The sequence below is a fragment of the Balaenoptera ricei genome, chromosome X, assembly GCF_028023285.1.
Source record: "Balaenoptera ricei isolate mBalRic1 chromosome X, mBalRic1.hap2, whole genome shotgun sequence".
NCBI classification, from domain to species: Eukaryota; Metazoa; Chordata; class Mammalia; order Artiodactyla; family Balaenopteridae; genus Balaenoptera; species Balaenoptera ricei.
This window is the reverse complement of record NC_082660.1, coordinates 116685537-116757625: the sequence shown is the minus strand read 5'-3', so window position 1 is coordinate 116757625 and position 72089 is coordinate 116685537. Positions and strand designations below refer to the sequence as shown.

At 38.5% G+C, this 72089-nt stretch overlaps 1 protein-coding gene and 1 pseudogene across 1 annotated transcript; both read right to left on the bottom strand.

The window, feature by feature from the left end:
* Window positions 1–8571: 8571 nt before the first annotated feature.
* Window positions 8572–9550, bottom strand: LOC132357187 (olfactory receptor 11A1-like). Its single transcript, XM_059910469.1, has 2 exons — window positions 9305–9550; window positions 8572–9123 (listed from the first exon to the last, which is right to left on the bottom strand). The coding sequence occupies exons 1-2, from the start codon at window positions 9548–9550 to the stop codon at window positions 8572–8574; spliced, it is 798 nt and encodes a 265-aa protein (XP_059766452.1).
* A 38350-nt stretch (window positions 9551–47900) lies between these two features.
* On the bottom strand, window positions 47901–48606 carry LOC132357257 (small ribosomal subunit protein uS5-like; annotated as a pseudogene).
* Window positions 48607–72089: the final 23483 nt, after the last annotated feature.

Here is a 72089-nt window from a genome sequence, read left to right as displayed (position 1 = left end):
TGGGACATGACCCCACACCAGTTATTCTTGAGCTAAAGACACTGCAGACCTTTAACTTCCCCACTAAAATGGTCTTGGCTCTCTCTTTTCTTCATCTGCCACTACCACTAGCTAAGGACTGAGAGCTTCCATTAATTCTCTATGTCTCTGTATACCAGGCTGACTTTATTCAAATGAACTTCCTTCTCAATGGATTGATTAAGTGAGGTCTTGTTGTTTGTTATTGTTACTTCCAAATATACACAGTGAATTGTATTACCAAGTAGATGGCTTAATGGGATCCATATTAATAAATAGATAAATGTAGTCGGGTTTCATGTGAAAATGAAACTTGCATTACCCATGTGGTTCTGTTTAAGGTATTAATTTACCACCAACCCTCTCCTTTCCTTTTGTAGCCGGTGAAATAGTAAACTCCAAACCTAGTTTATAAATAAGACAGTCCCATATTATGAATTAGTGACATCCAAATTAATGAGGTTTACTTTATCTATATTAACCCTAACTACAATGATATATCACTTATCTGAAGGTTCCCTTCCTAGAAACCATAATCGTCTAGTACTCTCAGAGCTAAAGTCTAAAAATTAACCTTTAAAAACTTTACAGCAGCCAAAAGAGATAATATAAAATCTATACATCAAAAGTCATGCAGAGTACTTAAAGAAAAACTCCTAAGGCTTTCAGTCTTACTTTATACACACTTGTAACTCAGCATGGTTTCTGAGCCTAGGATAGAACAGAAGATGTCAAAGGGCTACTGGAGGCATAAACAATATAATCAGCAAGCAAAAACTTTAGAAAGAAGACAGGATGCTTCTTAAAAAATAGACAGCCTGGGGCCATTTATTGGATGATTAAACAGTCTGACACACTAAGGATACACCTTACATCCCAGCCCAACTCAATGATTAGTGTCCATAAAATGACCTGGAATCAACCTGAAAAGGGCAAATTGTGTCAGGTTCACTTGGCATGAAAAAGCAGGGATGGGCAAAATAGGTGAAGGGGATTAAGAGATACAAACTTCAGCTTTAAAATAAACATGCCTTGGGGATGTACACGTAGGGAATAGAGTCAGTAATATTATAACAACTTTGTATGGTGATGGATGGTAACTGGTCTCATTGAGGTGATCATTTCATAATGTATAAAAATATCAAATCACTATGCTGTACAGCTGAAACTAATATAATATTATATGTTAATTGTAAATCAATTTTAAAAATATAGAGACATCCATTTGAAACAATTACAATGAAAAGGACTTGGCCACTGCAAGTACACTTCTATTATGTGAAACATGCACTTGCAAACATTTCCTTGCCAACCAATGCCAAACAGATCAGGTGTTAAGGTATCTGCCAACCAAGGCATGTCACACTAGGTTCTGCCAGTCTGGCTTCAATGAACAGATAAGGGATTGTAATGAGCCCATTATTTATATGTAAATAAAGCAGATGCTGGTGAAATGTTCATGAAACCTTTTCTCTCCCCTCCCTGAGGTGTCACACATGTGAATATTACCAGAGTAGGTCGTGTCCCAGTTATTTACAACTTTGAGTTAATGAGGTGGCTGTTTTGCTGCATCTGCGTGTGGTGGTGGTGGTGGTGGGGGTATTCTCCAGGGATAAGTCCTGGAGCTCCAGAGAGTTTATTAGACAAAAAGGATACTTGGGGCTGGCCATTTTGCCATACCACCTCCCAGAAGAAATATGTTCCAGCAAGAAAGGAAGATATTGGTAAGGAAAAGTTATTTTTCCAGGTTTCTAATGAAATCAGGGAATTTCCTCTCACCTTGTTACCAATAATAAACATGCCTTCTGGGGGGAGAGGAGAAGTGCAAAATAATGGCCTCCCAAGGAGCTGTTATGCACTTGCTTCTAATAACTCCTCGTGAGTCCATCTCCCAGTGAAGTTCTTTGTAGTTAAAAATGCCTTCTTTAACTGAGTCATGTGCGACCAACTAAAACCACCAACTCTGCAGTGAATGCTGCACTAACTCCTTAATCCCAAAAATTAGTGTGCAAAGGAAGGAAGGAAGATGACGAAAGAAGCAAGCTATTGGCTATAAGAAAGGGAGCCACTTACAAACCTAGCTACAGGGCGTGCATATGTTGCTTATAAGTAAATGCACTGTGTGTGTATCTACACAGTATGATTTATGTGCATCTTGTATGGAGACACATATGAAAGATAGTGTGTGTGTATATATTCATACCCATATATATCTGTGCACATGTATGGATGATATGAGTGTCTATGTAAATAGAATGTTTACACTGGGGCCGTTTAGTGGAGGGATAAAGAGCTCAATGCACTTTAACATAGCTCCTAACAACACCCTATGTTTTAGCCCAGCCCCCAATAATGAGTACCCATAAATATGGCTTGGGATCATCCAGAAAATGTTGTATCAGGTTCATTTTGGTATAATAAGACAGAAAGCTATCTGTTTGAGACAAATTAAAAAGACTTTGTTATTTCAAGTTATGCTTTTATTATTTGGGACCTGCATGTATAAAGAGCTTCCTTCCCAGCCAGTTGCAGACAGATCAGGTGTTACAGTATATGCCAACCAAAGCAGGTCACACTAGGTTCTGTCACTGTGGGTATGGGTCTGTGTGTCAACATTTTGTGTCTGTGGTGTGTGCATGTGTGTTTGTGTGCACTTGCTCAAGTTGGGGTGTGTTTATGCATGTAGAAATGGGCAGATGTGAGGGGATGTACATTTTTTAAATGAATTCAATCTGATGCGAACACTTGGTTTCTGCTCAGCCTCTTGCCTTGACTATCATTGTTCCTGGCTTCCCTTTCTGATACCCTATTTTGCCTTTTTCAATGGAGGTCCCATGGATCAAATTTGGCTCAGTTAGAGATTGCTCGGATTATCTGACCCTGCCCAGCAACCCCATTGCCCCATCCTGTAGCCTCAACTGCATCCTCTTGCCAAAGCTGCACCTGTCCTTTGGTCCATTCTGGCCAGAGCTACTTCCTTGAAACTGACCTAATGACCCAGCTTAGGCTAAGTTAAGCACTAGTCCTGGCAGAACTAGGGGCAGAGTAAGGTGACAAGGTTGGACTGCAGGGCTCTGCATGGTGTGAACCAGGCTCCCTTGGGGACAGTAGGAACCTGGATGCATGAGAGGCTGTCTGATGTGGGGAGCACTGATTTGGGGTGGGGGAAGCTCACCAGAAGCTCTCAGGATCCTTGATCCAAAGAGAAAACCAAGTGGAGAAGTGAAATGAGAACCAAGTGTGGAGGGTTGATGGAGGGTCATCAGTGAGAGGAAGGAAGAGGAGAGAAGAGTAAAAGAAAATATGGAGTGTCCTGGAATACCATTCCAAAGAGAGCCAAGAAGTCCCAATGCTGTCCCTAGGAACACAACAGACAACCATTTATTGAGAGATTACTATATGTCAAGCACTTGCCAGGCACTGGGTGTATCTCAGTAAATAAGACATAGTCCCTTCCTTCAAGGAGCTTGCTGCATATTTGAGGAGATCAAGAAGCAAGTTGTTTTTCATATTTCTGTGTGAGAAGTTCCACAGTAGATGTAAGAAAAGACTTCCTGGAAAAATGGAGTTAGGCAGATGAATAGTGGGGAGGGGAATGAACATTTAAAGGCCACGTTTTGACTTCAGGATAAAGTCCAAATTCCTTGGCTTGGAATAGAAGGTCCTTCATGAATTGGCTCCAGCTTCTCAGTTCTCAGTTGTCACCACCATTGCCCACACACTCTAGATCCAGCCATGTTGGATTTCTTGCAGTAGTTTGGACATGCACACTCTCTTTCACTTCCAAACCATTGCAGGTGATGATCACTTTACATGGAATGGCTTCCCCAGGCCCCACCCATGCAATCTACTTATTTGATTCAGCTCAGATAACACCTCCGCTGGGAAGTCTTCCCTTAACCTGGCCAACCTCCTGCCTCAGATTGGTTTGGGTGCCTGTATTAGTTTGCTAGGGCTGCCCTTACAAAGTACCATAAATTGAGTGTACTAAACAACAGAAATTTTTTCTCACAGTTCTGGAAGCCAGAAGTTCAAGATCAAGGCAGCATTGATTCCTTCTGAGGGCAGTGAGGATGAATCTGTCCCATGCCTCTCTCCTAGCTTCTGGTTGTTTGCTGGCAATCTTTGGTGCTTCTTGGCTTATGGACATATCATTCCCATCTCTGCCTTCATCTTCATGTGGTGTTCTCCCTGTGTGTGTGTCTTTCTCTCTAACTTTCCCCTTTTTATAAGAGCACCAGTCATATTGAATTAGGGCCCACCTGAATGACCTCATTTTAACTTGATTACCTCTGTAAAGACCCTATCTCCAAATAAGGTCACATTCTGAGATACTGGGCATTAGGATTCCAACATATCTTTCTTTGGGGGACAAAATTCAACCCATAACAATGACTCTCCCTCCCCAGCGCTGACATAAGACCCTACACTTTTCATAGCATTAATCAACCTAATTATAATTTTCTGTTTACTTACTTGTCTCTCACCAAACTGTGAGCTGCATGAGAGCAGGGAGCATGCTTTATTCATTGTTGTAACCCTAGTATTTCAATACTTAAAACAAAACCAAGCACATAGTAAGTATTCAGTACATATTTGTCACAGTGTAAGTGTCACTCCTTTGATCAGAGGCCAATCCCTTCACATATGCACTGGAACTTGGACCTTCCAGCCTTTTCAGGGACCATAAGATACTATATCCCTCTGGTCTCCTACATCTTCAACTTCTCCCTTTCTAATAAATTCTTCTTCCTAGTAGTATTAAAATATTTTCTATTACTTCACACTGTAAAAACAAACATCTTCCTTAAGCTCCTTGTTCCAGCTCTCACCAAATCAATTTCCTTTCAGAACCAGGTTTCTCCAAAGCATTATCTACACATGGTGTCTCCTTTCCTTCACCTTTTATTTATTTCTTTTTCTCACTCCAGTGTGACTTCTGCACTCATCACTCTACCAAAAGCTCTTTTAGTGAGGTCATCAATGTCTCCATGTTATCAGATACAATGGACTCTTCTCTGTCCTCAGATTACACCTCCTCTCAGCAGCCTTCAGTATAGTTTACCAGGCTTTCTTCCTTAAAACACTCTCTTCTCTCTACCTGAATGAGCCTACACACAGGTTTTCCTGCTACCTCTCTATCCCTTCCTCATCCTTATTCTTCCTCTATGTGACCTCTAAATGATGGAATTCACAGGGCCCCATTCTGGGCTCTTTTCTCTTCTCTCTCTAAACTGTTTCTCTACATGATTTCCCCCATTTCCATGATTTTAAATGCCATCTACATGCTGATGGCTTCTAAATTCTTATTTCTAGCCCAGATATCTCTTCTGAGTTCCAGAGCAGTATATTTAACTGCCAACTTAACATCCACTGCTATATCAGTATACTCTTATCCAAGATTAATCTCATCATTTCTCTTCTCCCCCAAACCTTGTCCTTTTCCAGGGTTCTTTCATCTCAGCTAGTGGCACAAGCACATATTCAATTCAAAACCAGTAACCTAAAAGTTATTTTTGATTCCTCCCTCTATAACCCATTACCAAACTCTATAATTCCTACCTCTGACTATATTGAGTTCAATTCATTTCTCCCCATCTCTGTCACTACTCTTCTAGTCCTTACCACCATTGTCTCTCACTGGTAACATTGTAACAGTGTACTAATTGGTTTCTCAATGTCTATTAGCTCTCCAGTCCCATTAAAAGTCATTTTCCACATAGCAGCCAGAATGATCTTAAAACATAAAATGGATCCTGTCACTCTACTAAAAATCATTCAAAGAGTTCTAATCTCACAGCGAAATGCAGTGAGGCATGGTATTATCTGGTTCCTGCCTACTTTTCTAGATCCTTCTGTGATGTTCTCCCCTTTGATCACTACATTGTAAACACATTAGCACTTTCTCTGTTCCCCAAACATTCTAAGGTCTTTACTACTGCAGGACCCTGCTGTTATCTAGTCCCTCTGTTGAAATCCTGCCCTGCCTTATCAGAGAAGTCTTCTCTGATATTTCCAACCCAATCCAAATTATGTACCTGTTGTGGTCTGAAAGTGGGTTGGAAAAGAATTTCCAGACACAAGGCAGAATGTAAAGAAGATGGAATTTATTAAATGGAATGGTCACTGCCAGAACAGCGGGCTGACTTCCTAGTAGTCTGAGAGAGCCGACCCCGAACATGTGCTATTAGTCAGTTTTTATAGCCAGAGAACAAAAGAATGGTCCGAGGTGAAAATTTCATTTTCTGATTGGTCGAAGCACATATAACATCTTTCTGTAGAGTGGGAGTGGGACAGAGCAGATGCCTTTCCTTATTTGGGACAAGAGAGAAACATGTCCCATCGCCCAGGTGGGCTCAGGAATTTCGTAACCATCGCAACATGGCGGTGAGGACAAGAGTCTGATAGGGTGTGTATCGCTGAAACTTCTTCAGGCAGGATTGTCCTTTGTCCTTGAAGCACCATTGTCCTTGGAGCACCACAGTGCCCTTGTTATATGCCTTCCTAGAAGCCTGTGCTTTTCCTTTATAACATTTATCACAGTATTAAATTTTGGAGGATCATCAGTATATAGGTAGTACTTGAAGTCAAGGAAATAATAGTAATCTAGTAAGGGAGGAAGACATATAACCATTCAACTATTCACTCAACAAGTAGTCATTGACTATCTCCTATGCCAAGCACTAAAAATTCAGTGGTAAAACACCAGATAATGTGATTACTGCTTAAACCTAGGTCCACAATGAATCCCATGGAGATACAGGAGAGTATCACTTTACTCAATGTGTTGGATGGGAGAAAACAATCAGGTAAGATTTCCTGGTAAAGATGATGATGAATCCAAGTGTTAAAATATGATGGGGCATTAACCAGGTGAAAAACAAATATAGGCAGGAATTTTCAGTCAAAGGACATGAGTAAGGATGCACATGTATGATATGGTAAATTGTGAGATGGAGCTTGGTAGGAGATGAGATTGCAAAAGAAAGCAGGAGCAGGGTCATGGAAGACTTTGAAGCCCACGCTGAGGAGCTTGGATTTGATCATGTGAAGACAAGTATCAAATGTCGACTGTATGAAGTGTACTATGCTGGGTACTTGGGGGTACAGCTAGAAATGACTTTCTATCTCTGTCCTGGGAGGGTTTACAATCTCACTGGAAAGATAAGGCATGCACACAAAATGTGAAGAGCAGTGCATGCTTACATGTCAAATAAAGGGGAATAGAGTACTTCTGAGGGGAATAAATTACATGAGGAAGACAGCAGGGAGAGTTCTGAGAGAACATAGTACTTGAGTTGGGTCTTAAAGGAAAAAAGGGGGTGTATTTAGCTAAGCAAGGGACATTCTGAGCTTTTGTGTTTGTTCATATGTTCTACTAAAAGCTTTGTTAGGTCTTTTACATTATGTTGTTTCATATTAATTGTAAAATTATTCTTAAAATTAAGGTAAATAAAAATATTGGGATTTTATGTGCAGAGGTTCTCTTTATAGACAGTGCTTTCAAGAACTACATAGTCTACAAACAGTGTAAAAATATATAATCTGAGCAATTTGAATACCAAGGCCACCAGACTGTAATATCTTTGAGGTCAGATGCTGTGTCTACATTGTTCACTATTCTATTCCTAGCACCTAGCACGATGCCTGGATAATATTAGTTTCAATGCATATTTTTGATTCTCTCCCTTAGCAGAGTCTTTTTGCTTCCCTTCTCTCTTGAAATGTAGCTTGAATATATCCATTGATAATATTAGGTAGCTGGTAGCAGATACAAAAATAAAACAAAAGCACAAGTGAGGCCATCAAGACTAACTCAGGTATATAGCAGAAGGAGGATCTGGGAGGAGAGCATAAAGAAAGAAATGAAAACACAGTGAGTAGCTATGAATGCTAGAGAAAATCCAACTCAGAAAAGAGTGCCTTGAGGCAATCTACATGTCTAACAAATTGCTGTAAGTGCTTAATGCACATTTCTCCAAAACTAGTCTTCTAGTGAGCTTCTGTATATTTTATTAGATTCCACTTTTATCTTTCTTAGTCCTAGGCCAAGTGCAGGTGCAGTATTATTATTAGTCATTTAACACAGTCAGCCTCACTACCAGAACACTTGCCTGAGTGCTATGCAAATAAATATGGTCCCTTCATTTAGGGAGCTCTCTTATTCTTATCGGGGTAGCACAGTTATTGCTCCTCCTCCAACCCCAAGATCTCCCAGTCTAATTTATAACACACTCACGCACATGCACACACACACACACACAGAAGAAACTGAACACAACTAAAGCACACCTGCCAATCCTCACCTCCAGGATTGAGCTTTTGAAGGGATTATATGCTGCATTATTTATTGTCTATCCCAGAATGGCTCCCCTCCCACCAACTAGGAAATACTCCTCCCCGCTCACAGTATAAATATGCTCAAGGAGAACTAGATCACTTCAAGGAGACAGAGACAAATCTACTAACCTTTCCCCCAAATCAGCTAAATAGATGATTTGGAGATTAACCAATATTTCAGGTTATAAAGATTATAATCTATCCTAAGTTTTGCTAATCAGACTGGGAGTTCCCTGAGGATGGGGAGAGTGCCTTGACCTTCAGACTGCCATCATTTTGGTTGATTGAATGAAGCTCATCATTATAGGAACAAACCCTCAGCTTCCTCAGTGCTTCCTCGACATCTTTGTTTTTGAGGCTGTAGATAAGGCGGTTACACATGGGAGTGACAACAGTATAGAGCAAGGAGAAGGTTTTGTTGAGAATTGGCACCTGGCCAGCCAAGGGCAGAGCATAGACTAACATCAAGGTCCCGTAAAAGAAAGTCACAACCACTAGATGAGAGGAACAAGTGGAGAATGCCTTCTGCCTACCAATCATGAAAGGTATATGCAAGACAGTGAAAAGAATCTTCCAGTAGGAGGCTAGGATTAGTCCAAAGGGGGCCAGAGTCACCAATGCTGTTAGACTCATGCAGATCAGGTTGACTAGCTGGGGATATGAGCAGGAGAGCTTCTGCAGAGGCTTCAAGTCACAGAAGAAGTGGTCAATCTCATTGCCGCCATAGAAGGTCAAGCTGGATAGCAGCCTGGAATGCAGCTGCCACTGTGAAACCACTAACGCATGAGCCAATCACTAGCCCCAAACATATGGTTCTATGCATTAGTGTTGGATAGTGTAAAGGCCGGCAAATAGTCAGGTATCGGTCATATGACATCACTGCCAGAAGATAACATTCAGTGCTACCCAGGGCACCAAAGAAGTAGAGCTGAGTAATACAACCTACCATGGAGATCACTCTGTTCTCTCTCAACCTGGGCATGATATTCGATGTATAACAGACCTCCAGATATGAGAGGTTTGCCAGAAAGAAGTACATTGGTGTCTGGAGTCCCTGCTGAGTGCTCACCAGGATGACAAGGAGGAGATTCCCAAAAATGGTGGCCAGGTAGACAGCGCCAAACACCAAGAAGAGCAAGGGACCCAATTCCTTGAGGTCTCCAAACCCCAGTATTATAAACTCAGTCACCATTATAGTGGTATTTCCTGGCCTCACAGAAGTCAGAAGTTCCTGGAGATGTGTCAGTTTCTTCATACTATTATGTCAGATTACCACTTAGATTTCCTACACAGTACAATTCTAATCAGTGGTTGGAGCTCTGCACTGATTAGGGCATTTTGGGGGGATTGGCTCTCATTGTAGCCAGTTCAATTTGCCCTCAGAAAAACTTTTATGGAAATTAGCTGAACTTGTCATCTAGTCAGGGTGTGGAATAAGGATGAGGAGACTAAATGGTGGAAGGAATGGCTCAGTGAAAATATGTCCCCATCCCTAAGGAAACAATTCAGAGTACAACTTTATAAGGCCCCTAAATTCACATCCAAAGGAGACATGTTTAGCCCATGCTTGGCATCCTTTGTGCCATTTTGGGTAGAAGAAATTCCCAAGGAAAACTCTTACTAAATTCTGACAATTCAAAGAAATGGCAGGCCAGATAGCAAATCACAATCACGATCTTCTTTATCAGAGCATGAAATGGAAGGTGAAATGCCAGGACTGAAGCAGAGAATCACTCCATTGATGTTACTGGGCCATCCATGCTTGTTTGCTGGTGACACCTCTGAGACAGTAGAACAGTAGCTGCTGGAGAGACAATAGATTCTGGAAAACCAGGTGTACATACTAAATATGTACGAATACAGATTTCTTATTTTTAAATCCTTCCCCATAAGAGGCTCTATTTTAGGCTTCTGGGTAGAAAGCCTAGCAGCTGACATGTGAAACTGCTGGTTAGACTCGTGTGCACACATCTGAACACACACACACACACACACACACACACAGACACACACACACACACAGACACACAGACACACACACACACACACACAGACACACACACACACAGACACACACACACACACAGACACACACACAGAAACACACACACACACACACAGACACACACACACACACAGACACACACACACACACACACAGACACACACACACACAGACACACACACACAGACACACACACAGACACACACACACACACACAGACACACACACACACACACAGACACACACACAGAGACACACACACACACACACACAGACACACACACAGAGACACACACACATCTGGGTCTACACAGTCAGGTATAGATAGTCACATGTGCTATCATCTTTGCCATCAGTTTTTAATTTGGTTTTCCCAGAATAGTCTCCTAGAAGTGAAATATTTGCGACATGGGACTTTGCCTGCAAATCAGAAATACTGACATTAGGGAGGTAGTGGCCATGGATTAGATCACAAGGCCCAAATAACCAGGCTTTTCATATACATCATAGGCAGGGGAAGAGAAAATAGCATGTTTTCTCATTTAATTTTTCTACTAGTTTTTGTGAGGCAGTGTAGTAAAATTATTAAACACATGAACTCCAGTGCCATACTGCTCAGAATCAACTCCCAGCCTCTCTATTTACTAGCTGTATGACCTTGGGTAAGTTACTTAAACTTTCTGGGCCTCAGCTTTCTCAGCCTAAAAAGTTATCATAGTGGCTTCTCACAGTGTTGTGTTGAGGAGTAAATACATGTAAAGTAATTAAAACAATGCCTGAAACATAGTTAGCACTAAATAAACATTAAAGATTTTTCTTTACAAAATAAATTTTTTTTGTAAGAACAGCCCCACAGAAGCATTAACCAACATCATTAATCACTATACTTAAATAAGATGATATGATATAAATGCACAAGGAAAACTGTACATCTCTCATTACTTCTTTACTGTTACTTATCACCACTTAATTTCACCACTTAATTTAACTTAAAGATAATTTAAGATAACTCTAGTGTCTATCTATAGAGTTATATAAGGATTAGATGAGATCATGAATATAAAGTGCCTGCCACATAGAAACTGCTCAATAAATCATGGCTAATAATAGTACTAACAAAAATTTGCCTGAAGTCATCAAATGAGCATGAGCTGAGATTCAAACACAGTTCTGTGTGACTCCAACATTCATGATCTTTCCACCACACAAACTGACTCACTGCCTGTTATTATCTACATGTATGTGTATAAGCAAAGAGTTTTCAGAAAGCTGTCTAAAAGAATTAAAGGCAGACTTACAATCTTATACCTTTTAGCCAGCCTTCTTCCTACACATCTACTTTGCACCAGGTACCCACTACACGCAAGCCATGGGCACCCACACTGTTTTCCAGTTCCTTCCCAGCTTCTGACCTTGGTTCTGCCTCCTTTGAGAAGGAATAAGGGGTTTTTATTGGGTATTCTCATCTCAGACTCCCACCTCTTCCTCAAGAGCTATGGCTCAGATTCATTCTCCCTGGTTTCCCCAATACTAAGACCATCCTTAACCAGGTCTTTGGGCCTCAGGCTATAGTGCCGACCCCTGTTGTTGGATACATAGCTGCCTAGCTAAAATCCACATTTTCTTTGCAGTTGGGTCAGGTCAGCTGGGTGTGAACTGAATGATGTGTATAACTTTTAGTTCGTGCCCTTAAAAGAAAAGTACATATCCTCAGCCTCCCCTTTTTACTCTTCCCATCGGCTGGAAAACAGACCTGAGAGAAAAATCAGCAGCTGCCATCTGGGACTGAGATAGAAGTTGGATATTGAAAATAGCATAGCAACAGCACAGTAGCAGCCTGAACCCTCAGCTAGAGTAACACGAAACAGCCTACCTGGCTCTTCTGTGGAGATAAACACATTTCTATTTTGTCTAAGTCACTGAAGGTTTTAGTCGTTTTGTTACAACAGCTTAACCTGTACCCTAACTAACAAATGATTATAACTATCTCCTGGGTTATTGTGATCATTCAACAAGATAATCCATATAAAATACTTAGCACAGTGGTTGGCAAATAGTAAATGGCAGCTATCATGATTTCTGTTGTTAGTGACTTCATTCCTCATCTCCATTCTTCCCCTTCTCTGGCATCTTTAAATACCTTATCCTAACCTAATTTTGGTTCCCTCAAGACCCAATGCCTGGTCAGGCCCAACAACCTTTGATATGGATTTAACAGTTTCCTACTCCCATGGGCTCAAAAACTCCCCACTCATTCAGGAAGGGAATTTAAACACAAACAACCAGATTTTGCCCTTTTCCTAAACAAACCACAAATAACACATTTGACTGATTTGGGCCTGGTTCATATTCCTAACAAGCTAGATAGTCAGTCTTCAAACTGGGGTATGCAGAACCCAAGATCAATGGTGTTCAAATGGGGGAGATTTTGCACACATTCACCGCCCCCCCCCCCATGTATTTGGCAATATCTTCACACATCTCTGGTTGTCACAACTGGAGAGGGGCATCTAGCGGATAGAGGCCAGGGATGCTCTTAATCACCTTATAGTGCACAGGACAGCCCTTTACAAAAGAGAATTATCTGACCCCAAATGTTAATGGTGTTGCTGTTGAGGAACCCTGCCCTAGAGGTACACAATGACTTCCCAAAGAGGTAGGCAGACAAGGAGTGTTTTAAGAAAATTAATTTCTACTTTATATATGAACTATTCTCTAAAACTGATCTACTGTGAATGTGCCTGTGGTTGAAGAATCATTCCGGTCCTCTTTTCTCACCTCCCTTTTCACAATTACTCGTCTCCCACTTTTCAAGAGAAAGGTCTACTCATTAGGCATCTTGAAACTTACCATTGTTGCAGTCACTTTCTTCTGTGAGAGTACAGCAGAGTGGAGTAGATAAAATCTTGAAGTTAGAGCATAGTCTCAGGTTCTAATTAATTCTCTGTCACTTACTAACTCTATGACTTATTTCCTTGTTTATTTTAACACTTTGCAGACTTCTGGTAATAGGGTTTTTTTCTTTAGTTTAAAATTTCATGGTACATATATATTTGTTGAATGTATAATAGGATGATCAAGAGAAGACTTTCAAGTATAAAAATATGTATGACATTAGGATGAAATTCTGTGGGGAAACTGACTGGAAGTGTGAGTTCAAGAAGAAAAGGTAATGATGTTAAGTGTCTGACTATTAGAGAACTTGTCCATTTATATTTTCCTGTGTGATAGTGGACATCAAAATACTACAGTATTTAGAATTCATTGAAAAAGTTAAAAGAATGATGCAAGAGTTTAATTTTAAACTGTCAGTATTTACAAGGTGACAGAAATTATACAGTGTTTGCACCTATTTGAACCTACAATGAAAAATTTCTAGATGTCAATTTGAAAATGTGTAAGGGGCCAGAGTACAGTACAAAGTTTAAAGAGCTACGTTCCTGCTGAATCCCCTCTGTGTCCTTTCTTGCTTGATGAAAAAACAGAAAGAGGAAAAAAACCAGTCACATAGAGATGTGATTAAAATGCAGCAGCAAATCCTACTGCACAAGACCAGTTTTCTCCGGTCCCCACTCACCCTGCCAGCTAGCTTCCAAGTGTTTTTTTTTCTCCTGTTCAAGAAGTTCTTCATGCTCCCCCAGCCTTCCTTTCAAACTAATACCTATTTTTTCCTTTTTTATGAAATAATTACTCTCTTAGTCATCACTGCAGGTCTCTGGACTCTTATAACCTCCCTATGACTCAACATGCTTTTAGCAAGTGGGCCTCCAGATACAATCCACAATTATCAGACAGAACTTTGAAAAACATATTAAAAGAAAAGGAAAAGTTTTAAACAGTGGTATAAGGTGGTCCTCACACACACATACAGGCTGCACTCACAGAAAAGTTTTCTTCCCCATGCCAAAACCACCGGGAAAATGGACAAGTCAATCAAATGAATTAACTCAGTTGTTTGTTTTTATGCAGGAAATGGCAAAACCTGGTTCTTTTTTGGACTGCAACCTTTATTGTTTCAGGCAAGTTGTGAAACTGGTGTGTGTTCACAGGCTCAGGAAAGTAATTTCATGCACACACAAGCATACATCTATGCACACTGGGGATGGTGTGATTGTAGCTGTGGTGAGCAAGAAAGGGTGTGTTTTTTGCCATCCAACAGCCCAGACCTACATTTTCACGTTGAAATCAGAGAACACAACCTTAAAATAGAAATGGCAATAAACAAAATAGCTCATTTTCATCTGGATTGGTTTGCAGAGCATAGTTCTCTACTGGACTCTGGCCTGGTAAATGTCTCTTGCCTTCCTGGAAGTCTGAGCTGCCATTTGATTCTTCCCTGTCTGAAGACAGCTTCTTTACATTCTAAAAGAAGCCAAGGAAAAAAGTTCTTCCTCATACACTCCTTTAAGACCAATCAACAGGTGTGGATTTGATTTCCAGCTTATCCTATATTAGCTGTGTGACCTTGAGTAATACTCTTGACATCTCTCAGCCTCAGTTTCTTCATCTTCAAAACAGGGATAATGCTGTACACCTTGATTGAAACACACAATGAGTGCTGAGGAGTAAATGAGACATACTGTTTTTAACGATTATTTAAAGTACTATATATAAAATACATTAAAATAACAATTATAAATATTATAATAATTAATTGTTATTAGTAGCTCCCAAGACCACATATTCCACAGTTGATAAGCTTCAGCTATTAGAAATAAATCAGAATCAGAATCCTTTTAAATTCATCCCTGGTCTGCTCACTGGTTCTATATAACATAGATCTAACATTTTCTAATGTAATAGATAGTATCTTCATCTATATCTTGATCTTCAGATAATTGAAGAGAGATATTGTGGTCCCATTCTACTCCCACACCTAGATTTACTTTGCTCTGGGCTAAAAGAAAACTAATCGATTGAGAAGATTTTAAAGAAAAGAAAAAGTACAATATCAGTGGACTCACACTTCTGTTCTCAACATTATTGTTTACTTGACTGATGGCTACTGTCCCCTTTGGAGGTTGTTAACACATGGAAATGATGTTTTTTGAGTCTGGAAAAGTGAAAGAAGATGTTTCAGTTTGCTCTTTTATTCCCAGTACTAGTTAGCGCTTAATACCCTTTTGATGTACTCATGAATAAGTGGATGAAAATCTGTCGTCGATTTTATTTTTCCTAAGCAGGATGGCCTGGAGCTCCCAAGTCCTGCTGCACGGCTCCAGCATGATGAACCCCAGGATCCTGAGCCTTGATTCCAGCCCACATTCACAGAACACCTGGCTTTGCCCCTCTATTCTTCCAAGAGGGTATTTCACAAACTTTTGGAAGGCTGATGGCACCCTGAGGTCATCTGATGCTGGTGTCAGTAACTGATGCCAAGATAAACCATTTTTTGTTTTCTAAGGGGGAGATGGGGACCCAGCAACCTGGTCCTAAGTTCTCTTATAGATAAAGCAAGTGAGTGTACTATATTATTTGCTTATTAGGTATTAATGATGCAGCCTCAAGTTCAGATCAGATGACTTAAAAAAAATAGACTGAGCCCTTCACAGCCAAAGAAAGAAAACTTCCTTGGGACCAACTGGAAAGAAGAGTTTTGTATGTTTATTTATTTTCTTTATGTTTTTTGTTTGTTTGGTTTGGTTTGGTATTTGCTTGCTTATTTTTTTAATTATGCACACTTCACCTCCTCTCTAGATTTCCTGAGCTAAGTTATGAGGCTACATCAGAGGTAAAAAGTCAGCACCTCCAATCCCACCCTAGTCCTAGTTCTCTGCCACCTCAACCTGTTCAGCTCCATAGATGAAGGGGATTAAGAGGTACAAACCTTCAGTAATGTAATAAATAAGTTGCACAGAAGATTACTAGACTTATCCTCATGATCATTTTTTAATGTATACAAAAGTCAAATCATTATGTAGTACATCTGTAACTAACATAATATTGTTCACCTACTATATTTCAATAAAAAGCATAAAAAGTAAAAATCATCTTTTTGTCCAAGATCTTAAGTAGTACAAGTTAAAGAAAAGAGAAGAAAATCACATATTAGGAATTTTATATAACACAAGGCCCAAACACGACTGAGGAGCTATTTTTCTCCAATCATCAGGTTGAGTACATCCCAGAACATTATAAATTGTCAATTCCGTGAGTAGGAGCAGAGTCTGTCTTGCTTATGCTGTACCCCAATCTCTAGCACTGTGCCTAGACTTTTAGAATGCACTCAGTAAATATTTAAGGAAGGAAGAATATAAGGAATGTAAGGAAAAGAAGGACAGAAGGAAGTTTCTAAGCAAATATCTAAAGAAGGAATTGTTCTGGAATAAGGCATTCTATAACTCTAAGGCCCTGGAGGTAGAAGGGACCATGAGAGACCACTGGTGTCCAGCCTTTCACGCACACACAGAAGACTATCTGAATTATTTATCATTCTATTTGAAGAATTCATAGGACAAAATCTCCATGGTTCTCTTTGCCTCCCATTTTTATTGCCAGTAAAGTCATGCTCACACTCTGGTCTGTAACTTAATGAAAATTTCCAGGCTACACATCCAGATTTACTATTCCCACTTGAGCTATCAATGTGCTACTTAGGAAATTTACCTGTATTAATTTAGTCTCCAGAGCAGCCAAACAACTGGCCAATTTTCAAAAGAAAAAGAATTCAATCAACCTAGTTATGTCCCCTTTTCTCTACTTCCTTGAATATGCATGGCACCTAGATAAGTCTCTCTATATAATAAGCTCTCTGGTTTATTTAGAGACAGGGAAAAGGTTCTTGTAAAATTATGATTAGTTGAGACTCAACAAAACTAAGAAAGTTTAATATACTTTGCTTTTAGGGGAGAAAGAAAAATTAAAATAGAAGCCATCACAATTAAAATTACAAAAATTTTCAAGGGCTCTCCTGCATTCAAATCACATTCAACCCAGTTTCCTATACCTTCTATAGCTGAGGCTTTGGACAATGGTACAAAGAGTATGAATGATCCTCCTATGGCCCTGAAAGAGTTTCAGTGTATCAGGATTCATTGATCATCTCAGATGTTTCATAGTAATTCAAGCAATGTGGACACAGCCCCTTGGAAAGATTTCAAAACTGGGGTTTGAAATTAAGAAAGTTCTTTAGATGCTAAGAAAAGCATGACATGACTCTTCAGAGATCTAGAATAGTTTATGGACAGAACACCCAATTCTTTAACCATTCTGCAATGGTTTTGTCATATCATCGTTTTACTGGTAGAAGTGGTGGTGACAGTGGTCATCGCAGTGGCAGCTGTTAACATTTATTGACCCTTCACTACATGGTGAACTCTATGATAAAGCTTTCAGGTGGATTAACTTATTTATTCATAAATTATCTTTCTTAATCCCCAAAAGAAACATATCAGGTAAATACTAATATTATCTTTACTTTGCAGATGATGAAACAAAGGAAAAAAGATGTTAAGCAACTCATCCATGGTTACTAACAGGGCAATTCAGGTTTTATTTTGGCATAAGGCTCTCTGTCCCAACCACAAATATACCCCACTCTTTGGCCCTCTTCAAGTCATACTCTAACATACAAATTAGTAGAGATTAGATGGAAGGTTTAAAACCAGGTAAGAAACCAGGTTAAAGTCAGAGGAATTCAACCCCAACCAATCCCCATTTCTGTATACATAGATAAAAACTTTCTCCTCATGTTGAGTAAAGAACAGCATTTTCAGATGCTAAGGAAAATATGACATTAATATGTAAAACTATAATTTATATGAAAATGGTTTTCTAATGGTTGTTACATTTAGAAATATAAAATTAATCTATTCATAACTCACTATAATAAGGAAGAATTAGGCAAGCACTTTATATCTATCAACTCTGTGATCTTTTGTCATCTTATTAAAATCAACATAATTCTGATTATAGGCCAGGTGTCCAGACTGCCTTCTAAATTGATAGCAATATAGGATTAGCACCTCATTCTTTAAAATATTCACATAGTTTATGCAAAAGCACGATTGTTAGCAGGATAATAATTGGCTTAATTAGGGAAAAGGAGGGGAAGGAAACAAGCATTTATTGACCACCTGCATCATATTGTACTAGGTGCCTCCACATACATTATCTTGTTATGATGATAATACATATCTCACATGGTTGTTCTGAAGATTAAATGAGTCCACGTACATGAAAGTGCTCAGGGGAGGCAGAGAAAGGGACCTAACAATATAGATCACATCCCGTGTTCCAGTCCTGTGATGTGTGCTGTCACATACATTATTGCCTTTAATCTTCACAACAGCCCTGCATACTTGGCCTTGCTATCCAGATTTTATGCATAGAGATACTAAGTCTCAGACAAATTTTTAACTACTAAAGTCACACAGATAGTAGATGGTTGAGTTAAGAGTGCAGACCCTGAATTGACTGAATTATACATCCATGATCTTGCCACTATATCAAACTATAGCAAAAGCCTGTTTAACAGCACTTTGTCATAGGGAGGGAGGAAAGAAAGGTATCAATATCCATTCATTCATTCAACAAATATACTTTCAGCATATACTCTGTACCAGGCACTGAGCTAAATTATCTCAGTAAATCTTCACAACACACCTAGGAGACAGGTACCAGGATTACCCTAATTTCAGGAAAATGGGGCTCAAGGAAGTTAAGTTGACTTGCTCAGCATCATAGAGCTAGGACATGGGAGAATCTGGATCCAAAATTAGTTTGTCTTCAAAGCCTTTACTCTTTTCAGAATATTGTGCTACTTTTAGAAGGCAAATTATGCCCCCCCCCCCCCGTATGCAAAGAAAGGTATTTTAAATTATCTCAGATACGATTAGGAAGCTCAGATTGCTGGTCCCCAGTCCTAGGGCTCTATTACATGACCGGACCTCTGTAGCCTAGGAGAGAGAGACACAGAGGCAGAAAAAAAGACAGAGAAAGAGAGAAACAGAGAGAGAGAGAGAGAGAGAAATACTCAATCATGCTGGTCACCCTGGAGATGGAAAGGACCACAAGAAACCATCAGGTCTAGCCATCTGCTTTGTAAAACAGCATTCTGAACTACCTGCCTATTCTCATGCCAAAGATGTATTGATGCCATCCAAAACCCAGGATTTTTCTGTGTACATGGTGGGTACTAGACCAGAGTGTGACATGCACCATGCAAACCCATCTCCACCACCAAACGTAGAATGTCATGGCCCTTTCTACTAAATAAAGAGCAACACAGGAAAGGCTGCTACAGAATGAATGGACTTGATGGATCTCATAAGAAGACTGGGGTTGTTTTGTTTCATTTTTTTGTTTTGTTTTGTTTTTAACATCTTTATTGGAGTATAATTGCTTTACAATGGTGTGTTAGTTTCTGCGGTATAACAAAGTCAATCAGCTATACGTAAACATATATCCCCATATCTCTTCCCTCTTGCATCTCCCTCCCACCCTCCCTATCCCACCCCTCTAGGTGGACACAAAGTACCGAGCTGATCTCCCTGTGCTATGTGGCTGCTTTCCACTAGCTAGCTATTTTACATTTGGTAGTGTATATATGTCCATGCCACTCTCTCACTTCGTTCCAGCTTACCCTTCCCCCTCCCCATGTCCTCAAGTCCATTCTCTACGAAGAAGACTGTTTTTAAGTCATAAAGTTGCCTCCAAAACCAGTCTTCTGTCATTCACCTCAGCAACATCCCTTTTAACCCTACTAATATATGGGCCGATGACCATACTTCTGGGTAGGCAAGCCTCAGCCTACCTTCTTCTTCCCCTAAGATCAGTGGTCATTCTCATCTCTGGTTGTAGCTACTCCCATAACCTCCACTCTTGCAACAGTTCTCAATATTCTGCCGGCAAGGATATGATTTTCTGAAATAAATCTTGAGCAAAGGAACTTATCTTTCCTATTATTTAAAGATGGCTCCCTTAGCTATTCCCCACAAGGCTATCTTCCCATACCTGCATCAGGGGAACAGAACTGGAATTCAGAGGCTCCAGGAAATCCTTGCCAGGTGACCCAAGGACTGCCCTAGGGTATGGTTGGCCCAGAATGAGATTCTGGTGTTAACGAGGCCTAGATGGAGGGTTCAAGCTCTGTGGAACCAGTTACAATCCTACACAGGGAAATCTGTGCTGCACCTGAAACCTCTGCACTGCCACCTCCCAAATTCAGGCCCTGGATCACAATGAGGAACAGGGCCAGAGAGCAGGAGGCCTCCAAGCAAACTCTTCAAACTTCACGTGCTAATGGAGCATTGCCACAGGGGAAATAACTGCAGACTTCACACTCCAGAGGCAGTGTAATGTAACAGGATACACAAGGCCTTTGGACCTAGAAATCTGGGTGACTTGGGGGCAGTTACTTAATCTCTCTGTGTTTCTGTTTCTTCCTTTTAAATGGTCATGAGCTTGGTAGAGAGGGGCTGAAGTATGAGGCATGGCGTCACATTTATTGAGTGCATACTTTATCCAGGCATTGTACTCAGTACTTCACAGATACACTCACTTCATAGGCCCCAAATTTCTTCAAGTTATGAATTATTATTGAAATAATAATGTACCATATAAGAGAGTGCCTGGCTCATAGTACACTTAATAAATGTCAAATCCCTTCCTTTTCAAATCTATAGGGAAATGACAAGAATTCCAGTTCTCAGAAAATACATCTATTCAGTGTTCTCCCTAGTGTTTTTGAAGTCTGCAGTTTGCAGTTTGAAGAGGCTTTGAAGAAATCATTTTTAGAAGTAATCATAGAATGTCAGACTGGAAGAGACTTTAGAGATTGTTGATGTCTGACTCCTCAATAAATAGAACAGGGAGATATTTACTTGTTACTGGTTCTGCAACAAGGACTACACCAGAACCAAGGTGCCCTCCCTCCCAAGTGTGTGTGATCCTATGACTCTTAAAGGCTGGCTCAGAAAAAGCCACTCCTAACCTTACATTAGCAAAAGTCATTCAGACTCAGGTTGGCTGCAGGACATAGAAGCTGCTTGGGGTTCAAGAAATGCTGCTCCACAAGAGTTTCAGGAAATGGCTTTGGGACAAGGGAGGGAGGGGAGAGAAGCTAGAATCCACAGGATTTACCATCTTGTGGCAGCTAATTTAGAAACAAAGGCAGAAACAAAAGCAGAATCTTGATCTCTTGATAGCCCCATCTTTGGAGATTAGGGAACTGCACAGGGTTCCACTTTCCCTGTGGGATCTTGAAGTCCACTGCCCTCTCCCATGAACTAGTTTGCAATTCCCACCATGAGTCACTCTCAGCTATTGCCTGCCAAAGACCTTTGTCAAAAAAGAATATGCTGGCAAGAATTCTGTTCCTAAAGCTGGAGCTATGCATAGAAAGTACTCCAGAAATATCTACTGAATGAATTAATCAATGAATCAAGGCCTGTTTAGAGAGATCCTTCTGCTGTCTCACTGGAACAAGGGAGTAGGGCTGAGTTTCTAAAGCAGCCCATAAGCATTTTTGGTTAGTTTAGTTTCTCACCTCCTAGCCTAGAGCCGGAGAATTGGCCTTCTCTAGAGGAGGGAAAGCCATTCTCCAAAGGCAAAAAAGTCCAGTCCCTGTGCCTCAGCCTGAAATTTTCCAGAAAGAATGGTAAGCCCACCTCCAGGCAAGCAAACATAAAAGAACTGAGGCCACAACTACAATTCCTCAATGATCTAAGGAGAGTAGATATGGGGAACAAAGCCCCATTCTCTGGTGATACCTTACTTGCCACTCATTTAAAGAAAAGGCGTGAAGTAATTCCAATCATTATTCATCAGTCATTCTTCATCTACCCCTTGTAGAGAAATGGCCTGAGTGGGAGTAGGAATGGGAGCAATCGGAGGGCTACATGGGTTGTGTGTGTGGGGATGGAGAAGAGGCATTGATCAAGGGAACTGTCTTGAAGTATTAGAGAAAATTTCAGTCTAGTCTATAACGTTCTCAGAATGAACAACTAATCCTTTTTGCTCACAACCTTAAACTAAAGAGTCCATAGATTAACAAAGCATTAAAAGAATCCTAGAACCCTGGATGTGTACATATACACATACGTAAACTCAAATGATCACAGGATACACACGCAGATTCAAACACATACAAAATGTAACCAAAAAAAAACCAAGCCAACACATACTATCACACAGATACAAATCCTTAAATATGCACACATACAAATGACACCACACACACACACGCGTGTGTACACACACATACACCCACTTTCAGACAGACTAATAACATCTTCTGGGCTAACTGGACAAACTGAATGCTCCCCAAATGGTAGCTTGCTACTACTCGCAACTCTTCCTTTACCTGCTCCAGCTTTTAAAGTTTTTCCTAACTTGTTCGATTTTTTAAAAGTTGTAACAACTCCCAACACAGTTTATCACGTATCCTTGGCAGCTGGTATTTGAGGACTTCTAGAGTGTTTACTTGAAAGACACTTTTCTCTTGAATAAAGTAAAACTCAGAGGTAGTAATAGGAAAATACTTCCACAAACCAGATTTTTCTCCTTCATTATATTATTAAATGGCAAATCTTCCTCCCTAAACCATACCTCCCTGTCCACATGATATCTTGGCCAATTCAAATTTTTCTGAACCATGTTTCACTTTTGAATAGACATTTTCCAAATTCTTGTCCTAGTCCTGCTCCTATTGAGGCAACTTCACATCCAGGTTCCCTTAAGCAGCACTATATCTGAGACACATATTAAGGAAAGAACAGAAAACTGAGATCCTAAATCCTATGTCTGTGACCACTGTCCCAAGTCCCTTTTGGGGCATGAATTGAGTTGGTAGCAACTTGACTAATTATGATTTTGCCAAGAGTAGGAAGACAGCGAACTTGTTTTCTTCACCCTCTGGATCACTATAATTACAAACCTTACACCTTTCTGTGGAGCTCTTTACAGTTTACTACGTGCTGTTGTTCCTTTGTTGTTCTTTTATTCCTTTGTTCCTATGGCTCCTTTGTTAGTCCTTGAGACACCTCTCTGAAGTTATTCAAGCAAATTTAAATACAGTATCCATTTTACTGATGAAGAAACTGAAGTCCAAGTGGGTGTGGTGACCGGCCTAAGATTCACAAAGCTAAGTAGTGTCAAAGCTACGTCTTGATACTAGGTTTTTATGACTCTGATGCCAATAATTTAAAAACTGCATTCCCCGTGACACTCCCCCCCACAACACAGACACACATAGTAAGGCTCTATTCTAGTTTCACACTTTCAAAGCAACACCCTGATCTTTTGCCCTCTCTTGCTCCCAGCAAACAACGTATTTTACATCTTTTCACCCTGGACCATCTTCTCTATGCCTAAGTAGATAATATCATTTCACTTAATCTTTAGGAAGGGTTAAGCAACTTGCCAAAAGTCACGCAGTCAATAAATTGTGGAGCCAAGATTGCAATACAGAGACATTGGGCTTCAATGATTATTGTTTTTTCTATAACATTACACTTCCTTTCAGAGCTAATTTGTTAAACTAATCTGCTAATGGGCTAATACTGTACAAACACCAATCAAAAGGAAATTGGAACAATTGTATTTCTTTTATTATTGCAGTCAATGTGACACAAGAACAGCTTAATACATTTTTCCTAACTAAATTCTATCATCAGGACATTGAACACCTACTGTATGCCTGGCTAGACCCTGTGGCACAGTTAGGGAACAATACAAAACAGTGTACTAAAACATTGAATGGTACACGTTTAAATGTCCACTTGTAAATTGGAAGCAATAATAAATTAAAATAAGTTATAAGGGTGATCAACAAAGAAACAATTAAAGGTGAATGGAATTATCAAGAAGGAAATAAAAGTTTTGCTTGGCTAGGAAAGATTTGAGAAATTATAGAAAAGACAGCTTTCCATACAAGAGAAACAGTATAAGCAAACACATAAAGGCAAGTTTGAATATACCATGTACGTGAACAATGAATAGACTGGCTTCATTTCCATATAAGATATAGTTTGGGGAGGAGTTCAAAATAGTGTGTTATGCAAAAATAAACTCAAAATGGATTAAAGACCTAAATGTAAGGCTAGACACTATAAAACTCTTAGAGGAAAACATAGGCAGAACGCTCTATGACACAAATCACAGCAAGATCCTTTTTGACCCAGCTCCTAGAGAAATGGAAATAAAAACAAAAATAAACAAATGGGACCTAATGAAACTTCAAAGCTTTTGCACACCAAAGAATACCATAAACAAGGTGAAAAGACAACCCTCAGAATGGGAGAAAATATTTGCAAACGAAGCAACTGACAAAGGATTAATCTCCAAAATTTACAAGCAACTCATGCAGCTCAATATCAAAAAAACAAACAACCCAATCCAAAAATGGGCAGAAGACCTAAATAGACATTTCTCCAAAGAGGATATACAGATCGCCAACAAACATATGAAAGGATGCTCAACATCACTAATCATTAGAGAAATGCAACTCAAAACTACAATGAGGTATCATCTCACACCGGTCACAATGGCCATCATCAAAAAATCTAGAAACAATAAATGCTGGAGAGGGTGTGGAGAAAAGGGGAACCCTCTTGCACTGTTGGTGGGAATGTAAATTGATATAGCCACTATGGAGAACAGTATGGAGGTTCCTTAAAAAACTAAAAATAGAACTACCATACGACCCAGCAATCCCGTGACTGGGCATATACCCTGAGAAAACCATAATTCAAAAAGAATCATGTACCATAATGTTCATTGCAGCTCTATTTACAATAGCCAGGACATGGAAGCAACCTAAGTGTCCATCAACAGATGAATGGATAAAGAAGATGTGGCACATATATACAATGGAATATTACTCGGCCATAAAAAGAAACGAAATTGAGTTATTTGTAGTGAGGTGGATGGAGTTAGAGTCTGTCATACAGAGTGAAGTAAGTCAGAAAGAGAAAAACAAATACCGTATGCTAGCACATATATATGGAATCTAAAAAAAAATGGTCAGGAAGAACCTACAGGCAAGACAGGAATAAAGATGCAGACTTACTAGAGAATGGACTTGAGGATATGGGGAATGGTAAGGGTAAGCTGGGACAAAGTGAGAGAGTGGCATGGACATATATACACTACCAAATGTAAAACAGATAGCTGGTGGGAAGCAGCCACATAACACAGGGAGATCAGCTTGGTGCTTTGTGACCACCTAGAGGGGTGGGATAGGGAGGGTGGGAGGGAGACACAAGAGGGAGGGGATATGGGGATATATGTATATGTATAGCTGATTCACTTTGTTATAAAGTAGAAACTAACACACCATTTTAAAGCAATTATACTCCAATAAAGACGATAAAAAAAATAATGTCTTGTGTGGAATAGCTGGTTGTCCCCAACACGAGGGAAATTTGCATTCACACACATGTTACTTTTCATACTCTTACATTGGTTATTCATGAAAACAATGGGAGAAAGACTTCCCTGCAAGCTTCCTCATACTCTTCTCCCCTATGAAGCAAAAGCCTCAAGATGCTAAGGGTAGGGCAGAAAATTCTCTCACTTCCATGGCACAGGCAAAGATCTATTGCTTTGAGTGAAGCAGGGGAATCGAAGCAAACCTGTCTGTTGCTGAGCAAATGATAAAGAATCTTTTACCCAGAACTCAGGAAAAATACTTTGCCCCTTGGGGAAGAATATAAGCAAATCCATCTACCTTTGGAACAGGGGAAGGAAATTTTCTTGGGCCCAGGATCCTACAAACATACCAAGCATAGAGCTGCTACTACTGGGAGAGGGACAGGAAACTCTTGCCCAAGACCAAAGACAGATACAAAGCAGAGTTTCACTGCCACTGTAAGGATGGCCAAGAATACTAGGAACCTTCATTCCTAAAGCCCAGGTGTACAGGGCCTGCCTGAGACTGATACTGGACCAAGTCAACAGAGAACATGCTATGCCCCCATGAGGATCCCAGAGCAAAATAACAAGTAACAGCATTTTTCTACTGAAGGAGGGGCAGGAACATAGACAGAACTCCCCTCTGTGGCCCAGGTATGCAAGGGCAAGTGAAAGCTGAGGGGGAAAAAGAGAAACTGAGAAAAACCCTCTGGCAACAAAATTCACACTCTAAGGACGTGATATTAGCAGTTTACCACTACAGGAATTTAAAGCCAGTAGTGCACTGATAATAATGATAGCACAAGTCACAAAGCCTGCTCAACTACTGAGTGAATTGACTCAGGTTCACTATTAAATGGCCTTATACAAGAAGAGGCAGGGTCATGTCCGGGCATAACTATTTACCATAGTTCTTACTATTCTTCTAAACACAATGTCTGGCATTAAATAAAGTGGATACATATATATGTATAACTGATTCACTTTGCTGTACACCTGAAAGTAATACAACGTTGTAAATCAACTATACTCCAATAAACATTTAAAAATTAAGCTATAATACAGGGGGAAAAATTGAGAGAAATGCAAAAGCAAGAAAAAATAATCTATTTTCAAGAAATTAAGTAACAAACTAAACTGGATTCAGAGATGTTGCAGCTATTGGAATGATTAGAAAGAGACTTTAAAATAACTATAATTAATATAACAAATGACCTAGTAAAAAAGATGGATGTATATGTATGAACAGATGGGGAATTTTGGCACAGTAATGGAAACTATATGAATGAATAAAATGGAAATACTATAAATTGTTTTTAAAAACACAGTAACAAAGTAATACAGTAATGAGTTTACACAGCTGAAGAATGCCTTTGATGGGCTCATTAACAGATGAATACAGCCAAAGAAAGGATTAGTGAACTTGAGGATAGGTCAGCATAAGTTATCCAAACTATAAGGCAAAGAGAGAAAAAAGTGAAAAAAAAATGGGACTTTCCTGGCGGTCCAGTGGTTGAGACTTTGCCTTCCAATGCAGGGGATGTGGGTTTGATCCCTGGTTGGGTAGCTGAGATCCCACATGCCTCGCAGCCAAAAAGCCAAAACATAAAACAGAAGCAATATTGTGGCAAGTTCAATGAAGACTTTAAAAGTGGTCCACATCAAAAAACTCTTTCTAAAATAGTGAAAAAAAAAAGTTGTGGGTCAACATGTAATTGAGTAACATACAAGTAAAGTGAGCTTCAGAAAAGAAGGCAGAAAAAAAAATGGTACAGAAGAATCATTTGAAAACATAATGACTGAGAATTTTCCAAAAATAATGAAAGACTATAAACCACATATCCAAGAAACTCAGATGTGGACAAATATAAATATACACTTCAATATAAATCACAGTCAAACTTCTGAAAACCAACTACAAAACAAAAATATTGATGGTAAAAAGATGTAGTACATTCAGAGGAACAAATAAAATCATGGTAGACTTCTCATAAGAAACTATACAAGCCAGAAGATAATTGGGTGACATATTTAAAGTATTGACAGAAATATATGTCAAACTAGAAGTCTATATTTATTGAAAATATTTTTCAATAATGAAGAGAAAATAAAGACTTTCTCGGACAAACAAAAGATGAGAGAATTTACTTCTAGTAAACATGTGCTAAAGGAAATGTTAAGGAAAATTATTTAGGCAGAAAGAATAAGACACCAGATGGAAACTTGGATCTATAGAAAGAAATGAAGAGGGACAGGAATGATAAAAATAAAAGCAAATATAAAAGGCATTCTGTGAGTATTTTAGTCTCTTTAAAATTAAATAGGCAATTTCAAGAAAAAAATAGTAACAACATATTTTTGAGCTTATAACATATGTATAAGTAAAATGCACGGCAACAGTAGCACAATAGATATGACGGAGTAACGGGTAACATTTGGTATAAGGTTCTTATACTACATGTGAGTTGTATTATATTACTTGAAGTTGGACTCTAATTAAAGATGTATATTATAAAGCATAGTGAAACCAATAATAAAATTTTGAAAAGATCGTAAATAAGTCAAGAGAGGAGATAAAATGGCATCACAAATATTACTCAACCTATTCAAACAAAACAAGAGGAAAAATTCATAAAAAACAGATGAGACGAACAAAAAACAACTAGCAAGATACAGATGTAAATGTAACCATATCAACAATTCCAGTAAATGTAAATGGTCTGAACACCCACAGAAAAGGTAGATATTATCATATTGGCTACAAAAGCAAGACCCAATTATATGCTTCTTACAAGAAGCTCACTAGAATTATAAAATAATTTGTAGATGAAAAGGAAAATAAGATATACCATGAAAGCCTTAAACAAAAGAAAGCTGGAATGGCTATATAAATGAATATCAGACCAAGAATTCTTCAGAACAAGTAATATTTCTACCAAAGATAAAGGGGGACATTACATAATGATAAAGAATTCAGTTCATCAAGACAACAACATAACCCTAAATGTGTACGTACTTATCAACGGAATTTCAAAATACATGAAGCAAAAATTGTCAGAACTGAAAGGAGAAAAAGATAAATACATTATTACGGTTGGATACTTCAACACTTCTCTCTCATTTAACAATAGAACAAGTAGGCAGTAAATAAATAAGGATATAGAAGGTCTTTATAATATTATCAACAAACTTGACCTGACTGTTATAGAGCACTCCACTCAACAACAGAAGAATATGCATTGGTTTCAGGTGCACATGATGCAGTCACAAAAATGCCTTATTTTCTGGTGCATAAAAGAAACACAATAATTAAAATAATTGGTTATATAAAGTATTTTCTGACCAACATAATTAAACTAGAAATCAATATTCTGGAAAATATCTAATTATTTTGAAATTGAACAACACCATACTAAAAACTCCATAGGTCAAAGAAGAAGTCCAAAGGAAATCATGAAATATTTTGAATTTAATGAAAATGAAAATACAGCATATCAAAATATGTGAGACAGAAATAAAACATGCTTAGAGGGAATTTTTTTTAATTTTTAAAATATCTTTATTGGAGTATAATTGCTTTACAATGGTGTGTTACTTCCTGCTTTATAACAAAGTGAATCAGATATACATATACATATATCCCCATATCTCTTCCCCTTAGAGGGCAATTTATAGCAGTAAAGGATTATATCAGAACAGACAAAACTTTTGAAACAATAATCTAAACTTCCAAATTAAGAAACTAGGAAAAAGAACAAATTAATCCCAAAGCCAAAAGGAGAAGGAAATATAGAGAACACAAGTCAATGTCAGAGTAAACAGCAGAAAAGCAACAAAAATCAGTGAAACCAAAGCCTGGCTCTGAGACAAGAACAATAAAATTTATAAACCTCAAGACAGATGGATCAAGAAGAAGAAAAAAAGACATAAATTATCAATGTTACAAAGGAAGGAGGGACATTACTACTGATCTTACAGAACTTAAAAGCATAATAAAGCACTATTCTGAACAATTTTTTGCCAATAAATATGATCAGTTAGATGAAATGGACAAATTCTTTGAAAGATACTACCATTGTTCACTCAAGAAAAATAAACAACGTAAACAGTCCTATATCTACTATAGAAATTCAATTCATAGAATCATCAAACAAGCAGAAACAACAACATAAATTATAAACAAACTCTTCCAGAAAATACAAGTATAAGAAACACTGTCTAACACGTATTATTACACCATCATTACTCTGATACCAAAGCTGAACAAAGGCATCACAAGTAAAGAAAAGTACAGACAAATATCCCTCAGGTACATAGATGCAGAAAGTCTTAACAAAATATCAGTAAACTAAATCCAGCACTATATACAAAGGAAAATGCATCGTGATTGCAGGCAGAATAATGGCCCTCAAAAGATGTCCATGTCCTAAGCCTCAGAATCTGTGAATATATTATGTTATATGGCAAAGGAAAACTGAAGATTCATATGGAGTTTAAGTTCCTAATCAGGTGACCTTAAAATAGGGAGATTATTCTGTATTAGCCAGTAGGCCCAAATGGAAACACAAGGATCCTTAAAAATAGAAGAAGGAAGCAGAAGAGTCAGTGTCAGAATGATTCGACAGGAGAAAGACTCAACTGGCCATTGTTATTTTTGAAGATGGAAAGGACTCATAATCCAAGTAATGTGGGCAGCCTCTAAAAGCTGAAAAAGGCAAGAAAACAAATTCCAGGGACTTCCCTGGTGGTCCAATGGTTAAGACTTCATGCTTCCACTGCAGGGGGCATGGGTTCGATCAGTGGTCAGGGAACTAAAATCCCACATGCTGCGTGGTGCGGCCAAAACAAAAAAACAAAAATAACAAATTCCACCCCCTTGAGCCTCCAGAAAGTAAAATAGGCCTGCCAACACCTTCATTTCAGCCCAGAGAGACCTGAGTCAAATTTCTGATTTACAGAGCTATAACATAATAAAGTTGGGCTGTTTTACTTGTTTGTTTGTTTACTTATATTTAATTGAAGTATAGTTGATTTACAATATTATATTAGTTTCAGGTGTGCAACACAGTGATTCAATATTTTTATAGATTATACTCCATTTAAAGTTATTATAAGATAATGACTCTATTCCCTGTGCTGTACAATATAACATTTTTGCTTATTTATTTTATACATAATAGTTTGTATCTCTTAATCCCATACCCCTATCTTGCTCCTCTCCCCTTCTCCTTCCCCACTGGTAACCACTAGTTTGTTCTCTATATCTATGACTCTGTTTCTGCTTTGTTAAATTCATTAACTTGCTTTATTTTTTTTAGATTTATCATTTTAATAATTTTTAAGTGTACAGTTCACTAGTGTTAATTACATTCACATTATTGTGCAACCAACTCCAGAACTCTTTTCATCTTGAAAAACTGAAACTATATACCCATTAAACAACCACTCCTCATTCCCTTCTTCCCCCAACCCCTGGCAAATGTCATTCCATTGTCTATCTCTATGAATTTGACTACTCTGGGTACCTCACATAAGTGAAATCGTACAATATTTGTCTTTTTATGACTAGCTTATTTCACTTAGCATAATGTCCTCAAGTTTCATTCATGTTATAGCATGGGAAATGTAAGATTTCCTTCTTTTTCAAGGATGAATAATATTCCATTGTATGTATATACCATATTTTGTTTATCTATTCATTTGTTGATGGACATTTGAGTTGCTTCTACCTTTAGGATATTGTGCATAATGCTGCTGTGAGCATGGGTGTACAAACGTGGGCGTATCTCTTTGAGATACTGATTTGAATACTTTTGGGTACCTACCCAGAAGTGGGATTGCTGGATTATATGATAATTCTCTTTTTAATTTTTTGAGGGACCTCCATACTGTTTTCCACAGCAGCTGCACCATCTTACATTCTCACCAACACTGCACAAGGGTTCTAATTTCTCCACATCCTCACCAATGCTTGTTATTTTCTGGGTTTTTTTATGGTAGCCATCCTTACAGGTATGAGGTGATATCTCACTGTGCTTTTGATTTACTTTTTCTTGATGATTAGTGATGTCATACATCCTTTTAGGTGCTTATTGGTCATTTGTATATCTTCTTTGGAGAAATGTCTTTTCAAGTCCTTTGCCCATTTTTAATAGAGTTGTTAGCTGTAAGAACTGTTTATATATTCTAGATAGTGACCCCTTATCAGATACACAATTTGCAAATATTTTCTTCCATTCCGTGGGTTACATTCACTCTGTTGATTGTGTCCTTTGATGCAACAGTGGCTTTTTGAATTCAAAATAGCTTACATTTATTCCAACTAAACTTCATGACTTTGCCAGTTTTCATCCTTGCCTCAAATGCCCCCTACCTTTCTCTGTTTGGATAAATTTTATGCATCCTCTAAGACTCAGCCCAGCTGTCACTTCCCCCACTTCCCCCATTTCTGTCTGAGTTGGAAGCCTTAGTCCTATATTCCTAGAGTATTCTCTGCAGGTGCCTCTATTCTGACTTTAGTCTACTGCGTTATAATCTTCTGATTACCTTGGAGGCAGAGACCATCTTCTTAGTCCTCATTTTCCCAGAGCCTAAGGCAGTGTTTGGCTCATAAATGCCTATTGAACTAACAAATGTTATATTTAGCTGAACATTCTACACTAGAGAGATCAGAGGAAGTCAACAAGGATAGGGGGGAGTGATGATGATGATTACAAAGCAAGTGTATAATGTTTTATAATCATCAAATAATGTAGGCATAAATTAATTCATTTCCCCACAGGTTTATTGAAGTATGATTGACAAATAAAAATTGTATGCATTTAGATTGAACAACATGATTTTTTAAAAGACGTACAATGTTATGATTTAATATAAACATACACTGTGAAATGATTACCACAATCAAGTTAGTTAACACATCCATCACCTCACAGTTTTTTCTGTTGTTATTGTTTTTTGTTTTTGTTTTTGTTTTGTGGTCAGAACATCTAAGGTCACTCTCTTGGCAAGTTACAAATTTACAATACAATGTTAATAACTATGCTGTACATTAGTTCCCCAGAACTTATTAATCATATAACTGAAAGTTTTTAACCTTTGACTAACATCTCCCCACTTCCCCCACCTCCCAGTGCCTGACAACCACCATCCTACTCTCTGGTTCTATAAGTTATACATTTTAGATTCCACATATAAGTGAGATCATACAATATTTGTCTTTCTGGTTTATTTCACTTAGCATAATGTTCTTTAGGTTCATCCATGTTGTTGCAAATGGCACAATTTCTCTTTTTATGGCTAAATGATATTCCATTGTGTGTGTGCACGTGTGTGTGTGTGTGTGTGTGTGTATGTGTATCACATTTTCTTTATTCATTTATCCATCAGTGGATACTTAGGTTGTTTCCATATCTTGGCTATCGTGAATAATGCCACAACAAACATGAGAGTGCAGATATCTCTTCATGATATTGATTCTGTTTCCTTTGGATGTATACCTGGAAGTGGGATTGCTGGATCATATGATTGTTCTATTTTTAATTTTTTGAGAAACCTCAGCACTTTGTTCCATAATGATTGTACCAATTCACATTCCCATCAACAGTGTAAAAGCATCCCCTTTTCTCCACACCCTTACCAGCACTTATCTCCTGTCTTTTTGAAATTCACCATCCTAAAAGGTGTGAAGTGATATTTCATGGTGGTTTTGATTTGCATTTTCCCTGATGATTAATTAGCGATGTTGAGCAACATTTCATGTACCTGTTGGTCATTTGTTTGTCTTCTTTGAAAAAATGTCTATTCAGGTCCTTTGTTCATTTTTATAAGTTATTTATTAAACTTTTTTTAATTGAAGTACAGTTGTACAATACAAGTTTCAAGTGTACAACATAGTGATTCACAAGTTTTAAAGGTTATACTCCATTTATAGTTCTGAAATAGTGGCTATATTTCCCTATACTGTACAATATATCCTTGTTGTTTATTTGCTTTATACATAGTAGTTTGTACCTCTTAATTGTCTAGCCTTATCTTTCCCTCCCCCTTCCCTCTCCCTGTTGGCAACCACTAATTTGTTCTCTATATCTGTGAGCCTGTTTCTGTTTTGTTATATTTGTTTTATTTTTTTAGATTCCACATGTTAGTGATAACATAGAGTATTTGTCTCTCTCTGTATGACATATTGCACTAAGCATAATACCCTCTAGGCCCATCAACCACGTTGTTGCAAATGGCAGAATTTCATCCTTTTCTATGGCTGAGTAATATTCCAGTATGTATGTGTGTGTGTGTATGTGTGTGTGTGTATATATATATATATATATATATATATATATATATATACATACCACATCTTCTTTATCAGTTCTTCTGTTGGTGGACACTTAGGTTGCTTTCATATCTTGGCTTTTGTAAATAATGCTGCTATGAATATTGAGGTGCATGTATTTTTTTTAAACATCTTTATTGGAGTAAAGACACAGATGTAGAGAATGGACTTGAGGTGCATGTATTTTTTTAATTAGTGTTTTAATCTTCTTCAGGTATACAACCAGGAGTGGAATTGCTGGCTCATATGGTAGTTCTATTTTTAGTTTTTTGAGGAACCTCCATAATGTTATCCATAATGGCTGCACCAATTTACATTCCTACCAACAGTGTACTAGGGTTCCCTTTTCTCCACATCTTTGCCAACGTTTGTTCTTTGTACACTTTTTGATGATAGCCATTCTGACAGATGTAAGGTGATATCTCATTGTGGTTTTGATTTGTATTTTTCTGATGATTAGCGATGTTGAGCATCTTTTCATGTGCCTGTTGGCCATCATATTTCCAAAGCCGTGTTGTTTTAAGCCACTAAGTTTGTGGTAATTTGTTACAGCAGCAATATGAAAGTAATACAGGGGCCTTAATGGGTGGCCCCTGTATTTAAGGTTGAGGTAATCCATCAAGAACTACCGCTCACTCTTTCCAAATTAAGAACATGCCAAATTTGGCTGCTAAATGGAAAAGCAGTGGGAATAATCACCCTTTCTCTAAATAGGTCTTGTATCATGAGTTTTAATCCTTAAGGGTCCTATTTTATGTTGGGCCAAATTGACTAGAATAGTCAAAACTATTTCGAAACAGAACAGCATTGAAAGACTTACACTACTTACTTTCTTTTTTTTTAATGGAAAATTTAATCACATACCAAAGTGGAGAGAATGTGCCTCCATCTACACATCACCTAGCTTCAACAATGACCAACTCAGCTGTTTTATTTCCTCTACATCTCTATCCAATTGTCCCTCACCAGCTATCTTGAAGCAGATCACAGCCATCATATATTTTATAATATTTCATAAAATACAAGGGCCCCTTTTTTAAGTATAACCATATGCACTACTTGCTTTCAAAACTTACTGTGAAGCCACAGTAATCAAGAAAGTGTGGTATTGGCAAAAGGGTAAACATATAGATCAAAGGAACAAAATAGAAAAGAGTATAGAAAAAGACCCAAAATACTCATGATCAATTGATTTTCAGCAAAGGTGACAAGGTATTCAATGGAGGAATGATAGTATTTTCAACAAATAATGCTGGAACAATTGGATCACCATAAACATAAAAATGAACTTTAACCCATATTTTAAAGTTAACTCCAAATGTATCACTATTCTAAATGTAAAACCAAAACACTTCTAGAGAAATTCAAATTGACCTGATTTAGGCAAAGATTTCTTACACAGGACTTATAAAGCACAGACGCAGACGTAGAGAATGGACTTGAGGACATGGGGAGGGGGAAAGGTAAGCTGGGACGAAGTGAGAGAGTGGCATGGACCTATACATACTACCAAATGTAAAATAGCTAGTGGGAAGCAGCCGCATAGCACAGGGAGATCATCTTGGTGCTTTGTGACCACCTAGAGGGGTGGGATAGGGAGGGTGGGAGGGAGATGCAAGAGGGAGGAGATATGGGGATATATGTATATGTATAGCTGTTCACTTTGTTATAAAGCAGAAACTAACACACCATTGTAAAGCAATTATACTCCAATAAAGATGTTAAAAAAAAAAAAAGACTGTATGGTACTGGCACAAAAACAGACACATAGATCAATGGTACAGAGTAGAGAGCCCAGAAGTAAACCCATGCACATATGGTCAATTAATCTATGACAAAGGAAGCAAGAATATACAATGGGGCAAAGTCTCTTCAATACGTGGTGTTAGGAAAACTGGATAACTACATGTAAAATAATGAAACTAGAACATTTTCTCACATCATATAGAAAAATATATTCAAAATGGATTAAAGACAAATGTAAGACCTGAAACCATAAAACTTCTGGAAGAAAACATAGGCAGTACATTCCCTGACATCAGTCTTGGTAGTTTTCTTTTGGATCTGTCTTCTCAGGCAAGGGGTAACAAAAGCAAAAATAAACAAATGGGACCTAAGCTAAAAAGCTTTTGCACACTGAAGGAAACCATCAACAAAATAAAAAAGCAACCTACTGAATGGGAGAAGATATTTGCAAATTATATGTTCGATAAGGGGTTAATACCCGAAATATACAAAGAACTCATATAACTCAATATCAAAAAAAATCCTATTAAAAATGGACAGAGAACTTGAATAGGCATTTTTCCAAAGAAGACATACAACACACGATGCTAACAACACAAGATGCTCAACATCACTAATATGTAAATGCAAATCAAAACCACACTGAGATATTACCTCACACCTATCAGAATGGCTATGGTTAAAAAGACAAGAAATAAGAAGTAGTGGCGAGGATGTGGAGAAAAGGAAACTCTAGAACACTGTTGGTGGGAATGTAAATTAGTACAGTCACTATGGAAGAGAGTGTGGAAGTTCCTCCAAAAAACTAAAAATAGGGACTTCCCTGGTGGTCCAGTGGTTAGGACTCTGTGCTTCCACTGCAGGGGACCCGAGTTGGATCCCTGGTCGGGGAACTAAGATCCCGCTGAGCAGCGTGGCAGAAAAAAAAAACCTAAAAATAGAGTTGCCATATGGTTTAGCAATCCCACTCCTGGGCATATATTTGGACAAAACTATAATTCAGAAAAATACACGCACCCCAATATTCCTAGCAGCACTATTCACAATAGCCAAGACATGGAAACAGCCTCAATATCCGACAGATGAATGAGTAAAAAAGATGTGGTACCTATATATAATGGAAATCTACCTAGTCATAAAAAGAATGAAATCTCGTATTTATGTGAAATACCCTCCTTAGTGAAGTATGTCAGATGAAGACAAATACTCTGTTTTCACTTATATGTGAAATTTAAAAAAAAAAACAGAACAACTTAGCAAATATAACAAAACAGAAACAGACTTACAGATATAGAGAACAAACTAATGGTTACCAGAGGGAAGAGGATTGCGGGGAGGGATGAAACAGATGAAGGGGATTAAGAGGTAGAAACTACCAGTTATAAAATAAATAAGTCACAGGAATGTAATGTGTGGCACAGGAAATATAATCAATATTTTATAATAACTTTGTATGGTGTGTAATCTATAAAAATCTCAAATCACTATGTTGTAAACCTGAAACAAATATAATATTGTAAGTCAACTCTACTTCAATAAATGAAAATAAATTTTAAAAATAAAATAAAAGGAGAACAATGATTCAAAATGAAAAAAATAGAAAGACTTGGTATGCATTTGTTTTATAAACCTAGTTTTTCACCTATCTTGCTGGCTTCAAGCAGGATACAAGTCAATTGTAATTATTCCAGCCACACCACTCAAGGACAAGTTGAAAGCCAAGGTCTTCAGTTCTGCCCATACTCCACCACTACAACTGGTTCAATGACATTTTTTATCATTGAATCAAGTAGTTACTTGGGTGACTACAAGCTTAGCCTTAAGTATGACTTAATTTGAAACATTTCCTTTTGATTCCTTGACTATGTGTTACACAACAACAATGAATAGCTGAAAATAAAATGTTCTGTCTCCATGGCCATACAACCCTAAATAATCAAATATAACTGTCAATTACTTGATGCAACTATCTGAATCAAATTGATTGAGCTGGTCAGTTTGGTTTGTTGATCTTTTCATCCTCTTCTTTTCATTTTCCCCACCTCCACAGTGGCTTCCTTAGAAATCTTAAGTTTCCTAAAAGAAGGTAGAAATTACCAGTCAAACAAAAAATAACAACATGAGGATAGGTGGGCTTTGGAAGGGGAATAAAATTTTCATAATAATGGACTGTACTCAAAATTCATCTGACCCCAGACAAGACCTCAAAAAATTCAGAGGTCTCTGCATTAATTCATTCATGCATTCATTTCACCAAGAAACTGCTCCCTTCTTGCACACTCTGATGGCCTGGGAGAAAGAAGTTGTAGAAGGAAACACACCCCCTCAGAATTCCTGCAATAGTATCCAAATCTGCAAGGGGAGGACAAGGTTAGAGAAGAAACCTTGGCAATATGTGAGCAAAAGTATTTCAAATCCTGACTGGATACAACTCTCTCAGTTAGGGACTTAGTCTGTGTTCAGGATACTCAGTCTGTGACCATTTTCATGGACTCGGTATAATGGCCAGGGTTTAAGGGATCATCAGTCCAGACAGCACCCAAATGATTCTATAATCATTTCCCCCCTAAAGCCAACACTGGGGAAGACAATGGACAGAAAATTCTACAGTCATGACTGTTCCTGGCCCTATCCAATTATCCACAAGTACAAGTACTCTTCTTCAGCATCATACTGTCAGTCTATCTTATCTCTCTGGTTGACAATGTCCTCCTCATCCTCCTCATCTGGCTTAACCAACTGCGCCATGCCGTATTATGTATCTTTTCCTCAGCAATCTCTCTTTCCTGGACATCTGCTACTGCAATAGCATCAGCCCACATATACTGGCCAATGGCCTGACTTCTACCCTGACTCTCTTCCTGGCCCACGACTTTCTCCAGATAACAAACTACCTCCTCCCTGCTTCCACTTGGCTGCCATGGCCTAAATCTGGGCTATCTGTAACGTTCTGTGTTACTCACTTATTTAGAGAGGGTCTCCATGGGTCTGGTGGCCAGCTGCTGGATAAGAGTAAACACTTTCAGTGGAATCCTCATGTCCACTATGTCGCCACTCTACTGTGCCTCCTTTACCTGTAAGATCCAGACTGTGCTAAATCTGAAATTCTCTTACACTACTAGCCTCAGAGAACTGCTGCTGCTGGGTGGCAGTACATGAGCCTGATTTGGCCCTTTAGGTTCATCCTCATCTCCTATGGACCCTCCTGACTTGCCCTCCACTATGCACCTTTCCATCCTAAAGTCATTCCCAGCTATAGTTCCCATTTGGCTCTGGTGGCCATCTTCTATGGTGCAGTCACCTCTATGTACCTAAAATCTCATTCACTGGCATTCCAAGATGAAAACAAGTTCATCGCTATCTTTTATTGCATCATCACAACCATGTTCCACACCATTATCTGTAGCCTGAAGCAAGGATGTGAAGAATGCCTTTATAAGGTAGGTAGGTAGAAGTAACTTATATTCATGAACTGAGACTTACTGCATGAGGCTCACGTATGTCTGGGAAACCAAGCATCGGATAACTTACTTCTATGCAAACAGACACCTACAACCCCTAAGCACCATGCCAAACATTTCTAGGGTTCCAGACTTGGTCCTAGCTCTTAACGAAACTGCAATGAGGAGCAAAGATAAATTACAGTAACAACAATATAAGAACAAAAATATAAGCAGGACATAGTAAGTGCTACAAAAGATCTAAATCAAAATCATGGCATCCTGAAGAGAATGAGGAAGAGCTCACTTCACATTTCTTAGGGGGGTTCATGTTAAGCTTCATGATGGAGTTGGCAACATCTGAACTGCCATTTTCAGTATGAGGAGAGTTTTTATGGGGCAAGATAAAGCAATGAGGAGAGCATCCCTGGCAAAGGTAACAGAAGAAACAAAATCATGGGGATGGTAAAGAGAATGATACAGGAAGGGGAGTGGGATTCTCTTTGACAGGAGCGGAAGGAATGTGAGAATGAGTGAAAGAAGAGGATGGAGAATTTAGCACTTATTCCAGCCAGGAACTGTCATTGGGGACTCTGGAGTCAGATTTTCTGGATTCAAATCCCAGTTCTACCACACAGCTGTGTGACCTTAAGCAAGTTGTGTGATCTCTCTGGACCTCCATTTATTAATCATAAAATGAGGGAAATAGTGGTACCTACACCTCATAGGGTTATTGTGGGGATAAAAGAAGTTAAACCATGGGAAGTAGTTGGAACAATGTAAGTACTCATTAAATGTTAGCTATTATCATTGTTATCCTTGGTTTCCCCATCACCCAGTGGAATGAAATGTTCTCCAGGTACTCATCATTTCCGACTTGCTTCTATTTACAGTCACAACTCTTTTGGGCACATAGTATGAGATCAACCCATGTTTGAACCATAGTTGAATATACGAGGGATTCAGTGAATGAGTTAATAATGAGATAATATACGAGGGATTCAGTGAATGAGTTAATAATGAGATAATAATTGAATTGCACTGAGAGTCTTCTTATGTGAGTCCCTGATGTAAAGTCGAGACCCTTCCGTGCAGCATATGCCTCTGTTCAACATGTGCTGCCTTTAGATGTCTGCATTTTCATTTATCCAGTCTTTGGAAGGTGGTATGGGGGTTACGTGTATGCAGAATTTATGAAGGCAGCCAGGAGAGAGAGGACAGAGCACTGAACAGCAAAGAGAACTCTGTTTGAACCCTGGCTTTGCTACCGTGAGATCTTGAGCAAGCCATTCAACTTATGAGCCTCAGTTTTTTCATCTCTAAAATAGGAATGATGATACCTTTGTTCCAGGGTTCCAGTGCCTGACATTCCAACTGAGGTTTCTTCCCAGTTTTGTATAGTAATAACGTGTTAAAACATGCTTGTTGGGTTTCCTAAAGTTTGACCTATAGAAGGGCAGGGACACTAAGCACACCAGAAGTAGGCAGAGTAAGGATATTCTGGGGAATATCCTGAATGTCGACAATTGATAACAGTGACCACTTTCCAATGCTGCTCTCTAACACAGCTGCCAGCCTACTAGAGCTCAGAGCTATTCGTGACTCAGTGCAATGCCTCCAGGCTCTAATTTTCTCAGTACTTGGCAGGCAATAGGAGATCAATAAATGTTTGTTGAATTGATTTCAGTTACAAAATCACTCTTCCACCACTCATACAATTCTCTGTCTCTGTCTTTCTCTCCTCCCAACTTGCTCCCTGCCCCATTCATGCATTCATTCATTCAACAAATACTCACTACCTACCTACCTACTGAGTGTCAGGCCCTCTGCTAGGTTTTGACAGTCACTACTGTAGTGGAAATTACCTTCTCATTCCATTTCCAGTCTCTGTCAGTCAGTCTGGCTGTCTGTTTGTCTTTCTCTTTCTCTTGATTTCATGTATTATTGCTGTGATTTTATAAAACTTGTTACCTTTTCCCTCTTTATCTCTATCTGCCCCTGCCCAGTCACCACTAACCCACTTTAGTGTTGCTCTGCCCACAAACCCTGAGTTCCTGGTCCCTTATTCCCCATCTAATCTCCATCTAGTCCCCAGAGACAGCTCCCTTTCTGGGGAAATTGGCACAGAGGACTTATTCCCTATACCACAAGAGAGGGGTCCCAGCTGGTTTCATGCTCTCTATGTGCAAGACAGACTAGGCATGCAAGTGAGATGGGACCTCCCGGCAGCCCTTCTTGAAGGTTATCACCTAAATTTCTAGGATCTCTAGGGAGCTTCCAGGAAGTTCCAGAAAGGTCCTTTTTATTCCTACTCCTCATTCACGCCCCAGGCATGCCCTGCCTGGTTTGTAGCTCCCCATCTGGAGTTCCCTTGTGCTTCTGGGAGGTGCTCAAACGAATCCATTCGTAGCCTCACTCAACCAAAATTCTGTAAGCACTTACTTCTCCCAAGATTTTTTTCTATGCAATTACTCATTTAATCCTCAAAAAGAAAACCAGTGAAGTATTAACATTGTCTCCCATTTACGAATGAGGAAACCTAGGCTTAGAGAGATGATATAACTAGCCCAAGGTCCCAGAGTTACTAACTGACAGAGTAGATTCAGAAATTTGAATCTCCTCCTTACTAAATATCTTTTCCCTCCAACCTTCACCCATCAGTGGACACCACATTATGAGACTGAGTTATAGACACGTAGTGATTAGTGACTGAAGAAACAATGTCAGCGTTTATATGGTTCTAGGTCTTGGCATTTCCAACTGCCAATCTGACATTTCCTCTTGAATGCCTTACAAGAATTTCAAACTCAAATGTCTCAAATCGAACTTAACATTTCCCTGACTCTTCCTTCTACTTCTCTCTGCTCAAACCAGTTCTCTCCTTCCCTGACAATAGCCCCTGTATTAGTTAAGGACACCACAATCTACCAAGTTGTCTGAGCCAGAATCATGCCCAGGAGGCTTTCTGTGCCCTTCTCTCTCTGTGTCCACCCTCACACCCATGCCCAATACTGATGATTTTACTCCTATGATGCTTTGCTAAACTCTGACCTATTTCTACATCCCCGCTGCCAGAACTGTAATTCAAAGCTTCATTACTTCTTGCCTTCACTTTTACAAAAACCACCACTCACCATTTCTTTCAAGTCTCTTTTATTGGTTCTTCCTCATCAATCCAAATGCTTAACATTGGAGCAACTCAGAGCTCAGTCCATAGACCATGTCTCCATCTACAGTTCCTCCCTTGGGATATCATCCAGCCACATCATGTTTAATATCATCTATGTGCCATCAACTTCCCAAATTTTAGCTTCAGAAGCACATATCCCCTAAACTACAGATTAATATATCCAACTTCCCGTTGGACACCTACACTTGGATGGCTAATAAACATCTTAAACTTAAAATGCCCTAAACCAAACTCCAGATCTTCCATAAATCCCAAGCCTATTCCTTATCTTAGGCCTCCTCTTCTAGGTAAATGATAACTTTGTTCTTTCTGTTGCTCAGGCCTTGCTGATCCCAAGATATAGCATACTCTTGCCACAGAGTCTTGCTATTTTCTGCATTCGAAATGTTCTTACACTAGATACATATTTAATTCATTCCTTCATGTCATCTAGGTCTCTACTCAAATGACATCTTAGCAGACATGACTTCCCTGAACACCCTGTATAAAATAGCACAACGTCTCCCCCATCACTCTCTACCCCTTTATTCTGCTTTTTTCTTTGAAACACTTATTATTATCTAACAAATGACATACTTATTTGCTTATTTGTTTATGATCTATCCCAGCCGTCTAGAATGAAAGCTCCATGAGGACAGGGGATTTATTTTGCTCACTGCAGTATCCAAAGCACTGAGGAGGGTTCCTGGAACATAACAAGTACTCAGTGAATATTTGCTAAATTAATGAATAAATGAGATAAATAAATTAATAGTTATATTAGTAACTATATATGCTCTGCATTCTTCAACCCCCAATCACTTGCTTATGCTGTTGTATCTGCCTGGAATGCCTGTGGAAATATTACTCATTCTCCTAAGTTCCAGTTCAAACGTTGCTTCCTCTGTAAAGTTCCATCAAATGCTCCCCTCCTCAGGCAGAATTAATCTTCCCCTTAAGTATCTTTGTACTGATCTAACCCTAGTATATACTCTCTACTGCACTCATCAGTTTCTGCCTTAGGTTGGAGTTATCTATGTACCAGGATGGTCCCATGACAAAACATTGAGCTCCTTAAAGTGTGGTATTCCCTGAAGTGTCTAGGATAGTGCCTGGAACATTGTTAAACTGAATGGAAGGAGGCTGAATGCTTATTATCAAAGTAGACAACTCCAATTAAAGATAATTAGCCTTGAGAATGGCAGTGTTACCAGCAACTCAATTAATGAACTCTAATTGCTCTTCCCAGACATGGACATTAACTGGTATACAGCTTTGGGCTGTAACATGCATGGATCTCTTCACTGTTAACTTTAGTTCTGTGAGTTGTTGCTGCTGCCTGAGCAATGCTAGTGCTTTCTCTGCCCCTTCCTCCGAGCTACAGGCATAAGGACTAGGGAGTCCAGAGTGGGGTCCATGCCTTCCCCATTAGACTGGGGGAGACGCCCTGGTGTGGAACAATGCTTTTTTCTTAGGCTGGGGGCTACTTAGAGTGAGTGGACAATGTCTCCCTAGTCATATTGGGAGATCTTTAGAGTAAGGAGACCATTGCTTCTCCATCACACTGGGGATACATCAGGGTAACAACAGTTTCTCCCAACAGACAAGCTTCCCCAGGGTGAAGATCATCTCCTGTTAAAAGTTGAAGTCCTCTTACTGTAAAGCAACTGTGTCTCCTCTATTGGAATTGAAGTTCCACCATGTAAGGGACTAAAGTCTATATGAAATGGGAGAACCATCTCTTGGTGATCCCAACCAGTCTCATGGCTTTAAATATCATCTATATGCTGAAGACTTCCAAATTAGTATCTCCTTCCCAAGACCTCTCCCCTAAGCTCCAGATTCCTATCCACCTGTCTAATCTCCTGATTTGATTACTAAAGAGCCTCTAATTGAGCTCCCTGCTTCTATCCTTGCCACCCACCTATACTTTGCTTCTCAACAGAGAAGCCAGAATGATCTTTTAAAAATATAAGTCAGATCATGCCACTTTATTCAAAATACTTCTTTGGATCTAAGTATTTTTTATTGTGGTGAAATAAACATAACATAAAACTTACCATTAATGATTTTTAGTGCATTCACAGTGTCGTGCAATCATTACCACTATCTAGCTGTAGAATTTTATCACCCCTACAGGAAACCCCATATCCATTAAATAGTCAATCCCCATTCTGCCCTCTAACCAGCCCCTAGCAACCACTAATCTGCCTTCTGTCGCTATGGATTTGCCTATTTTAAACATTTCATATAAATGGAACTATACAATATGTGGCCTTTTGTGTATGGCTTCCTTCACCTATCATGATGTTTTCAAGGTTCATCCATGTTGTAGCATGTACCCATACCTCATTCCTCTCTATAGCTGAGCAATATTCCACTGTATGGCTATACCATATTTTGTTTATCCAGTCATCTGTTGTTGGACATTGGGTTGTTTCCTTTTATGGCTATTATGAATAAGGCTGCTATGAATATTCATATACAAGTATCTATTTGCATCTCTGTTTTCAATTCTTTTGGGTATGTACATGAAAGTGCTGGGTCATATGGTAATTCTATCTTTAATTTGTTAAGAAACCAACAAACTGTCTTCCACAGTGGCAAGATCTGATTTTCACTCAGAATAAAATTCCATACAATAACCTAAAAGGCTCTACATGATCTGATCCACCACCTACTAACTCTCTGATTTTACTCACTCTACTTTAGCCATCCTGTCTTCTCTTGTTGTTCCTCAAACTCACCAGGCACACCCTCACTTCAAGGTCTTTACACTTGCTCTCTCCTCTGCCTGGAACATTCTTCTCCAGATATCTCTGTGTAATGTTCCTTCACTTCCTCTAGATTTTTTGTTCAAATGCCACCTACTTCTCTAGGTGAAATTGCAAACCTAGTCCCACCCCAGCACTCCCTATCCCCTTCCCCTGCTGTATGTATATATCCCTGCAGTCTGCTAGAGGTACCATAACAAAGTACCACAGACTGGGTGGGTTAAAGAACAGAAACTTATTTTCTCACACTTGTGGAGCCTACAAGTCTGTGAGTAAGCAGGGTTTATTCCTTCTGAAGCCTCTCTCCTTGGCTTATATATGGCTGTCTTCTCCCTGTGTTTTTTACATGGTCTTCCCTTTGTACATGTCTGTGTCCAAATTTCCTCTTCTTATAAGGACACCAATCGCATTGGATTAGGGCCCACCCTAAAGACCCCAGTTTAATTTAAAACTCTTTGAAGCTCTTATCTACAAATACAGTCACATTCTGAGGCACTGGGGGTTGAGACTTCAATATATGAATTTGGAGGGGACACAGTTCTGTTCATAACACCTGTTTTATATTTTTCCTTAGCACTTATTAATATATAGTAAAACATACTATATATTTTACTTACATATTAAATGTATTATTTGTTGTCTATTTCCCCCACTAAATATTCATTCATCCAACATATTTTTATTGGGGACCTATATTCCACTGTGCCTAGAATAGTTCCTAGAATATAAGTCCCCAATAGCTATATATTGGATGAATGAATATTTCCTTTACCAGACTTAGAGGTTCCTGATGACTGAAACTCCTTAGAGAATAAAAACTATCTCTCCCTCATCACCCAGGCCTTTCTTTCTTCATGGTCAGGAACCACATCTCTTCCCGACTAGGCTGTGATTCTTCTCTCATTAAATACCAAGGGTAGTGTGTTTTGCTTTATATGAAATCATTCATTTCAAGTCCAATGCTAAAAGAAAAAAATCAATGTCTAGTGAATAAATTCTCTTTAATGTGCCATGTTAACAAAACTGTAGATTTATGACCCAACCATTTACCCTCCCTGCTTTGATATTGGGCTTTTGATGCTAATTTGATTCATTTATCTCTTACCAATGTACAAAGATTGCTGAGCACAGGAACTTTTTGGTGCAGTAGAAAAAGTACTGAGCAAAAACTAAATAAAAAATGAGTCCAGGTTCCGCCATTTGTCCCTAACTTTTTGTGCAACCTCACACGACTTCCCCTCTGAAGGACTCTGTTTCCTCATGTGCAAAAGGGGAAGATAGGGGAAAAATTCTATGTTCCCAATCTTACTGAATGCCACCACATTTACCCAATTGCTTAAGTCAAAATCCTTATTATAACCCTGGATTTCTCTCTTTTCCTCACCCCTTATATCCAATCCATCAGTAAGTCCTGTCCTGTCCATTCTATCTTCTAAACATATCTCCTATCAGATATATACTTTCCGTTTCTACTACTACTACCTTAGTGTAAGCCAACATCATCTCTAACCTGTATTACTACAATAGTCTCTTATCTGGTTTACCCACCTGAGTCTTTTTAAATGTCATATCTAAATATAATATTTATGTCATTCTCCTATTTACAACCAATTATTTCTCCCCATTACTCTCAGGAAAAAGTTCCATAACCTGGTGTCTAAGAATTCTCATGACCTGGCCTCTACCTAACTCTCTAACTTCATGTCCTGCCTCATTCCTCATGCTTCAGCCCTTAACTACTCTCCCCCACTGGGATCCTACTTGCTCCAGTCCCTTAGCCTGGACTTGGATCCTGTTCACAACCCCCACCAGCTACACACTCATACCTCTCCCCTTCATAAGACCACTCTCACTCATCTGACAAGACTCACCTGAGGTGACATCTCATGCTGGAATTTTTCCCTTTATCCTCACTTTACACCAATTGTCTCTCAATTGTGCTTCCACAAAGTTTTGCGTCAACTGATAACAACATTATCTCCTTGTACTGTAACTGTTCACTTAGCCACCATTCTCCCCCTATGAGACAATGAACTCAATGACAGGAATAATGTCTTATTCATCTCGGTATCTCCAGTGCCAAGCCCAAGCACATTACACATAGTAGATACTCAGAAAGTAAGTTGAAAAGAAACTCAAAGTTCCCTTCTAGGATAAGTGGAAATATCCATGAACTTATGCATTGGACCAAGTCATAAAAATTTAGTTCAAGTCCCTACTCAGTCACTTCCCGTGTGACTGAAGTGCATCTGTGTGAAATAGATGCCAGTCAATAAGATTTAGTGAGTTTTTACTATGTGCTAGGCACTGTGTTGGGTGTTTTACCCAGAAAAATCTCAATTAATTCTCACAAACAACCCTCTGAGATAGATATTATTATTATTACATTATTACTGTTTTAGAGATGAGGAAACAGATTTCATGTTGATAACTGAACTGATCACGGTCACAGAAGTTGGGATATAGAGTACCGGGGACTCTTTACAAAGAAGTAAGGAGACACAAATTCATCTGGCCTCCAAGTCGAGGGCACTGGTGGTGAGAGACCAATAACAAGTTGTGACCTCTGAGGCACAGGGGTGCAGTGGCTCCAGTAGGCATGAGAGGCTGGCAGCCGCCCCAATACTGCCAGAGCAAACTTGGTAACAGTCCAAGGAAAGTGGTAGAGTGGGTGAGGGAAAGAAGGAAGGGTTTTTTTTTGTTTTGTTTTGTTTTGTTTTTTTAAACTAGCTTCATTCACTTTATTTTTCTTATAGAAAACTATGTGGTGGCTACAGCTGGAGTCTGAGTCCTCTGCACGGAAACTCTGGTGTGGGTCTTTACAAGATGGTCAGTGAATTCCTGATACAGAGACTTGGTGAACACAGTCTCTTTCCAGAGGTCAGGAGTGAGATAACTGTAGGTCTTGGAAATGGCATCAAAATTGGCCTTGGCGAAGTTACCCAGCGTGGCCGTGCAGCCCCTGGCAGAGGTGTAGCAGCAGTCAATTCCAGCCATCATCAGTAGCTTCTTGGGCACGATGCCAGTGCCCCTGGGTGCAGGGATAAGGCGCACCAGCACAGAGCCACAGCGGCCAGTCACCTTGCAAGGGACAGTATGGGGCTTGCCGATCTTGTTCCCCCAGTAGCCTCGTCGCACGGGGGCGATGGAGAGCTTGGCCAGAATGATGGCCCCACGGATGGCAGTGGCTACCTCCTTAGAGCACTTCACACCCAAACCAACATGTCTGTTGTAATCCCTGATGGCGACAAATGCCTTGAACCTGGTCCGCTGACCAGCACGGGTCTGCTTTTGCACAGGCATGATCTTCAAAACTTCATCCTTGAGGGATGCCCTCAAGAAAAATCAATGATCTCAGATTCCTTGATGGGCAGAGAAAAGAGATAGATCTCCTCCAGGGACTTGATCTTCATGTCCTTGACCAGGCGGCCCAACTTGGTGATAGGGAGACACTCCTTGTCCTCGGCCTTGCCTCCAGGAGCTCCGCGGCCTCGGCCCCCGGCCCCGACCACGACCCCGGCACCGGCCCCGGATGCCGCTGCTCTAGATATTGTGAGATAGGTCATCAGCTTCTAGTTTTGCCTCCTTTTCCTTTTTTATCCCTTAAAGGGTGTGTGTGTGTGTGTGTGTGTGTGTGTGTGTATACTTTGGGGGTAGGAGGAAGCAGGTGTAACTGGTTGAGTCTAATTGAGTATGAAATGTATTTATGGACCATGGGTGGCACTATTTTTTATGTGTGTTGGCTACCAACTGCCTCTCTCCCTGCCCTTTCCTTGGCTCCCTTGAGTCACTCTGCACTTCCTGGGCACCCTGCTCTCCAAAGCCACAACGGGCCTCCCAAGGAGAACATCTCCAGATTGTCCTTCCCCAGAATGTGTCAGGGTTTCAAGAAAAAAGCAGGGCAATCAACCCTAGGTCTTGGCAAGGATTCACAAGAAAATCCTGCCACTGACATCTGATTTGAGTCTGAGAATATCTTGGGGGGTCATTCACCATCGTACTCTGAGATGAAGCTTTAAGACAGAAGGAAAATAATGGAGGGACTGGGTCCACTGATAATAAAAACTTATAGAATAAAACCCCTTTCTCTAGGAAGAAGCCTCTTCTTTCCAGAATGTCTGAGTTGACAAGCAGAATGTAAGCTGGGTATCGGCACCTATGTGACCTCTTGGGCCAGGCACTCTTAGGCAGAGAACAGCCTGCACAACTTTGTAATGGATCAGATTCCCACAAAGGCTCACTTACCATTCCACAAAATACAGCCATATTTCTTACCTTGGTGCCTTTGCACACTCAGTTCTCTCTGCCAAGAATGACCTTTCTCCTCTTCTCAACCTTAAGCTTCTATTTGTTAATCAATCCTCTGCTCAAGTATCCTCTCCTTTGTGAAGACTTCTCTGATCTCCAGGCAGCTAAACAGCTTCTTATTCCTTTGGAGTCCCACGGTGGTGTGCTTAGACTTCTGCTCTAGCAATTTTACACTGTTTTTGATCAAAGTGCTGTCTGCTTTGCTGGATCTCAAGCTCCTCAAGGAAAGGTGCCATGGCTAACACAACCTTGTATCTTATCCTGGCCCCCCAATCTCACTCCCCCAATCTCACCACTACTTGAACCACACAGGGCCTGGCACACTGTAGGCACTCAGCATATAAGGAACGTTGAACAAATATGGAACAGTGTGAGGAATACTTGGTGTCAAGTAATAGGATACAGAAAAAGGAAAATTCCAAAATAAGAATCCAGTTTCTCAAAGCACCGAGCTGATCTCCCTGTGCTATGTGGCTGCCTCCCACTAGCTATCTATTTTACATTTGGTAGTATATATATGTCCATGCCACTCTCTCACTTTGTCACATCTTACCCTTCCCCCTCCCCATGTCCTCAAGTCCGGGTGGGATAGGGAGGGTGGGAGGGAGACGCAAGAGGGAGGAGATATGGGGATATATGTATATGTATAGCTGATTCACTTTGTTATAAAGAAAAACTAACACACCATTGTAAAGCAATTATACTCCAATAAAGATGTTAAAAAAAAAAAAAGAATCCAGTTTCCCAATAGAGCCTTGAAAAATCTCTGATGCATCAAGCTGATTCCTCTGCTGGCTGATGAAGTCAAATTCTCACAAGCCCCAGAAGTGGCCATTTCAGTCAGCACTGAACAATTTCTTCAGTTTGGCTTTTGGGCAAGCTCTCTACTTCTACCTATAGCACTATTTCCTGACATTCAGAGCCCAATTGCCATATTCCCTCTTGGCCCATAGTTAATGAACACATTTCCTTCCCTGATAGTGGAGCCACTCTGCAGGCCTTGCAATGGTTGGGAATGTTTCACGGTGGTGCTTTCTGGAGATAGTTTCTGGAGGTCACCTTGAGGATGACCTCTTTTCCTGCCATATTCTAAGCTCATTGCTGAGGAGGTAGAATCAGTCCTGAGGAGCTCAAGATCTCTGGGAGTCTGGACATGCAAGAAACATGACTGGCCTCCCTGGTCTCCAGCCCCTTCTTTCCAGGTCCATTGTCCATTCACAGTTAACAAATGGATATAGGGATAACAACTCTGCCTACTCATGATGGTCAAGTTAGCTTTTCCAGTATGTTAATCCCTTTCTTTACCTGCTGTTCTATTGACATGAGAAACCCCAAATCACCAGGTGGCAGCCATAGCTTTAAGTTTATTAGGAATCTTACAGTGTCCCCTGGTAGACGTATCCACCTTCTAGAAACCAGGCCACCTAGAACCACAGAACTTAAAATTTTCAAGTGGGTCATTGGGAATGATGGTGAGTGGGGCCACTCCTTCTTCCACCCATTTTCCCCCATATCTATGTAGTCTACCTGTTGGAGATGGAGCACCATATAATGACGGTTCGTTCAAGACATAGACTGCTTCATTAAAGGACAGAATCTCCAAATCATAGGCATCATATCTAAGATGTTGCCTTATCTGAGCCTTCAAGAGACTATGCTAGTACTCTTTTAGGCTGGCAGCTTCTGGGTAATGTGACATATGATAGAACCAGTGGATTGCATAGTGACACACCCATTGTCATTCCTCCTTTGCCGTGAAGTGAATTCGTTAATGCAAAGTAGTAATATGCAGGACCTCATGTTGGTAAATCAGACTTTCTTTGAGAACTCAAACAGTAGAGTTGTCTGATGCACTGCAGGCAAGAAAGGTAAGTCCTTACTCAGGATAAAAGTAAATCTACAGGGCAGGATGTAATCAACTTGCCACCAAATGTCTGGTTTGTCTCTTCAAGGGAAAGTACCATATTGAGGTTTTAGCGTTGGCCTCTGGTACTGAAAGATCAGAAAGATACTCAAGATACCAAGTGGTGGTAGCTAATAAGTCTTGGTAAGAGAGAGCCCATGTTGTTGGTCCAATATGTAGTTTCTATCTCTGATATCATGATTACTCCATTCATAGTGCATTGTGCAAGTGCTGGTATTCCAACAACAGAGGCTGGCTGACATCTACTGAGCAAGTCATTCTGTTGACTTGTTTAGTGCTTCTTTTTCAGTGGATGTTCTCTCATGAGCCTTACTGTGAGACATAAAGATCCTCACACTGTGTGCACGCCTTTAGGTCCATCCACATGCCTCTCCTTTTGCCTTGACCTTCCAATCTTGCTTCTCCCAACAACTTGACCAACCAGTCAAACTATTCACCACTGCCCAGAAGTCCATATATATGCTTATTTATGTCTTCACCCAAAGTGGATGATTGATCAGCTCTGCAACTTGAAGCATTTTTCCTTACTACTGTATTTCAGAGTTGCCTCAGACTGGGCCTGTAGTGCAGCTGTCATTCATTATTTGTTCACATCAACACAGGAACCAGACTCAGGCTTTTTCCTCGTCTATCAACCAGTCATAGAGAAGGCCTTATGAGGCCACAGATGTGAGCTGAAAGAGAGGCCTTATTGCAACAACAGGGACTGGGGCACTGGTTCATGTAACTTACTCATTCCCTCTGGACATACTCAGATCTAATTCCAAATACACTACTTCTATCATACCATGGATTGCTGCTGTGATGGCCCAATCTTATGACCTGGTAGGTCTGATGGAACCCGGCTCACGAGGGAAGTTCTGGTTGCATAGTCGATTAATGTCCCATGGACAGACACTCATTCATTCTCTGCCAGAACCAAATAGCAAATATGCAGCTTCTTTCTAAATGGTATATATTTCTCTGTGGTAGACAGTGTGGACTTACTTCAGAACCCTAGGGGTTTGTGCTTCACCTTTACTGTTCAGGTTCACCAGAGACTCTATATGGCATCTTCACCTACCACAAATATCTCTAGCACCATGGAATCTGCCAGGGGGTTTATCCCAAGAGACAGTGCCACTTGTACTATAGCCAGACCTTCCTCAATGCCTTTTCTTGTTTTTAGTCCCACTTAACATGTCAAAGTCATCTCATTGATGGCTCAGGCCAGTATTCCCAATTACAGTATATGTAGTCTCCAAAATCCAAAAAGACCTACCAAGCACTGTGGTACCTTTTCAGTAGTAAGAGATGCAAGGTACAATAACATGTCCTTTTCAAGGAAGAGGCATGCCTGCATGGCCCAGATAACTTGATCCTTTAAAAATTCACCAAAATGACAAGTCCCTGTGTCCTTATGAGATTTATCTACCACCCTCTGGAGTTTATGAATCCAAAATATTTGCCACTTCCTCTTTATCAGAGCCAAGTAAATTGATATTATCAATATAGTGGACTAGCATGAGATCCTACAGAACTTCCAGACTATCAAATTCTTTTGGGAATATTCTAACAAAGAGCAGGAGAGTTAAAATAGACCTGCATGAAGACCATTAATATAGACCACTGTCTATCCAGGTGAATGTGAATAACCTCTCATCCTTCTTTCGGATGAATATTCAAACAAATCCTTTAGCTATATCAAAGTCACATACCAAATACCAGAGGATATATTAATGATCCATTACAGTAAGAACACCATATCTAGTATAGAAGCACTACTAGGGGCTATTTTGTGTTAAGTTTATGTTAGTTCATCCTCATCTGCCAAGATCCATATGATTTTTGCAGGGTGAATTATATGAGATCATAATATGGATTACCATTCCTGCAGGGTTTTGTGTGGACATAGCTATTCAAATAAGTTGAGTAAATACCTAGGAGCATGATTGCTGGGTCATATGGTGAGATTTTGTTTAGTTTTGTAAGTACCTGCCAAATGTCTTCAAAAGAGGCTGTATCATTTTTCATTCTCATACTCAATGAATGAGAGTTCCTTATATGTGGAACCTAAAAAGGAAAAACTCAGAGAAATTGAGAGTAGAGTGGTGGTTACCAGCGGTTGGGAGTGGGGGAAACAAGGAGATATTGCTCAAAGGGTACAGACTCCCAGTTATAAGATTAAGAACGTAGTGACTATAGCTAATAATACTGTATCATATATATCATATAGTCGAAAGGAGATAGTGAAAATATCTTAAAATGTGATAAAGCCATAACTGAGTTATATCCTTGGAGCCTTGTGTGAGCACAGAAGAGGAGCATTTGAATTTGCAGAGGGACAGAAGTGTCATGGAGGATTCCATGGATGAAGTGGCTTTTGAACTGGATTCATTTTACCCTTCCTTTTCCTAACTGCTGGAGATACAACAGTGAGCAACACAGACACGACCGCTGCTCTCTTGGGGCTTATATTCTAGTTAGGTGTGACTCAAATAAGCATAACTAAAAATTTTTTAATTGCCTTTAATTATGAGAGAGGAGGGGATGGCGAAAACAAAGGAAACATTGCAAAGGCACAGAGATGTAAATGCACATCATGTGTCTGGGGACTCAGAGCCCATCAAGTGTGGCCCCAATATAAGCAGGGTTGGGACTCAGGTAAACTGAGTGAAACACCTAGGGCACAAAAAATTTAAGGAAGCACTCACTCTTAGGTTCATACCTTAGGTACCTCACTCTAGTCCCAGCTTTGAGCACAGGGTTTGTAACGGGGGGTTGGAAGAATTTGGATCAAGACACCAGACTGGGGTCATATTGTGAAAAGTTTTGTAAGCTTTACTAAGAAATTGGAGCTTCAGCTTTAGGTAATGGGAAATCATATCTATGCTTTAGAAAGGTCATTTTACAAACTGTGGGGAAAATAGTAGGGTCAGTATATGACAGGAATCAGATGGCCATTGAAAAGACATCTGCTTTTCTCTATATGTGACACTCACGGCTATTTTTGAGGGCTCAGGGGAAGGAAAGAGACAGTGCAGAGGAAGACATTCAAGAACTGAAATGAGTGAGCTTCAGGAGGGCAGGGACAGTTATCAATACTATTTCATTCTCAATTGTAGACCCCAGTACCTTTGACAGTGCCTGGAGCATAGGAATAGTTTAATAACTATTTGTGAATGAATACATGAGTAAGTGGAAAATATAGGAGCAAGATCCCTCAGGATCTTGGAGGGAAGAGATTTTCAGGATAGGAATTTGTCTTATAAAGGAGAGGGACACCCTTTTCTTGGGAGGAGAGCCTAACACAAAGGTGATAACTCTCTGCCAGGAGATTACACTGTGAAGACAAATGTAATGCCAGTGGTCTTCTTAGGGGATGTAGCAATAATAAGACTGTGGACTGGAAGACAGTGAAGCAAGATATGCATGGCCTTGAGTCAGTGGTAGGGTGACTTGAGTGACAAAGTCTCCAAGGGTTTTCCATGGGCCAGGGAAGCTCCCAAGCTATTGAATTGTTGTGATTTTCACAGACTCTAAAGAAGCTGTATATAAAAATCAGTATCTCCAATCCTCTCTCCCTCTCTCTCTTTCACACACACACACACACAAGAGAACCACAGTCAACTTACGATGGTCAGGAATGCTTTTCCCTGAGGATTATTTATGCCAAGTTTGAAGAAAGGCAGTTGAGTAGTGCAACTCAAAAAGTTTCTCATTCTACCCAGGGAAAAATAATCAAACAGAGCTAATGAGCTACAATGGAACTGACAATTTAAAAAGAACATTTTTATGGGAAGAAGAAACAAGATGGATCACCTGGTATTCCCAAGAGATACATTGTTATGTAAAGTCTGCAAGGGTACTCAGATATTCTGGGATGAAACAACACTGGAAAGACCAAAAGTTAGACTAAGGAGATGGTCTTTGGATGGCATAGTCATATCAAGCTGTTAAGAGGTTGTTGAGGTCATTTGGGAGACACCCTCAGCCTTTCAAGAGCATTTCAGGGCTAAGGCAAGCCCCTCTTGCCATTTATAACTGTCCTACATTGGACAGTTGGAGTCCAAAGTTGATCATTTATGAGTCATTTTATAGACTGTGTCCAAAATACACCATTCAGCAAGACGTTAACAGATATGCCATGAAAAAGAGATTCTCTGGTCTAGTAAGTGTGGAAAATACTGGGCTATATACAATTAATCTGTATGCTTTATTGCAGTATGTTTCAAAACCTTTAATATAGTAAATGTATACTATATCCAAGAAGGAGATAAAGTTTGCTGTTTCCCCAGTTATTTAAACCAGAATACCTGACTAGTGTTTTACAGACTATCATTTGGGAAACGTTGTTCTAAAGCATCATTCCTGGAAGGCTATTGTTAAAATGCAAATAGAACACTTAGGGGAAAGTAATACATTAACTATTAGCACCCACTTTCATATTTGATGACAACATGTTCCTGGAGGGATAGAGTATCAGAAATATACGTTGTTCTCAGGAAGCTCACAGTCTATTGGTGACAGAGAAGAAAGAATGAAATACACAATAAATATTATGGTAAGGAATTACATATGCTATAAGATGGTAGTGTCTTGGATGAGGGTGGTGGCGGTGAAAAGGGAAAGAAATTGACAGATTTGGGAACTATTTTAGAGGTAAGATCAATAGAACTTAGTGATGGATTGAAGAATGTAGGGTGAAGAAAAGGAGAAAGTGAAAAAATGACCCTAAGGGGTTTGATTTTGCAGCCACATGGGTGACGATGCCACTCACTGTGACAGAGAGTGGAAAGGGAGAGGCTTGTGGGAAGACAATGAGTTTAACCTGTGGGAATTCTAAAGGCAGTTATTTTCAGGATCACCCTACATGGCTGTTATTACTCTCTCTGCTCTGCTACATGGTAATATGAACCAGTTCTCATGAGAGATGTCACATTAAAGATTCTGTCTAAGTCATTTATCCTCTTACTTATTTCTATGGTAGCTTAATTGATTAACTGAAATACCAGACATGGCCTACAGCAGTTAGGGCTTCACAGACAAAACAGAGCTATTCACAGAATAACGTTGTTTCTGATCAAATATAGGAGATAACCAGATTAATGGATTAAAATTAACATTTATAAAACGTTTCACATTAAATGGGTGAAAATACAGCAAATTGTATGTAGTTTTTAAAAAATTTCTATTTACTCAATCAACCAATATTTACTGTGTGTCCAGTAACTGCCAAGTTCAATACTGAATTACACAAAGATGAATCAGTCAAAGTTCTTTCTATTGAATTGTTCAGAGTCTTGGAGTAGATGGGTGTCACAGACATGTAAAATTAAATGAAATAAAGTTTTAGAGGTTTTATGATAAAAGGCCATAATGGACTTAGTAAGGGAACAATGGTGGAAATATACCATTCTAGTTGAGGATGGGCAAAGAACTTGACACAAACTCATTCTTGCAAAATAGAAAAGATGTTTTCCAAGTGGACAAAATAGTGAGATGGAACACAAGAATGACATTCCAGAAAAAAATAACATTATCGCAAAGACTTAGATGTTTAAAATATGTCTTGCAGGTAATAAGAAGCAATTTAAGGATTTTAAGCAAAGAAGTAATAAGTCAGATTTATGATTTATAACGATAACCCTGGCAATTATATGAAGGGCAAATCAGACAGAACAAGGCTCTTCCTGAGGGCCCTGAGGGCAAGAAAGCAATTAAAAGCTTCTGAAAGAGTTCAAATAGGAGATAATGGAGCAGTATCTGTGGGGATAGAGAAGAGATAGATCAAAGAGATGTCAAAAAGGTAGAACTTACTGACTTCTGCATGTGCTATGGACATCAAGAATGGAGTCTAAACTTAATGCTCTTATTTTTTTCTACATGAACAACTCAATTGATAGTACTTCTTTCAGTAAGATGGGAAGATTGGCAGGGGGAAGTTTGGGGTGGAAGATGATGATTTTAGTTTTAACATGAATGTGAAGTATCAGAGAGATGTGAAGATACTCGTTACACATTTAGATATATGAGCCTGGATTCAGATGAAAGGTCTAGCTGGAAATATATTTAAGAGTTGACAATGTGTATGTGGTATTTGATTACGAGGAATGGAAGGACTTCTGCTTCCTGGTAGGGTGGACAAGCACCCTTGTCAAAAACACTACATTTTTAAAAATGGATAAAACACTAACACACACATACAAATGAATAAAGACAAAGAAAGTATGATGAACATAATGAAACATGACCTCTTTGTCATGCATAGAACAACTCCAACCAAAAATGGCAGGATTCATTTTCTTTTCATGGGTATAGGGAGCATTTAACAAAATTGATCATATGTTTCACAACACAGAAAACCTCAACACGCTTATAAAGACTGAAATCATTCAAAACATCTTCTTGATTTCGTGGAAGTAGCCTAGAAACCAACAATAAAACAATAAATGAAATATATTTTACATTATTAAATAATCAATGGATCAAAGATAAAATCACAAGTAAAAGTAGAAAGTATTTCAAAGTGAAATAGAATAAATACAATGAATATGTCAAAATTTGTGGTAAGCAGCTTTAACAGACATTAGTAGAATACGTGTATGTGTGTGTGTGTGTATATATATATATATATATTCTCATATTACGATCGAGGAAACACTGAAAATCAATTTTTAAGTTTACATTACAAGAAGTTAGAAAAATAATAGTAAAGTTTAACCTTAGACTATTATAAGGAAGAAAATAACAAATATCTGGTTATAAATCAATTTAATTTTAAAATATAAAATAGAGAAAAATGAAAGGGACAAAACTGTGTTCTTTGAAAAGCTGAATAAAATTGATAAAATGTCTAGTAAGATTGGTTAAGAAAAAGAGAAAACAGAAATTACTAATATCGGAAAAAAGGCATATTGCAAGAGATCCTAAAGATATTTAAAACTAATGAGGTTGTTGTGAACAAATGTATGCAATTAAATTTAAAATTTAGAGAAAAAAAAAGCAAATTGCTTGAAAATATGATTTACCGAAGCTGAAAAAATAATGCACAGGCAATCTGAATAATCCAATATCTGTAAAGAAATTTACTCTATTACTTAAAACTTTCCCATAACAAAACCCCAGGCCCAGCATTTAAGAAAGAAATAGCATTAATTTTGCAAAATTCATACACATAACTGAATAAGAAGAAAGACATCCAAAATATTTTTTAAGAAACCAACAAAACTTTGATTCCAAAATCTGATCAGGACATTGAAAGAAAGAAAAGTTACAGACAAATCTCTCTCATGAATATAGATGTTAAAAAAAAAAACCCTTACTAAACATTTAACATTTCAAATCTAGCAATAAATAAAACAATAGAATATATCACAATCAGGTGATCTTCATTCTGGGTATCCAAGGGTGGTTTATCATTCAAAAATCATTCAATGTATTTCATCACATTACCAAAGTTAAAAAGAGAAAAATCAGGACCATATTAATAGAGGCAGAAATGGTATCTGACAAAATTTAAAGCATGCTCATGGTAAACGTTTATAGAAAAATAGGAATGAAAGGCAACTTGCTCATTCTAAGAAAAAACATTCCAAAAAGACTTCAGCAAACATTACACTCAATGGCAAAAATGAAATATTTTACCATCACTATTAAAAAAAAAACACACCAAGGATGACTTCTATTATCACCTTTAATCAAGTTTGTACTGCAGGTCCAAACTAGTACAATAAAACAAGAAAAAGAAATTAAAGGCATAAGGATTAGAAAGGTTGAAATAAAATTTTCATTATTTACGCACGAGATTGGATACTTAATGAAACCAAGGAATTTATGAACACACTCTTAGAATTAAGGGAATTTAGCAAGTCAGGATACAAAAATCAATTTTATTTATTTCAGCAACAAACATTTAAATTAAAAAGGAAATTTTATCATCCTGAACAACATGGATACTCCTTCCCAGCAATCTTCCTGTGCCATTTGTTCACTTCACACAGGTGCCATCACATACAGCTGCTACCTGGGAGGGGTGCACCTTGGCCATCCTATTTCATCCAATTTTCATGCCACCCACCACAATTTTTCTTCTAAATTTACTTCTCCCACCTCAAGTTGACAGATGTGTATACCCGCCTCCTGCTTTAATTTTCTTCTTGGCATTTATTACTATCTGATTTGCTTGTTTGTTTATAATGTCCCCACCATTAAAATAAAGTCTCCATTATAATATAAATATACAAATGTAATATAAAATAAGTATATAAATATATTATATATAAGTATATTATATTGTAAAATATATAAATATATATTATCAATAAATATAAAATATAATAGAAAAAATTGAAAAGGAAATTTAATGACATTGTGATACAGTTCTGTGTCCACTTAGCTAGGTTCTAGTCTCCAATTATTCAAATATTAATCTGTATGTTGCTGTGAATGTATTTTGTAGATATGATATATAGTTGACTCGAAGCAAAAAGAGATTATCCTAAATATGGGTGCTCCTGATTGAGTTTGTTGAAAGGCCATAAGAGCAGAGAGAGAGAGAGAGAATAGCTTATGTGAAATGGGGGCAAGTCTGAAATCTACTGGGCAGATTAAACACATTTAAACTGGTTCCATTCCTCTGATGAAACCTTGACCGATACAGACTTTGCTTACAATTGTATAAGAAATCAAATGCCTAGATACAGATATGAAAATGTGAAAGACTTTTATACTGAATATTAAAATCACATTTTGAGAAAACATTTAAAGGCATAAGTAAATGGATATATTATGGATCAGAAGACAATTGTTAGGATATAAATTCTCCCCTAATTATAATAATATATAGATTCAACACAATCCCAATGAAAATCCCAATATGTTTTTGGAAAATATACTAGGCAATCCTGAAATTCATAAGGAAATGCAAAGGGCCAAAAATAATTGAGATTCTGTAGAAGATGAGGAAAGAGGAGGAAATAACTACCAGATAAGAATACTTAATATAAAAGGACAGTAATCCAGGGGCTGTAGTATTGGCAAAAGGTTAAACAAACTAATTATTGGAACAAAATCTAAAGTCCAGAATCAGACACATATGTATATGATGATCTGATTTACGACAAGAAGAAACTGCAGTACTTTGAAGAAAAGATGGTATGTTTAATAAATAGTTCTGAGTCAAGTGAATATCCATATGGAAAAAAAATCACCTTTGGAGAGACTTCCAGAATGGTAGTTTAAGGAACACAGTGGACACTATCCTCAGCAAAACAACCATTTACCTACAGAATACTATTTTTAAAAACATTCAAACATTTAGAATGTAGAATGGGGATATATGTATATGTATAGCTGATTCAATTTGTTATAAAGCAGAAACTAACACACCATTGTAAAGCAATTATACTCCAATAAAGATGTTAAAAAAAAATAAAGAAAATCACAAAAGACCATCACCCTCACTCTACAAATAAGAACAAGCTGGATAACATACAAAAGTATAGTGTTTTTCTAATCCCATCAGAGATTTGAGGCTGCAAAGGATTAGAAGAAAAATAACTATTTTTCCAGAAAATGATAAGCCATTCCTGAGAGACTCATGCTCATTTTATCCCTAGAAGAATGTCATGGATAGTGGTAAGGAGAGACCAGCCAAACTTCTTAAAGAAACATTAAATGTCCCATGTTGACTGGTGTGACATTTTAGATTCCCAAGGAATCTCATTCAATTAGTTAATTTTTACCCACCTACAAACTACTTCACAAAGCCTTCCCTAAATGCATGGGAGTAACACACTAAAATCTAAAACTGACAGAGATATCCCACATCAAGTTGTGTTGTGCATGAAAACTGTTTTTCTGTACATTCATAACAGAAAAACTGTTATGAATCACTGCAGGTCTTCTATGAATTTAAGTCAGAGGCTGATGAAAGCCAACAGTGGGTCAGGGTAGTTGAAAGACATCTCTCCGCAACAATCCAAATCTTCAACTAATACAAGATAACAGCTAAAGTAGTCCTTTGAAAATGGGGAGAGGCGGGGGGAGGGCAGGTGTAGGACATCAGTATAAAGTGGTATCTCCTGAAGCACAGAAACCCAGAGGGGAGACAGGATTGGAGACCTAAGAGAACTAATCAGAGGACCAAATAGCTGACATCCAAGCTCTGAAACAGAGAGAAATCCTCCATAGTTCTTGAAGTGAGCAGCAGGCTGTAGAGCACAAAGCAATCTTCACAGTCCCATCTGTGCTTAGATCCTAAACTCTGATATAGGGGAATCTTAAGTATACATTGCTAAGTGAAAGAAGCCAATCTTAAAAGGCTACATACATACTGTATGATTCCAACTATGTATATGACATTCTGAAAGGCAAAACTATGGAGGCAATAAAAAGATCAGTGCTTGACAGGAGTTCTGGGGGAGGAAGGAAGGGATGAATAAGCAGAGCGTTATAACAGGATTTTTAGGGCAATAAAACTATTCCTCTGTATGATACTGTAATGACGAATACACTTATAATGTCAACACTAAGAGTAAACCATGGACTTTATTTAATAATAATGTATCAATATTGGCTCATCCTTTGTAACAAGTGTACCACAGTGATGCAAGATATTAAATATAGAGGAAGTTGGGGGTATTGAGGAGTATATGGAATCTATGTACTTTTCCTCACTTTTTCTTGTAAACTTAAACTGAAAAAAAAACCACATAAAGTCTATCAATTAAGCAAAAACATAGAAAAATGCAGTGGAAGCAGTAGCGGGAAATTGAGAGCTGTAAAATGCACAATAAAAAAGATGAAAAATTTCAAATAAACAACCTTACCTTCCACCTTCAGACACTGGAAAAAGAAAGGTAAATTAAATCCAAAGTAAATAGAAGGAAAGGATAAATAAGGATTAGAGCAGAAATTAATCATAAATAGAAAAAAAAATGGAGAAAAATAAAACCACCCAAAGTTGGTTCTTTGTAAATGTCAACAAAATCAACAAACATTTAGCTAGGATGACCAAGAAAAAACACTCAAATTACCAAAGTAAAGAATGAGAGAGGCACTATTACTACCAACCTTATAGAAATAAAAAAGGATTATAAAAGAACAGTATGAACTACAAATTAGATAAGACAAAATGGACAAATGCCTAGAAAGACACAAACTATTGAAAATAACTTAAGAAGAAATAGAAAATATGTGTAGAGAAGTAGGGAGATTGAATCAGTCATCAATAACTTGTCATAAATAAAAACCCAAGACTGAATGGCTTCACTGGCAAGTGCCATAAAATTTCTTTAAAGTGAAAACAAAATCTTTTTAAAGAATTAGCACCAATCCTTCTCAAAATCTTCTAAAAAATAGAAGATAATCATTTCTTTTCAATAATACTGAGACCAATATTTCACTGATATTATTAAAATCATAAAAACACAACATGAGACTACAGCCCAATATCATTTATGATATATACACTAATACCAGATTCTAAACAAAATACCAGAAGAGTGAATCCAGAAACATATAAAGAAATGAGTATGCAACATGACTAAGTTGAATTTATCCTAGAAATGCAAGTTTAGTTCAGATTCCAAAAGTTAATCAATGTAATATAGCACATTTACAGAATAAAAGACAAAAAATCTCAGATATCTCAATAGATGAACAAAAAGCATGTGACAAAATACCACACTCATTCATGATAACAACATTCAAAAAACTACAAAGAGAAAGGAACTTCTTCAAGCTGATAAAGGGCATCTATGAAAAACTCCAGCTAATGCCATACTTAATGGTGAAAGACTATAAATTTTCACCCTAGGATCAGGAACAAGACAGGATTTTCATCCTCACCACATCTACACAACACCAAACTGGAGGTACAAGCTAGGGCAATTAGACAAGAAAATGAAATAAAATGTATCCAGATAGGAAAGTAAGAAGTAAAGTTATCTCTATATGTAGATAATATTATTTATATATAGAAGGTTTTAAGTAATCTACACAAAAATAATCTATTAAAGCTAATAAATGAGTTGAGACTTCACAAGAGAAAAGATGAATACACAAATATCACATGTATTTCTATATACTAGAACCATCTGAAAATTAAATTAAGAATTCAATTCCATTTACAATAGTGCCAAAAGGAAGAAAATACATAGGAATAAATTTTAATAAAGAAATGCAAGATTTGTACATTGTAAACTAGAAAATATTGCCAAAAGAAATTAAAGGTCTAAATAAACGGAAATATGTTCCACATTCATGACTAGGAAGACATAATGTTAATATCAATACACAGATTCAACACAATCCCTGTCAAAATTCCAACAGTCTGATTTTCAGAATTTTACCATCTCATCATAAAATTTAAATGGAAATGCAAGCCAAAACAATCTTTTTTAAAATTTAATTTAATTTATTTTTTATACAGCAGGTTCTTATTAGTTATCCATTTTATACCAAAACAATCTTGACAAAGTAGAACTAACTTGGACAACTCACAATTCCCATTTTCAAAACATACTATAAAGCTACAATACCCAAAAGAGTGTGGTTCTTGTATAAGATAGATATATTGATCAATAGGATAAAATTGAGTCCAGAAATAAACTCTACCTCCATGGTCAATTGATTTTGACAAGGATACCAAGACAAGGTAATGGGCATAGAATAGTCTCTTCAACAAATGCTGCTCAGATAACCAAATATCCACATGCAAAAGAATGAAGTTAGACCCTTACCTCACATCATACACAAACATTAACTCAAAATGGATCATATACATAAACATAAGAGTTAAAACTATAAAACTCTTAGAAGAAAATCTTCATGATTTTGGTGTTAGCAGATGGTTTCTTTAATATGAAACTAAAGCACAAATGACAAAAGGTAAAACAGACAAATCAGATTTCAACAAAATTAACAACTTTTGTACTGTGAAGTATATAATCAAACAAATGAAAAGACAGCCCACAGGATGGGAGAAAATACTTAAAATTACATTTTTGATAGGAGACTTATACCCAGTATTTACAAAGACTACTTAAATCCCAATATTTAAAACATAAAATAGTATAAATTAAACAAACTTTAAATATACATTTCTTTAAAGAAAATACACAAATGACAAGTAAACTCACGAAAAGATGCTCAATATCATAAATCATTAGGAAGTGTAAGTCAAAAGCACAGTGAGATATCATTTCACACCTACCAAGATGGTTATAATAAAAAGACCAAAAATAGCAAGCATTGGCAAAGATATAAAGAAACTGGAACCCTCATACATTGCTTATGGGATGGGAAATTGACGCAGCTACTTTGGAAATCAGTGTGACATTTCTTCAAAATATAAAGCATAGCGTTTCTATTTGACTCCAAAATTCCTCTCTTAAGTATCTACCCAAGAGAAATAAAAACACATGTCCACACAAAAACTTGTAGAAAAATGTTTACAGTTGCATTATTCATAGCAGTCAAAAATGGAAACAACACAAATGCCCATCAGCTAGCTATTGAGGGGATAAATAAAATGTGGTATGTCGATAATATAGAATATTTCTTGCCAGTAAAACATGAATCTAGTAGTTACATATAAGACAACATTAGGATGACCTTCAAGATGGCAGAGGGATAAGACGTGGAGATCAACTTCCTCCCCACAAGTACATCAGAAATACACCTACATGTGGAACAACTCCAACAGAACACCGACTGAATGCTGGCAGAAGACCTCAGACTTCCCAAAAGGCAAGAAACTCCCCACTTACCTGGGTAGGGCAAAAGGAAAAAGAAAAAACAGAGACAAAAGAATAGGGATGGGACCTGAATCTCTGGGAGGTAGCTGTGAAGGAGGAAAAGTTTCCACACACTAGGAAACCCCTTCGCTGGCAGAGACAGGGGATGGGAGGAAGCTTCGGAGCCACAAAGGACAGCACAGCAATAAGGGTGCAGAGGGCAAAGTGGAGAGATTCCCACGCAGAGGATCGGTGCTGACCAGCACTCATCAGCCTGAGAGGCTTGTCTGCTCCCCAGCCGGGATGGGTGGGGGCTGGAAGCTGAGGCTCCGGCTTCTGAGGTCAGATCCCAGGGAGAGGACTGGGGTTGGCTGCATGAACACAGCCTGAAGGGGGCTAGTGCGCCACAGCTAGCCGGGAGGGAGTCCGGGAAAAAGTCTGGACCTGCCTAAGAGGCAAGAGACCATTGTCTCAGGGTGCGCGAGGAGAGGGGATATAGAGCACCACCCAACCGAGCTCCAGAGACGGGTGCGAGCCGCGGCTATCAGCGTGGACACCAGAGACAGGCATGAAACGCTAAGGCTCTGCAGCCACCAAGAAGCCCGTGTTCAAGCACAGGTCATTATCCACACCTCCCCTCCCAAGAGCCTGTGCAGCCCGCCACAACCAAGGTCCAGTGATCCAGGAACAACTTCCCCAGGAGAACACATGGCGTGCCTCACTCTGTTGCAACATCATGTAGGCCTCTGCCGCTGCAGGCTCGCCCCGTATCCTGAACCCCTCCCTCCCCCTGGCCTGAGTGAGCCAGAGCCCCCTAATCAGCTGCTACTTTAACCCCGTCCTGTCTGGGTGGGAAGAGATGTTCTCAGGTGATCTACATGCAGAGGTGGGGAAAATCCAAAGCTGAACCCCAGGAGCTGTGAGAACAAAGAAGAGAAAGGGAAATCTCTACATGCAGCCTCAGGAGCAGCGGATTAAACCTCCACAATCAACTTGATGGGTGCTGCATCTCTGGAATACCTGAATAGACAACGAATCACCCCAAAATTGAGGCAGTGGACTTTGGGAGCAACTGCAGACTTGGGGTTTGCTGTATGCAACTGACTGTTTTCTGGTTTTATGTTTATCTTAGTTTAGCATTTGGAGTTTATTATCATTGATAGATTTGTTTATTGATTTGGTTGCTCTCTTCCTTTTTTTTATATATAGATATATATATTTTTTTCCTTTTTCTCTTTTTCTGAGTGTGTATGTGTATACTTTCTTCTGTGATTTTGTCTGTATGGCCTTATTTTTACCACTTGTCCTAGGGTTCTGTCTGTACTTTTTTTTTTTTTTTTGTATAGTTTTTACTACTTGTTATCACTGGTGAATTTGTTTTTTGGTCTGGATGCTCTCTTCTTTCTTTCTTTTTTTTATTATTTTTTAAATTTTTTATTTTTAATAATTTTAAAATAATTTTTATTTTACTAACTTTATTTCTTTTTATTTTATTTTCCTTTCTTTCGTTTTTTCTCCTTTTTCTTCTGAGCGGTGTGGCTGACAGGGTCTTGAGGCTCTGGCCAGGTGTCAGGCCTGTGCCACTGCGGGGGGAGAGCCGAGTTCAGGAAATTGGTCCACCAGAGACCTCTCAGCTCCATGTAATATCAAAAGGCGAAAGCTCTCCCAGTGATCTCCATCTCAACGTTAAGACATAGCTCCACTCAACGACCAGCAAGCTACAGTGCTGGACACCCTAGACCAAACAACTAGCAAGACAAGAACACAGACCCACCAATTAGCAGAGAGGCTGCCTAAAATCATAATAATGTCACAGACACCCCGAAACACACCACAGGATGCGGTCCTGCCCACCAGAAAGACAAGATCTAGCCTCATCCACCAGAACACAGGCACCAGTCCCCTCCACGAGGAAGCCTACACAACTCACTGAACCAACCTTAGCCACTGGGGGCAGACACCAAAAACAACGGGCACTACGAACCTGCAGCCTGTGAAAAGGAGACCCAAACACAGTAAGTTAAGCAAAATGAGAAGACAGAGAAATGCACAGCAGAAGAAGGAGCAAGGTAAAAACCCACCAGACCAAACAAATGAAGAGGAAATAGGCAGTCTCCCCGAAAAAGAATTCAGAATAATGGTAGTAAAGATAATCCAAAATCTTAGGAATAGAAAGGAGAAAATACAAGAAACGTTTAACAAGGACCTAGAAGAACTAAAGAGCAAACAAAAAATGATGAACAACACAATAAATGAAATTAAAAATTCTCTAGAAGGAATCAATAACAGAACACCTGAGGCAGAAGAACGGAAAAGTGACCTGGAAGATAAAATAGTGGAAATAACTACCACATAGCAGAATAAAGAAAGAAAATGAAAAGAATTGAGGACACTCTCAGAGACCTCTGGGACACATTAAACACAACAACATTCGAATTATAGGGATCCCGGAAGACGAAGAGAAAAAGAAAGGGATTGAGAAGATATTGGAGCAGATTATAGTTGAAAACATCCCTAATATGGGAAAGGAAATAGTCAGTCAAGCCCAGGAAGCACAGAGAGTCTCACGAAGGATAAATCCAAGGAGAAACATGCCAAGACACATATTAATCAAACTATCAAAAAGTAAACACAAAGAAAAAATCTTAAAAGCAGCAAGGGAAAAGCAACAAATAACATATAAAGGAATCCCCATAAGGTTAACAGCTGATCTTTCAGCAGAAATTCTGCAAGCAAAAAGGGAGTGGCAGGACATATTTAAAGTGATGGAAGGGAAAAACCTGCAACCAAGATTGCTCTACCCAGCAAGGATCTCATTCAGATTTGACGGATAAATTAAAACCTTTACAGACAAGCAAAAGCTAAGAGAATTCAGCACACCAAACCCGCTTTACAACAAATGGTAAAGGAACATCTCTAGGCAGGAAACACAAGAGAAGGAAAAGACCTACAATAACAAACCCAAAACAATTAAGAAAATGGTCATAGGAACATACATATCGATAATCACCTTAAATGTAAATGGATTAAATGCTCCAACCAAAAGACATAGACTGGCTGAATGGATATTAAAAAAAGACCCATATACATGCTGTCTACAAGAGACCCACTTCAGACCTAGGGACACATACAGACTGAAAGTGAGGGGATGGAAAAAGATATTCCACGCAAATGGAAATCAAAAGAAAGCTAGAGTAGCAATTCTCATATCAGACAAAATAGACTTTAAAATAAAGACTATTACAAGAGACAAAGAAGGACACTACATAATAATCAAGGTATCGATCCAAAAAGAAGATATAACAATTGTAAAGACTTATGCACCCAACACAGTAGCACCTCAATACATAAGGCAAATGCTAACAGCCATAAAAGGGGAAATCAACAGGAACACAATCATAGTAGGGGACTTTAACACCCCACTTTCACCAAAGGACAGATCAGCCAAAATGAAAATAAATAAGGAAACACAAGCTTTAAATGATACATTAAACAAGATGGACTTAATTGATATTTATAGGATATACCATCCAAAAAAAAAATACATTTTCTTCTCAAGTGCTCATGGAACATTCTCCAGTATAGATCATCTCTTGGGTCACAAATCAAGCCTCGGTAAATTTCAGAAAATTGAAATCATATCAAGTATCTTTTCCAACCACAATACTATGAGACTAGACATCAATTACAGGAAAAAATATGAAAAAAATACAAACACATGGAGGCTAAACAATACACTACATAACAACCAAGAGATCACTGAAAAAACCAAATAGGAAATTAAAAAAACCTAGAAACAAATGACAATGAAAACACGACAACCCAAAAGCTATGGGATGCAGCAAAGCAGTTCTAAGAGGGAAGTTTATAACAATACAATCCTACCTCAAGAAACAAGAAACACCTCAAATAAACAACCTAACCTTACACCTAAAGCAACTAGAGAAAGAAGAACAAAAAAACCCCAAAGTTAGCAGAGGAAATAAATCATAATGGTCAGATCAGAAATAAATGAAAAAGATATGGAGGAAACGATAGCAAAGATCAATAAAACTAAAAGCTGGTTCTTTGAGAATATAACCAAAATTGATAAATCATTAGCCAGACTCATCAAGGAAAAAAGGGAGAAGACTTAAATCAATAGAACAAGAAATGAAAAAGGAGAAGTAACAACTGACACTGGAGAAATACAAAGGATCATGAGAGGTTACTACAAGCAGCTATATGCCAATAAAATGGACAACCTGGAAGAAATGGACAAATTCTTAGAAAAGTACAACCTTCCAAGACTGAACCAGGAAGAAATAGAAAATATAAACAGACCAATCACAAGCACTGAAATTGAGACTGTGATTTAAAATCTTCCAACAAACAAAAGCCCAGGACCAGATGGCTTCACAGGCGAAGTCTATCAAACATTTAGAGAAGAGCTAATACCTATCCTTCTGAAACTCTTTCAAAGTATAGCAGAGGGAGGAACACTCCCAAACTCATTCTATGAGGCCTCCATCACCCTGATACGAAAACCAAAAATGTCACAAAGAAAGAAAACTACAGGCCAATATCACTGATGAACACAGATGCAAAACTCCTCAACAAAATACGAGCAAGCAGAATCCAACAGCACATTAAAAGGATCATACACCAAGATCAAGTGGGGTTTATCCCAGGAATGCAACGATTCTTCAATATACGCAAATCAATCAATGTGATACACCATATTAACAAAATGAAGAATAAAAACCATATGATCATCTCAATAGATGCAGAAAAGCTTTTGACAAAATTCAACATCCATTTATGATAAAACCCTCCAGACAGTAGGCATAGAGGGAACTTACCTCAACATAATAAAGGCCATATATGACAAACCCACAGCCAACATCATCCTCAATGGGGAAAAACTGAAATCATTTCCACTAAGATCAGGAACAAGACAAGGTTGTCCACTCTCACCACTATTATGCAACACAGTTTTGGAAGTTTTAGCCACAACAATCAGAGAAGAAACAGAAAGAAAATGAATCCAAGTCGGAAAAGAAGAAGTAAAGCTGTCACTGTTTGCATATGACATGATACTATACATAGAGAATCCTAAAGATGTTACCAGAAAACTACTAGAGCTAATCAATGAATTTGGTAAAGCAGCAGGATACAAAATTAATGCACAGAAATCTCTTGCATTCCTATACACTAATGATGAAAAATCTGAAAGAGAATTTAAGGAAACACTCCCATTTACCATTGCAACAAGAAGAATAAAATACCTAGGAATAAACCTACCTAAGGAGACAAAAGACCTGTATGCAGAAAACTATGAGACACTGATGAAAGAAATTAAAGATGATACAAACAGATGGAGCGATATACCATGTTCTTGGATTGGAAGAATCAACATTGTGAAAATGAGTATACTATCCAAAGCAATCTACAGATTCAATGCAATCCCTATCAAGTTACCAATGGCATTTTTCACAGAACTAGAATAAAAAATTTCATAATTTGTATGGAAACACAAAAGACCTTGAATAGCCAAAGTAATATTGAGAAAGAAAAACGGAGCTGGAGGAATCAGGCTCCCTGACTTCAGACTATACTACAGGGCTACAGTAATCAAGACAGTATGGTACTGGCACAAAAACAGAAATATAGGTCAGTGGAACAGGATAGGAAGCCCAGAGATAAACCCACGCACATACGGTCACCTTTTTTTTTGATAAATGAGGCAAGAATATACAATGGAGAAAATACAGTCTCTCAAATAAGTGGTGCTGGGAAAACTGGACAGCTACATGTAAAAGAATGAAATTAGAACACTCCCTAACACCATACACAAAGATAAACTCAAAATGGATAAAAGATCTAAATGTAAGGCCAGACACTCTAAAACTCTTAGAGGAAAACATAGGCAGAACACTCTATGACATAAATCACAGCAAGATCCTTTTTGACCCACCTCCTAGAGAAATGGAAATAAAAACAAAAATAAACAAATGGGACCTTATGAAACTTCAAAGCTTTTGCACACCAAAGAAAACCATAAACAAGACGAAGACAACCCTCAGAATGGGAGAAAATATTTGCAAATGAAGCAACTGACAAAGGATTAAACTCCAATATTTACAAGCAGCTCAGTATCAAAAAAATGAAATAACCCAATCCAAGAATGGGCAGAAGACCTAAACAGACATTTCTCCAAAGAAGATATACAGATTGCCAACAAACACACGAAAGGATGCTCAACATCACTAATCATTAGAGAAATGCAAAGCAAAACTACAATGAGATATCATCTCACACCGGTCAGAATGGCCATCATCAAAAAATCTAGAAACAATAAATGCTGGAGAAGGTGTGGAAAAAGGGAACCCTCTTGCACTGTTGGTGGGAATGTAAATTGAGACAGCCCCTATGGAGGTTCCTTAAAAAACTAAAAATAGAACTACCATATGACCCAGCAATCCCACTACTGGGCATATACCCTGAGAAAATCATAATTCAAAAAGAGTCATGTACCACAATGTTCATTGCAGCTCTATTTACAATAGCCAGGACATGGAAGCAAACTAAGTGTCCATTAACAGATGAATGTATAAAGAAGATGTTGCACATATATACAATGGCATATTACTCAGCCATAAAAAGAAAAGAAATTGTGTTATTTGTAGTGAGGTGGATGGACCTAGAGACTGTCATACAGAGTGAAGTAAGTCAGAAAGAGGAAAATAAATACCATATGCTAACACATATATATGGAATCTATTTTTAAAAATGGTTCTGAAGGACCTAGGGGCAGCACAGGAATAAAGACGCAGATGTAGAGAATGGACTTGAGGACACGGGGATGGGGAAGGGTAAGCTGGGACGAAGTGAGAGAGTGGCATGGACTTATATATGCTACCAAATGTAAAATAAACAGCTAGTGGGAAGCAGCCGCTTAGCACAGGGAGACCAGTTC

Excerpts from the sequence above, each read along its gene's own strand:
- LOC132357187 (XM_059910469.1), bottom strand. The coding sequence starts at position 9,550 with ATGGTGACTGAGTTTATAATACTGGGGTTTGGAGACCTCAAGGAATTG. Across the intron at positions 9,124-9,304 it reads AGAACAGAGTGATCTCCATG|TGGCAGCTGCATTCCAGGCT; the intron begins GTAGGTTGTATT and ends GTGGTTTCACAG.